General features: G+C 39.6%; 1 long non-coding RNA gene across 3 annotated transcripts; it reads right to left on the reverse strand.

Moving 5' to 3' along the window:
• Nucleotides 1–19,495: 19,495 nt before the first annotated feature.
• LOC110174860 (uncharacterized) lies at nt 19,496–33,861 on the reverse strand. 3 transcript variants are annotated; one of them, XR_008632207.1, is made up of 5 exons: nt 32,998–33,861; nt 32,309–32,870; nt 28,293–28,391; nt 22,279–22,330; nt 19,496–20,097 (listed from the first exon to the last, which is right to left on the reverse strand). It is a non-coding gene; the product is annotated as an uncharacterized LOC110174860 (long non-coding RNA). The 3 variants fall into 3 exon arrangements; XR_008632208.1 differs by lacking the exon at nt 28,293–28,391; XR_002319202.2 differs by lacking the exons at nt 22,279–22,330; nt 28,293–28,391.
• Between the last annotated feature and the right edge of the window lie 28,639 nt (nt 33,862–62,500).

Below are 62,500 nucleotides of genomic sequence, written 5' to 3' on the forward strand. Positions count from 1 at the left end.
TGATAACAGAACTAAAAATAGTGTAATATGGACACAACAAACTTGTTCTGAATTCCATGATCAGAAATGAGTTGTTCATATTAGTTTAGTAATGTTTCATATTTTGGTCTCTTCACAAACGTTCCTGCTTCTGGATGTTTCTAATGAAAGTTAATTGTGTTCTTTGAGATACATGATGATTTTAAAATTAATCACAAACCAAATCTCAATTTGCAATATTTGTCCCAAAAATCAAAGACTTCCTGAACATTTTAAATTTTCATTAAAAAACTTGCAAAATTGCGTAGTTCTAGTTTAGATGAGACTGAAATGAAACGTGGCTCTTAAAGGTGCGCTATGTAACTTTTTGGTTGGGGGTCCGTCCCCTGCTTGTTTCTGTGGAGATTCTATGGTCATTGCTCTGCGTGGAATATGTCACAGTATGACATGAAACAGCTCTGCCTTACATTTATTCAAAATCAAATCAGGTGAAACTCAGGTGCCACAGGAGGGTGCCAGTCGTAAAAATTGTCAGTGTGTGCTCAGGCAAGGCACTTCACCCACATTACCTAGTATGAAAGTGGTGTGTGTGTGTGTGTGTGTGTGTGTGTGATGGTGGTCGGAGGGATCGACCAATGCAGATTGGCAGCCTCATTTCTGTCAGTCTGCCCCAGGGCAGCTGTGGCTACAACAGTAGCTTAGCACCACTGGGTATGGAGTGGGTCAGTCCATATGAAATCAGCCGCCCTCCTCTATGAGCCATCTCAGATTGGGCTGAAAAAAATTCAAAAAATTTCTAAAATTACCAAATGAAAGAATCAAACATTTTTGCACAACCCCTTCAGTCGTTTCTGAGTTATGGCCTGTTGAAATGCTCACTTTTTCAGAAGCCTTAATTTATAAGCATTTTGGAGAGACCATAACTTCATAAAAAAATGAGCTAGGAAGCTGAAAATTTGTATTATTTGTAGATTTTGGGGGCGCTGTGGGCCTCCAAAATCTCTTTTTTTTTTTTTTTGAGGTCCAAGATCTATTTACTCCAAGCAGATATTTACAGACTAAGTGTTGAACCTGAATATTTGAGAGAATGACCATTTCTGACAACAATCTCACACTTTTCTGAGCTTTCATGTGGATGGTGTTGAGTCCCAAATATGGTCACAGACCAGATTTGACCTTTCTGCTCCCTTCTGTGGACCCTCAGTTCCCCATGTGGGCACAGTTAGATGTTGATAAAAATTTTACCAGAGAAACTTTGGCATATTCTGATTAGTTTAAAGTAATAAAAACATCTACTATTAACTTCTTTCATTTCAAACTGAATTTTTGAAAATGAGCTTTCACAGGTCATTTTTGGTGCTTCGAAAGATGTTCTGTCATGTGCACCAACAGCCCTCAGGAGGGCGTCACTCCTTTTTCAGACTTTTGGCTGCTTTTTTGCCAATTTTTTTCAAGTGTTTAAAGCTGACATCACCATCTCCAGTGACTCTGAGGTGCTCTTCAATCTGTCCAATGCAGCCCAACAGCCATTTGGCAACAGTCATAGTCACAGTTTGTCATTTTAAAGATCTTTTTGACATAAGCATGTGTAATTGTGTACGACACTAGATTTCCACAGGGTGGTGCAGGTGGGTTGCTTGTATGGGTTTGGGTTTCAAGAACAGAGATCAGTTCATCTGTTTCTTGATGGGGGCTGTCTTCTGATGGACTGATTTCGCTGCTGACCTCTGGCCCATGTGCAGGTTCACATGGAGCTGGTGTAGGGCTGCTCTGGTGTTCTTCAGTCTGATGCAGACTGCAGACTTCAGGTCCTTCTTGATGAGTGGAGGTTGTGTTTGATTCACACCACTGGACAATGCCATTGTTTTCTTTTATAACCCCAAATGAAGGCCAACTGGGACAGGCAGTACCTGTAGATTCACTGCCGCAGATTGGACCTCCGCTTGGGGCTCAACAGTTGCACCGGTCTCTGATATTGGGTCCTGGCTGGTCTCAGGTGACCGTTCGATCACTGCAGGTGAGTCTTCCAGAACATTTTCCAAGATAATTTCTTGTGGAAATTCAGGCATGACTTCCTGAGAAATAAATGGAATCGTTTCTGATGAGACTTCCCTGAAGCGCGACAGGTGCCATGTCCTGGGGTGCATCAGGTACTATGTCCTGCAGTGTGTCAAGGATTATGTCCGTGACCATGTCAGGTGCCTTGTCCTGGAGTGTATCAGGTGCTAGGTGGGGCTCTGATCTTATCTCTACTCGTCCCTGAGGTGTGGTGGCCTCACTAACCTTAGAACAAGCGTCTTCTGTTGTGTCTTCCAGACGTCCGTTACTCTCTGTAACCTCCTCATTAAACACACGTGGAGAAACTGTAGCTGTGGTTTCCTCTGCACAATCCAGTGGCACTTCTCTGGGACGTGGTCGTGGTTCAGTATAAATGTAGTTATAGCCAAAGGAATTCAGCATTTTGATTGCAGCGATTTTTTTTGGCCTCTACTCTGGACTCACCTGTCCCCACCACAGTGTGGTCTGCCACAGTCAGTTGATAGTGATAGATCCAAGGCTCGGTTTCCCTGTCTATCTCCACCACATTGTACTTTGGGGACTTTCCATGCAACTTGGACACCAGCATCTCCAGACACTGCACAGGGTTTTCTTTTTGGCTGAAAATGGGTAGTTCTCGTCAGAGTGTGTATTTCTTTTGTTTCCTCACCCTGGAATATCTTCGCTCTTCCTCGGGTGGAGGAGGTAGACGGAGCAAGTCTGGCAGAATCCGCTGTGCTGCCAGTTTTTTTGGCAAGAATTTTGGTCGGTGCTTCCGCTTCAGCGGAGAATTCTCCGACCATAACATGAAAGCTGACGATTGCGTTATAGAGGGGACCTTCCATCTTCACCTCTGTAAAATTTACTGGCAGGTAGTGTTTTTGTGCCAGTTCATAAACCTGATTGACTTCATGTTTATAATTGACGTCAATCTTTTTCTGTAAGGGCATCATGTTTCCTTTGTTGCTCTCCATTTTTGTGTCTTTTGAGTTTTGAGTCCCGGTTTGTAAAGTTGTAAAGTTGTCTCTCCGCTTCAGAAATGTGACTTGTCTTTTCAGAAGATCTGGATAAATAATAGTTTTCTGGATGTGCTCTCACCCACACAAAAAATGTGATGTCACAAGGTTTTGAGACGTGACATAAAGGATGGAATGGATGGATGGATGTGCGGGTTTTATCCAAAACCATTGAAACCATTGAAACACCAATACTCTTGAACAAGTCACGCCTGTTTTTATCTCGTCTAGTTTAAATGACTGTAATGCACTTTTTTCTGACATCAGCCATCATACACTTTACCACTTGCAGTTGGTCCAAAGCAAAAGCACCGTTGCGCTGGCTCCCAGTTCATTTTAGAGTTGATTTTAAGATTTTGTTGTTTGTTTTTTAAAGCTTTTGAATGGACTGGCCCCATGTTACATCTCGGATCTCACCCAAATTTACTCCCCTGCACGCGCTCTGAGGTCCGAGGGCCAGCTCCAGTTTGTGGTGTCTAAAATGAGACTTAAAACCAGAAGAGACCAGGCCTTCTCAGTAGCGGCCCCAAGCTCTGGAACACTAATATGGAGCTACAGTACTGAATGATGGGCCGGTCCAGAGGAAAAATGCCAGGGCCGAATGTTGTTCCCAGTCTGACCCTGCACAGTACACACAAACCTGGCATTCATACCCAATCAAATTCCACACACTTTTGCATCACCGTATGCACGCAGATTTCTCGTCTAAATGCGTAATAAAAAGTGAAGACGCAATGCCACTTTTACATCTTCTGTTCAGACCGTCGTCATATAAACGTAGCCTCAGTTTGGTTTGACCTCCATGGCTATAGAAAGGTTTAATGCCATACTGTGAAACATTCCAGACTCTATAAATAAAAGCATTTGACGGACCCTGTAACAGAAAAGTTTCAGAATGCACCTTTAAAAATACTTAGTTCTGACAGCTGTCCTTTCTGACATCTACCTCCAAAGCACGCACAGAAAGATCTCATCGATTCTTTTCCACACAGTCAACAGAAGATTGTAGCGTACAGCGTAAACAGCCCACAGACTCCCATAGTAATTTCTCCCAAATACACTCACGCACATGCACAGGCACCAGCATAATCAGATCCCCACAGAGCCCAACCTGGCAACGCAGCGCAAACAGCTTTTTTCATTCCGGGCTCAACATGAAACAACAAGTTAAATGAAACCCCAGATTGACTGCGCTTCTATTTCCTATAAATATGGGCCTATAAATAAATAAAAGTGGTCGATCTGAAAACATAACTTGGCGTAAATGCGATGGTGAGTTGGAACAGTTGGGAACACGAGCATATGGTCTGCTTTTTGAAATTTATTTGAAATTTAAAAGGTCCTATTTTACACGAAACTGACTATTGTGTATCGAATGTTATTACTACGGTTGTAACAATAACCAAAATATCGTGATATCGTATCGTCAGAAGTTTCTCAGTAACATCGTGGGCCGTCACAATATATCGAATCACAAGTTTCTTTGCTTAAATTCATTGTTGTGGTGCTGCAATTGTTAAAAAAACAGAGGGAACTACATCGACCATGATCCTTTGCTCCGTTTTGGTGCAAACTACATGAAGAAACAGCAGTTCTAAGCACTTTTACATTTTAGTTCTTTGATATAAGTCTTGTCAAGGCATTTTAAGAGGAAAAAGTACATCCCCAATTCCAGTGAAGTTGGGACGCTGTGTAAAACTCAAAAAAAAAAATAAAATAAACAAAACAGAATACAATGATGTGCAAATCCTTTTCAACCTATACTGAACTGAATTAACTACAAAGACATGATATTTAATGTTCAAACTGATAAACTTTATTGTTTTTATGCAAATATTCACTCATTTTCAATTTGATGTCTGCAACACGATCCAACGTTCCTACGTGCAGAGATTTCTCCAGAGTCTCGGAATCTTTTGATGATATTATGGACGGTAAATGATGAAATCCCTAAATTTCTTGCAATTGTACGTTGAGAAATGTTGTTCTTAAACTGTTGGACTATTTGCTCACACAGTTGTTCACAAAGTGGTGAACCTCGCCCCATCCTCGCTGGTGAATGACTGAGCCCTTCGGGGAATCTCCTTTTACACCCAAACATGACACTCACCTGTTTCCAATGAACCTGTTCACCTGTGGAATGTTCCAAACAGGTGGATTTTAAGCATTCCTCAACTTTCCCATTCTTTTGTTGCCCCTGTCCCAGCTTTATTGGAACGTGTTGCAGGCATCAAATTGAAAATGAGTGAATATTTGCATAAAAACAAAACACTGACCTGGACCACTGAGGGATTAAACAGGTATGACCACATGGTAATACAAAAGAACGTCTTTTTCACTCCTTTATTCAATTATTTATCATATGAAATTTCAAAACAGGCGAATCTCCATCTATTTAATGTCAATTTAGACTGTATTGCCAGATTCTTACCATGTGTTCATTTGTCAGCTCCTCCCACATCGTTACAGCGCATTCCCAATCATGTCCATATTAACAGTTTGTGCTAATTACTGAATCTGTGTTCTGTTTCTGTGTGGAACCGCCTCCTTCATGATCCCGGTCCGCTCCTCCCATTCACTGAACTGAACTTCTGAGCTGTTGCCCATAAATGAGATATTAATTGGTTTATATAACGCACCTAATTAATAAGAAACCAGGTAATTCAAGTTTATAAGTCCATAATTATAATTTTATCAGAGGGCCTGACAGTAGAGCTCAGGAGATGGGCTAATGACACATGAGATAATTGACAGCAAAAGTCTGAGCTGCTTTTCATTCACTAAAAAACTACAGTTATATTTAAATTACTATTACTTTTACTTTCAATCTTCAAGGCACTCAGAGCGTTTAAGGTGGGCTAAGAGTTTTGCCCAAGGACACAACAATAATATCTGTGCGGACTGCGTTACTACAGCTTTTTCTTATACGCCAGCAGCAAATGTGTTTTTATTTCTGAACATGAGACTGACTTTTTAAAAATAATCGCAAGTAAGTACAGACACATTGGTACTATGCGGTGACACCACATTGGAGGTGTTCTACATAAATTTCTAGGGCGGAATGTTTCTGCGGTTACCACAGAGACACAAGGCACACATTTTAAAAAAAAAGTTTTAAAAAAGATAGTCTGAATCTGACATCAGCCCAAAAGCAGGTCATTTCTTATTGTCTTATTAATGCTAAGAAATGACTCTCAATGTCATGGAAGAGGCCGTACCAAGCTGTAAAATGTGGCTACGAGACCTTGTTGACATTTTACATCTAGAGAGAATACGATATTTGTTAAGGGATAAACTAGTGTCATTTAGGAAAGTGTGGCAACCTTTTATTGATTTTTTTGGAATCTGTACCTCCGCAGGCTGTTACTATATTTGTTCTCAGTTTGTGAAATTTATTTTTATTTTAACATTTATATACCAAAAAGTATTGAGCACTGTTAATCCTGTACAGTTTGAATTGTGCTCTGTTTTTGGCTCAATAAAAATATTATGACTAAAAAAGATGGTCTGAAAAATTAAAACACATTTTCAAAGTCAGTCAGTTCTTTATGTGTTATAAAAAAGATTTGAGTAACAGAGGCTCAGACAGAGCAGTGCATACAGTTAGCCTCCCCCCCCCCCCAAAGGACAGTTGATGACATCATTTGCAAAGGATCAATTTTCAAACATGCAGGGAAAAGGAGCTTTTGGTTGCCATGGTTGACAAAAGGTGCATTTAATATTGTTATTGTTTTGTCTTGAATGTTTCGCAGTATGGTAATAACATTTTCTATCTTCATAGAGACCAAACCAGATCAATTTACAGGTCAGATCTGTGGAGAGGCGACCGCACTCACAGTCAGAATGCCCTTTTCTGGATATTATTCGATGTCACTTACAGGCAGCTGGTTGTAACTAGCCTGATTCATCATCCGGTTTCACTTCGTGGAAACCGTCTGACCTCGCAGCATTAGGATTCGTTCGCTTGACAGTAGGCAGGTACTTTTTTATTTAACCAATCACTGCTATTTGGTCTTGACGTATGTAATGCGCCAAATCCCGTAGGAAGAAGGGCAATAACATCTTTCCCCTTGATAAAATTCACCAAACATTCTCTTTATTCTGGTTTTAAATCCTCGATCTCAGGAATCGTTGCCAACACAGAATCAATGGGTCTTCGCTGATTGGCTGGTGCCCGAACTCACTCTTTCGGGGTTCTTGCAAACCGTCTAAGTGTATTCTGATTCCTGATCTAGTTGCTGTGGAGAAATGAAATTGAGTGGAGGCACTAGGTGGCGCCAGCCTGGCTACCTTCACTTGAATCATTTGACTGATTTCAGCCCTGGAATTGCTGATCTCTACTGAACTTAAGGTAAAAGGTAGGGATGTAACAATAACCAAAATATCATGATATTGTATCATCAAAAGTCTCACAGTAATATGGACTGTCACATTATATCGAATCACAAGTTCCTTTTCTTAAATGAATGTTTTTATAGTAGCAACAGCTCATAAACATTGGGAACTACATATCCCATGATTCATTTCAGCGCAGACAACATGAAGAAATATGTTTTTTACTTTTAATATGTCTTCGTCTACATCCATCTCGACCACTTTGTTTACTGTTGTGCTGTACCACAAAAGGGACCCAGACAGACTCTTGAGTTTGACATCATGGTTTCACAGCTCTTCATTGATTGGCTGGTGCGTGATCTACAATTTCCAGCTTTCTTGAAAACAATCTAGTGTATTTTGATTCCTGACCTAGTTGTTGGAGAGAAATGAAATTGAGTGGAAGCACTAGATGACGCCAGCCTGGCTACCATTGAGCACAGGCCACTGAAAACAATGCTTTACATTGATTAAAGACAATCCCATATTTCCTTCCACCCGCCCACCCTCTCACACACAACCAAACAACCCATGTGAGGCTGCGTATTGAATAAAGGTGAACCAGTCGAGAAAGCGCCATCAGAGGAGCCGTATACAGCAGGAGCAGAAGCCGTCCACCGCCACCAGGAACCACCACAGGGCCCAGGGGAGAGATGAGGCCCAAAGCACCACCCCTCCACCAGAAGCCCTCTTTACAAACCCTGGAAACTGCAGCCGACCAGCATTCCTGATACAAAGGAAACACTGGAAATCCTAAAAATCATAAAGGAATATGAGTTCAAGCTAATAGTCTAAAGCCTAAAATAAATATTAAATAAAAACAAGTAAAAGTATAATAGTTGTTACCTACAGCAAACCTACTTCTCAATTATATCAAATTATAATTATTTCTTTCAGCAGTTTTGAAAGTCTTCTCCCTGTCGACTGTTCTAACATGTTTTGAATAAAAGTGGGCTAACCAGAGGCAGTCAGTGTGAGCAAATGAGCTCTTAATGGGGTCTTGTCATGCTGTCTTCTGTAGTTTATAATGATCCAGGTTTAGCGCCGTAAGAAACACGTCGTCTTGGGAAGTGGCTGGGATAAACAGTAGAGTGTGAACTAATTAAAACATGTGAAAAACAAAGAGCTGAAAGTTCTGTCTGCCACAGCCCACTGGGAAGGCTTCCTCGTTTATTACCCAATAATGCATTACATAAGTTTGGTACAACTCATCAAAATATACTCGATTTATGATGCATTTTATAAGTAAAGGTGCATTATGTAACTTTTCTGGTGCCGTGTCTGATCAGTTCTTGTCTCTGTGGAGATGTGATTGTTTGAGTGAGAGATACAGGACTACATTCTTATCATACCCCATACAACTGTACAACAACTCTCCCTTATGTCATAGATAAGCCTATAGGATTTCGAATACATATAGGAATGTATTACTGTATTATTATCAGTTATAATTTTTCTCTTTGTTATTACTGTATTTTTTGCTCCAGAGTATAAGTTGCACCAGCCAAAAAATGTGCAATGAAGAAAAAAAAAACATATATAAGTGGCACTTTTTGGGGGAAATTTATTTTCATAAAATCAGAGACCAGGAACCGACATTTCATCTTGAAATGCAAGTTACAGTAATAACAATAGAAGAGAGAACAACAGACGGTTAACGTCACATATGAACAGTTCTTCAGATCACTATAGCGTAAACAACAGAACAAGTTTACCAAACTCTCCATCTCACTCCAAATCACTAAATCCATTGAGTTCTTTGTCCTCAGCGTCACTTCTGAGCAACTGCGCGACCTCCAGAGGTAAACAGAGCGCCGCTTTCTCTTCTGTGTAGCTGTCGTCAGACTCAGCATCAGTTCCAGTTAGAATTATTCCGGCCTTTCTGAACCCTGAAGTTCAGACTTTGTCGATCCATTCAGTGACTTCCAGGAAAGTTCCATGGTGCACCCTCCCGCTTGCAGTGTTGGGAAGGTTACTTTTAAAATGTATTCCCCTACAGATTACAGATTACAGACCCCAAAATGTAGTTTGTAACATAATCCATTAAATTACTTCAAGTGAGTAACGTAATCTGAATACTTTGGATTACTTGATTTGCTGTAGAGACGCAAAGACAAGGAAATCTTCACATAAAAGGTTTTGTCTGCTAAAACACAATGAAAAGCCCAGACTTTACTGAACCAAATTAAAAATATTATTGATAGAAGAGGAGGAGACACACCCACGCAACATGGTTTAGTCCTGTTAAATCCTGTTTAGTCCTGTTTTAGTCCTGGTTTTAGTCCTGGTTTAGTCCTGGTTTTAGTCCTGGTTTTAGTCCTGGTTTAGTCCTGTTTTAGTCCTGGTTTAGTGTCCGGCAATGAGTGGAATTACCGAAGAAAAAAAAAAGGGATATCGCCCAAAATCTGAAAGCAGGAAACAGTAACTGTAACTGAATACAGTTACTCATAATTAGTACTCTGATTACGTAACTCCAGTACATGTAATCTGTTACTGCCCGCTTGTCACAAACTTTCTTTCTGCTTCTCGATGACCATTTTCAGCTGCAGATTTTGCTACTTGCAGCTTGTAATCTGCAGAATATAATTTTTTTTTTAAGGGAGGGCATTTGTGTTCATTCATAAGCGGTGGTGATGACGGCTACTCCTAACGTGCTCCAGTCCTCATGTAGGGTGCCCCCCTTCAGGAATCCACTTCATGACATCACAATGTGGAACAGAGCATTTTGAGCTTTGGAGATGTAGACAGACTAATAATAAAGGATTTCTCAAACATGTGTGAATGAAACAAAACACAACTCCAGGTTTGTTTTCGATGAGGCAGCAACATTACATCCCAGTTTAAAGCTCACAAGAGTCAATTTTGAGGATCATAGGACCTTTAATTAAACTCAATTTATTGCCTTATTTGGATTCACATCATTATTACAGTATTCAACAGAGTCATCCATTTTTTCCCCCAGCCCTAGTGTGAATAACTTGTGAAAATTCCTTCAAAAACAAAGCTGAATTCTTGAGAGCTGGTGGTGGGATGTTCTGGGGAAAGCTGAGTGGTGCAGACAGACCAGGGAGGTTCTATTCCTGGAAAGAACACAATTACTCTGATGGACGACTGAGAGGAGAAGAAAGCACAATTTGTTCAGCTGGAAATGGAAGTCGGAGTGGAGATGAAAAACAGTAGCAGACCAGTTTAAACTGTAGGAAAGGTGGGGTTGGCTACTTAATCAGGCTTTACAAATTCAAGGGCTTCGGTTTCCTGCTTATAGGCGCCATTTTGTTTTGAAATGTTTATTATGGAAACGAAATGGTACATACTTTTTATCAGATAGAAACTTCATATTTGTCTTGTTTAATTACTTGACAAATTAACGTTGCCAGTTTGTTTGCATTATAACATTTTGCAAGTAAAAAATAAAACAAAAAGAAAGAAGAAACCAATGACAATAATATTAATTTGTGCAACATTTTGAGGACTTTTTCACATTTCAGAGATATAATATTGTGTTTTAAATATAGACACGTGCTGCTGTTGACGATAATCCAGGCCCATATTTAGTCATGATCATAATATTAGTTTCGCTCAGGAGTAGTTCACTAATGTCCGTCGTTGTTCGCCTTTACGTTTTCATCTTTCGTACCTTGATAGTTGTGGATAAATTCTTCATGGACAGAATATGTCCTTTGTCGACCTTGCTGGATGAAGATTTGGTGATGGGACAGATTTATGAAGCTGGTGGAAAATACGCGAGACATTTCCACAGATATTTTGACACTATTTTAGACAAGTATAATTTGCTTAATTTTAATAATTTTATTGGTTTTAAATATGGATGTTTTGTCTATAAAGTTTTGCATAGACTTGCCCCTCCTCCATTACAGGATTTTATTAAAGTAAAGACGGTGAGTGGGATGGGAACTAGGGCCACAGCCCGGGGGAACTGTGACGTCCCACACAGACGCACAACATTCGGACAATGTGTGTCTCAGTCAGAGGCACAACATTTTGGAACAGTCTGCCACTATCAATAAGAGAAACTTCAACTCTTGCCACCTTCAAGTCCTCCGTAAAAGTGTGAACCAGATTTGTGGACACTTTTAGTATAGATTTGTTACTTGTTTTTGCTTTGTTTAAATTTGTGGTGTTACCTGCCGAGGGACTACAGATGGAAATTAGCAGTCTTGCTATAATCTGGCATATTTACACTGCAATGTTGTAGATGTTCATTAATATGCACTGTCCCTATTAAATAAATAAATCAAATCAAATAAAATAGAAAAGCATTAACGTGAGTGATGTTTACCTACATCACGGCACTTCAGGCTGTTTTGAAAAAGGTCTATATGGCCCAAGTGAAATCGGTACATTACTCAAACATGCATGGATGATATTTTAAACCACTTCAAGCATGTTTTTAATGAGGGAACGTTATATACCACGGTAGAATGATCCAAAAAAAAATAGTACCCCTGTCTTTAAGCAATATGCAGTCTTATTTTTGTTTAAGTAATGAGCCCTTTAAGACTCTTTTTACACTGAAACAAACCCACTTATCACCGTATCGGAAACGATCTGCGTCCAGACACATGTTTCTGTATCCTCAATTAAAGCCTTCGCTGTCCACACAGTAACTCAAAACTGCCAGAAACACTAGTCACGTGATAGGCTGGTGTCACGTCGTCACGACATCCCGACGTCACGTGAGCGGTAAAAACAAGGAAGTCCAAAATTGCAGCAGCTGATTTTGAGCCGAGGGAGATTGCAAGTGTAAAAGTGTATTTTCGTGGACCGACGACGAGGTTCAGTTGTTACTTAGCTTAATACTGGATTTTAAGACGAAGATGGCAGCTCAGAGTGAGGACTGACTCGTTTCTGTGTCTGCAAGCCTTCTCTATCCACACAGCTTTGAGCATATTTGTTTACGTTTTACAGAAACGAAACTTAAAACTGCATGGCTAATTTGCATAAACTAAGCACTCAAAAAACAGCTCGCTATTGTGCGCTGATGCTATTCAGCTTCTGTCGGACTAAAGGACACGACTCAGTGGAATATAAGTGTTCTTTCTGTGACAGAGGGGTGTTCTGCTGATGGTGAGTCTGTTCTGTGCTTCTATCGCGTTGGAGACGGTTCATGTTAAAATTTTCAGAGATTATACGTCTGCAGGTCGTACATAAACTGTATATATGAATGGACATACATTTTACCCTCTTAGCATTTGGCAGTGAATTACTTCACGGTGCATAGACCTACATCAGCGTATCAGTGTTTTCAGGCGTCCACACAGTGCCAGATCAGATCTGTACTCAGATGAATTCGTGGGAGCTGGCGGCACCAGATCGTTCCGTCTCTGGAGCCGTTTTCAATCGGATTAGTGCAGACGAACACTGCATCCACAACGAAAATGATTTGAATACATACTAGTGTGGATGGGGTCTAAGTAACATACCGCTGTGACTTTTTTACTTTTACATTTACATTTATATAATTATGCCTTATTTGACACCAGTCTCTTGCTATTTTTGCTACTTATTTAGAATTTTTTATTACCATTTCTATTTTTTCTCTTTGTTATTATAATATATTGTGATGTGTGAGCTTCTGTGTCCCAATAATTTCCCTTGTGGATCAATAAAGTTTGTCTAAGTCAAAGTCTAATATATCAAAACATCACAACAAGTAAATGAGGTGTGAGTGTTATAAACAGATTTTCAGAGTTGTATTTCCAAACCTCATATTCCCATTGTCACATTCCTCACACTGAGCTCTGTGCGGGATTCGTTTTGATGGGACTGGCCGTGGAGCTGTACCCCACTGCTCTCTCCTCTGTGCACAGGATAAGATGAGAAATACAGGCAATAAATGTCACACTAAAACTATTTGTAATTCTGTCGTTCTCCACCAGGACGAGTGGGAGGAATAAATATGAATATGAATTATAACTGTTGGTCCCACTGTTCAACGAAATGAGCTGTGAGTTTCAGCCTAGACTCCTCCACCAGACTGCAAGAAGGACCCAAAATATATCGCACGGTTACTTGTGTGGATATATTTATTTAAAGGTGCTATATTACACAAAATTGACTCTTGTGAGCTTTAAGGGTGTACTGCGTAACTGCTCAAAACACACCTTTTCCTCATAGTCTATAGCCCCACACATGACTGCTCCTCATTGTTTTGTCTGTCCTGTCTTTGTTTTAGTGTTGCTTTACTCCAGTCCTTCTCAAATAGTGATTCGTGGTGCGATGCCAGTTGCCAGATGCAGAAAAAACAAAAATTTTTTTCATTATTAATGATTCGTTTTTTCAGTTTTTTTGTGTTTAAATGAATAATGGAAAACTGGATCACGGCCATTTACCGTTTCTGTGACTTAAACTGCGATGCCGGACTTTTGCGCTGCATACAGGACTAAACCAGGTCTAAACTAGGACTAAACCAGGACTAAACCGGTCTTAGTGCTGGTCTGGTCCCAGTCTCAGTCTCAGTCCTAGTCTCAGTTGTAGTCTCAGTCCTGATCTTGTCCCGGTCTGGTCCTGGTCTCAGTCCCGGTCTCAGTCCTGGTCCTGGTCCCGCTCTGGTCACAGTCTCAGTCCTGATCACCCTACATTCTATGCGGGCGCAATTCTGGGCCCATCCCGAGACTCCTGGTTCAGTCCTGGTTTAGTCCTGGTTTAGACCTGGTTTAGACCTGTTTTAGTTCTGTTTTAGTCCTGGTTCAGTCCTGGTTTAGACCTGTTTTAGTCCTGGTTCAGTCCTGGTTTAGACCTGTTTTAGTCCTGGTTCAGTCCTGGTTTAGACCTGTTTTAGTCCTGGTTTAGACCTGGTTTAGACCTGTTTTTCCTGGTTCAGTCCTGGTTTAGACCTGTTTTAGTCCTGTTTTAGTCCTGTTTTAGTCCTGGTTCAGTCCTGGTTCAGTCCTGCTTTAGTCCTGTTTTAGTCCTGGTTCAGTCCTGGTTCAGTCCTGCTTTAGACCTGTTTTAGTCCTGCTTCAGTCCTGGTTTAGTCCGTATGTGGCGCAAACGTCTGGCATCGCAGTTTAAGTCACGGAAACGGGAAACAGCCGCTATCTGTTTTTCCATTATTCATTTAAACACAAAATCGAAAACTGAAAATCAGTTTTTTCATTTTGGTTTTGGAGAAAAATAATGAAGAAAATAGTTGTTTTTTCATTTACTTATTTTTGGTTTTATTTTGAAAAAAGAATGAATGAATGATGCACAGATTAGCGTGGAATAAGGACGGACACATGCTGAGTGTGTCCCAAGAGTCGCTTTGGAGACACGTCTAAAACAGTTGCTCTCGTATGTAGGCGACTGAAGGCAAGGATGTGATTTGTCCACGTTTGGTAGTGGTTCTGTGGAGTGGAGGGGGCGTGAAATGTTTTCTTTTTCCTAGGGGTGGCATGACAGAAAATAATTGAGAAGCACTGGTCTACTGTGATGTGTCTTTGTGTTACCATGAAAAGCATTATATAAAACTGAAATATTATTATTATTATTATTATTATTATTATTATTATTATTATTTTCAGGCTGGGGATCTGCTACCATAGAAATGCTATTGCTTTACCTGTTATGTTCCACAATATGGTATTAAACTTATATAAGACGCATTTGTTCAATTATAGGTGTTTTTGTGGCTCAAAAATATTTATAGAAACCTGCATTCTCCTTGTTTCTATGGTGATTGATCAGTTTAATGCCATACTTTGGAACACCGCAGGTAAAGGAATAACATCTCCATGGAAACAAGAAAGTGGTGGACCCTCCATTTAACCGATGCTCACATTCAGAGATAATACATTCAGAAGGATCTTGTAGTGGATAAACTGTAGGAGTCTTTTTCTTAATCCCGTTTATTCAAAGTGTTTTCACAAAAACATGTTGAGTTAAACTTTTCACTGTAAATGAACACGACCCCAATTAACAGCTGTGTTGGAGATAAGGAGCAGCCGTGCCCTTGTTACCGCGGTGATGTAAGTCTTTATAAAGCTATAATTAATTTTTAACAGCCATTAGCAGCACAGCCACAGGAGCATATGTGGGCTCGAGGAAACCACAGACACAATCCAGTTCATTAAACCAATGAATTTCCCCCCGTGTGCTCCGCTCTGCCTCACTTCACTGTTTAATATTATCTGTGGACGGCACTGAGTCGAACCGCTCTTGTGTCCTTAGGCAAGACACTTTGGCCACATTCCCTTGGCTATGTATGAATGTGGTGTTTGTGAGTGTGCCAGTTATAGGAGCAAATGTGAAGCCGGGTTTTATATTAGGAATAGGAATTTATTTACGTACAAAATAGAGAAATTAAAACGCACAAGGATCATGTAGAGCGGGTTAATATGAACAGTATAAGACCAAAATAACAAGGCTCGCTGCAGCAGTTAAAGAGAGAGGGGCGACAATGTTTCAATGTAAAGCCAAAACGTGCATCCCGAATTTTGGACTTCTGGTCATCGCGCAATGCATACTGGTAAGGGTCCTCCGAAAAAATTAGCATCAAACCGCCATGTTTGATTTCTCAGTGGGATGCATCTATTGTCAAAGCCGATCTTTTCAAGTCTTTTGAACCATATCGCTTTTTTTCTGGTTCTGATATTGTCATATTTTAGAAATGGGGATGGGAACTAGGGCCACAGCCCGGGGGAACTGTGACGTCCCACACAGACGCTCCACATTCGGACAATGTGTGTCTCAGTCAGAGGCACAAAATTTTGGAACAGTCTGCCACTATCAATAAGAGAAACTTCAACTCTTGCCACCTTCCAGTCCTACTTAAAAGAGTGGCTAAAGAAAAACCAGACTTGTGGACACTTTTAGCATAGATTTGTTACTTGTTTTTGCTTTGTTTAAATTTGTGGTGTTACCTGCCGAGGGACTACAGATGGAAATTAGCAGTCTTGCTATAATCTGGCATATTTACACTGCAATGTTGTAGATGTTCATTAAGATGCACTGTCCCTATTAAATAAATAAATAAATAAAATAAATGGGATTTGGACATTGTAATTGTGTGGTTGTTGGATGTCCTAACAGCAGAAAACGGCTCAAGAAATGGGCTTTGGAAGTTTGCAAACTCCATAAATTCAAAAGGGAATCAGATGTGTGTGACTGCAAACCTCCGTTCAAACTGTTTCCCTTCCCAACGGAATTGAAAAATAGTGAAAGGTGAAGGCGATGGGCAGTACTGATCCACAGGAAGGACCAAAACGGAAACCTTTGGCTGCCTAAGAAATCATCCCGTGTTTGCAGGGAACGTCAACGCCAAAGCGAAAGGCACCAGCTGTTCCACTGCAAAGAGACCAAGACGTGATGTTGCTGTAAAACCACAAGAACAAGAAAGTGTGAGCTCGGCCTGTTTGTCTTCTGCACCTCTCGCTTAATAAACAAGATTTTGCTTTGATGGCACTCCACATACAAAATGTTCGCTGCAAACTCGGGATGATTTCTTAGGCAGTCCAAGATTACCTTTTTCGTCTTTCCTGTGGATCAATACTGCCCTTCGCCTTCACCTTTTACTATGTTTCAATCCCGCTGGGAAGGGAAATAGTTTGAATGGAGGTTTGCAGTCACACACATCTGATTCCCTTTTGCATTTATGGAGTTTGCAACCTTTCAAAGCCCATTTTCTGCTGTTAGGACATCCAACAACCAGGCAATGTCCGAATCCCATAAGTAAAATATGACAATATCAGAACTAGAAACAAAAGCGATATGGTTGAAAACACTTGAAAAGATTGTTTTTGACAATAGACGCATCCCACCGGGAAATCAAACATGGCGGTTTGATGCTCACTTTTTCGGAGGATCCTTCCCAGTATGCATCGCACGATAACCGGAAGTCCAAAATTTGGGATCCATGTATCAGATGTCAGAGTCGATGGAGCCTGAAGTGGACCCATGCTCACTTCCTATTTGGAACGCTGTGGCTAAAGGGTTAGTTATGTCCATTTATACAGTCTGTGGTGCCAGGCCAGCTGTTGCTACAATAGTACAGAATGAATACCGTATTTTTCACAGTATAAAGTGCACTGGATTATAAAACATATTAATTAAAACAAACGGACGACACTTGAGACTGATCCCTTAGCCCAGGCATCCGCAATCCATTGGCAGATAGTGACATAATTCCCCCGGTGTTGCTTCCCTGTCTTGGTGAATGTGTATTACTCTGCGAGGCTCCTGACTACGGTAGCTGTACTGCTCCAGCAATCCATCAAGAGGTGCGCCTTCGGAGTAGAGCCTGCACCCACGGGACCCAATGCAAAACAGTGCGGCGGGGGACACATTTTGAAGGCTCATTGCAGCCGCGGGCGAGTGAAATGATAAAGTGCAGTCCCGCAATGAAATATGAGTGTACGTAAAGTATACAAATGATTAATGTTTGCCTATCATACATCATTTGTGCTGGATATTTATTGTATTTTAACATTTTAAGCAGCCTAAACTTGCGAACATGGTCTAATCTTGTGCACATTTTAGACAATTCTTTTCCTCTTGACTGAGTTTGATAGAAGCGAATGTCCCCATCTTGCGGGATTTGCTGGTGGGAGTGGGACAAAATACCACAGATGCGGGTGAGAGTGGGAATGAAAATTACAATTCTTTGCAGGTGTGGGCGGGAGCGGGACTGAAAATTCTGTCTCGCGCAGCCCTCTATTTCGTGGCTTGCCAAAGTTGTACTAAAACATTTTGACATATTTTTGAGCGCCGTGTACCACATAAAATCAGTTCGAGGTCAGTAAGCACAACCAGAATTAATACATAAGGCACACTGTTGATTTTTTTGAAAATGAAAGGATTTTAAGTGCACCTTATAGTCTGAAAAATACGGTAATCCAACGTAAAGCACTTTGGGTGTTTTGAAATACATCCCTTGGTTTGGCATTAAATGTATCTATCTCCATGGAGACAGGCAGATGAGTTACAAGTTGTAGATCTGATCTGCAGAGAGAAATGTACAGTATGTTGTTGTTTTTCAAGATATTCTGAGCAATACAAACACATTTAATGAAGTTAAGGGTAGACATGTTTAATTCTACACTATGGAACATTCAACGAAAAGATTATTTCCCTGTTAACCAGCAGAAGGAACTGTTACACCCAAAGGGCCCATATTACACAATTTTTTATTTATCTACAGTGTTGGGGAGTAACAGATTACATGTACCGGTATTACGTAATCAGAGTACAACTTATGAGTAATTGTATTTGATTACAGTTACCGTTTCAATGAGTGGTAATTGGATTACAGTTACTTTGTTGAAATAAATGGATTACACAGCGGTATGTTCCTGTTTTCACATTTTGGGCTAAACCAGGTCTAAACCAGGACTAAAACAGGTCTAAACCAGGATTAAAACCAGAACTAAAACCAGGACTAAACTAGGACTAAACCAGGACTAAACCAAGTCTAAAACAGGACTAAAACCAAGACTAAATCAAGACTAAACCAGGTCTAAACAATATGACACTTAACAGTAGGTGGACATAATTTAAAGCAGCAGTGATCTCATATAAAAAGCATTTCTCTATCAATAATATTTTTAATCTGGTTAAGGACAGACTGGACTTTTTTTTTTTGTCTTTTAGCAGATAAAACCTCTTCATCTTTGCTTCTCTATAGCAAACAAAAGCCTCTTTATGGAGATTTGGGATCAACAGCCAATTTGAAGAGAACAAACAAGAATTTTCAGGATTCTCGCTACATTCATGTAGTTTTAAAAAGCAAGACAATCAAGTAATCCAAAGTATTCAGATTACGTTACTCACTTTAAGTAATTTAATGGATTACTTTACAAACTACATTTTGGGATATGTAATCTGTAATATGTAGGGCAAAACGTTTTAAAATGAACCTTCCGAACACTGTTTATCAATGTTAAACTCACTGTGTTTTTAAAATCCATACACCTTTACTAGAATAATTTGTAAAATTTCAGTACTAAACTAAAGGTAAGAGGTAGATGTTAACCTCAAAAATACCACTACAAGACATCACAAGGTGGAAAAGAGCATTTTGAGCTTTGGAGATGTGGACAGACTAATAATTTAAAAAAAACTCGAACACGTGTGAATGAAACAAAACACAACTCTAGTTTGTTTTTAATGACACAACACCATTATAACATGACTTAAAACTCACAAGAGTCAATTTTGGTTAATATAGGACCTTTAAAGGCATCATTACACTGTGTAACTTTTCTGCTGGAGTGTCCATCACCTGCTTGTCACCATGGAGATGAGCCTAAAATGTTCCACAATATGGCCATAAACTTAAGAATCTCTATGGAGACTTGCAAACCAAAGGCGACCCCACTCACAGTAAAAATCAATGTTGTTTAAGATAGTTTTGAGCAATAAATAACACCTGTAGTTGAATAAAAGCAAGACAGATTAGTTTAATGCCATACTGTGGACAATTTAAACCAAAGCCTTAACATTTCCATGGTGACAAACACTCCAGAAAAGTTACACAGTGCACTTTTAAGCTCAACCGGACCTATAGACAAGTGTGTTTTTTATTTTTCTTCACTCTTTGAATCAGTGCCACACACAGAGAGCAGCAGGTGAGTGGTGGAGGAGCATCTTAATACGATCGCTGTCACCACATCTCATCGATCTTTCTTCGTCGTAGCTACCTCCTGTCCAAACCTGCTCCCCTGCATCGATCTGGGCTTTATTATGAACCGTTCTGTAAAAGACACACACAAAAGACTAAATAAAAGGGCCAGTGGTGGTTAAAAACAACTTTCTCAAATGTTTCTAAATGATTCGTAAAGGTATCAGAGGAGATTTTAAGTGGATACAATTAGATTACTTTGGAGTTTTCTGAGTGGAAATAGAGACTAAATAAGTTAAATGTAAAAGTTTGTGATTTGAAGAACTTCTAGAATTATTTTTAATGCTATCCTTATTATTATTAGTGTTGTTGTTTTGCTATTAAGAGCGATGCATGGATTTAGGTTAAGTTCAGACTGCAGGGTTTAATGCTCAATTTGGATTTTTTTGTGAAATCTGATTTTTTTGCGAGGTCGTTCACGTTTCCAATTAAATGTGACTCTGAATCTTAGCCTGATTCATCAGCCGGTTTCACTTTGTGGAAACCGTCTGACCTTGCAGAATTCGTTCGCTCGACAGTAGGCAGGTGCTTTTTTATTTAACCAATCGCTGCTATTTGATCGTGACGTATGTAATGCGCCAAATCCCGTAAGAAGAACGGCAATAACGTCTTTCACCTTGATCAAATTCACCAAACATTCTCTTTGTTGCGGCTTTAAATCCTCGATCTTGGGAAACATTGCCAACACAGAACCATTTTGTTTACTGTTGTGTTGTACCACAAAAGGGACTCAGACAGGTGCTTGAGTTTGACATCATGGCTTCACAGCTCTTCGCTGATTGGCCGGTGCTCGGTCTACAACTTCCAGGATTCTTGCAAACCGTCTAGTGTATTCCAATTCCTGTTCTAGTCGCTGGAGAGAAATGAAATCGAGTGGAGGCACTAGGAGACGCCAGCCTGGCTACTTGTATGTGATCTCCAGTGTGAACTTTAAACACCTGACATGCAGCGAGTGTGTTCAGTGTTTACGGAAGTTGGCTAAACGCTGGGCTTGCCTCCCAAAATACAGTCCAATTCTTTGTAAAATGAACAGGTTACACGTCCACGGCCGCTTCGTTTGTTTGAGTTTTTAGCCTCCTTGTATTTGGCTCGCAGACTCTTTATTTTTTGTTGATGTTGGAGCCAGGACCGTCTGTAGCCGCGCTCGGACATTTCTCTGGCAATCATTCCAAAAAACGCCCGGTTCCGATAAGACCCACCCAATTTGGCCTGAATACCGCGATCCCCCCAAATATTAATAAACACACTAACCTCGGTTTCCCTCCACTGACTCGAATCTGAGCCTGACGTGTAGGTGGGATGAATGCGTCCTGGCTGTTCAGACTGAAATCACATGTCAAAAGATCTAATATGTATCGGTTTTAGGAGCACATATCCAAATGGCCTGGGTCACATTTGAAAAAATCGTATCTGTGTCGTTCAGACTGGCATTAAAAGATCAGATACAGATCGCATAGGGGCAAAAAAAATCAGATTTGGGTCACTTCAGGCTGCAGTCTGAACATAGCTTTAGACATTTCCTTCTTAGTCTCTCTGTCCAAACGACCACTACATGACATCACAAGGTGGAACAGAGCATTTTGAGCTTTGAGGAAGTAGACAGACTAATAATAAAGAACTACTCAAACGTGTAAATGAAACAAAACACAACTCTAGGTTTGTTTTTGAGGAGGTAACAACATTCTAACGCTCACAAGAGTCAGTTTTACATAATATAGGATCTTTAATAAATTATACAAAACTACAACCACTGTGAGATGAACTTTGGATTATTACAGGCAGATAACGTCGTTTATGTAGATTTGTTCCTATCAAATAAACCAATAACCAGTGGTACAATCTCTGTTTTTGATGAAGGGAACAAATTGTCAATTACTATGGCAACAGTCCGGATTTTTCATCATTCTGAAACCCATTGTGAGCGTATTCTTTCCTTTTCGTATAGGAAAAAACACCATACCTGTTGTTTACTAAAACTATATATACATTCTAGTACATATAGCAGAAAGTCAGTGGTATGAAGCGGCTACAAAACATATAATATTTAGTTTTAAATTGTCAATTACTATGGCAACAGTCCAAATTTTCACTATCATTCAGAAACCCATTGATAACATTATTTCTTTTGCACCATACATGTTGTTACTAAACCTATATATACAGTACATTCCAGTAGATGTAGCAGAAGGTGAGTGGTACGCACGGAGCGGCTACAAATGTCCCCATAATGACGCTGTTGTCTGTGGCGCTCACCTGGCGGCGCCCTCCGGAGGCCCGTCTTCGTGATTGGCTGTCACTGTGAGGTCTGAGGGGGGCAGAGGTCACGTACGGTCACATCATATATATAACCAGCACATATACTCATAATCATTCACAATCCTACAGCCCAGCACCACCTGAGACCAGAGTATGAGGTCTCAACCCGTAGTACATGGCCCCCTAGTGGTACAGGGGGAGCAGTACACAATGTGATGGGAAATACTGTATTTAAAGGGCCTGTGTTACGCTATTTTCGGATCTATGTTATAATGTTGTTTCCTCATCACAAACAGACGTAGAGTTGTGTTTTTTTTTTTATAACACATAAGCTTTGAGTTCTTCTTTCAAACAAAAAACACATTATTCCACCTTGTGATGTCATACGGTGATACAGAAAGTGCTTCACTGCATTTTTTAACGCTCTACATCTTAACTAGAATAATTTTGTTAATTTCAGCCCTGAAATTGTCGATCTCGATTAAACTAAAGATAAAAGGGGCTGTTGACTTGAAAACTACCGCCATATGACATCACATTTTGAGATGTAAACCGACTAATAATAAAGAATTACTCAAACATGTGTAAAAGAAACTACTTAAACTCAAAACTCAACTCCGGTTATATTTCTGATGATGTAATATAATGTATCCCCCACCCTCACCCTACCGCCTCATGTCTGTTGTTTTGTAAATATCGATTTAAATATTGTTTATGTTGATTTTTGGTCATTATGAATTAAAATATACATTACAAAAAACTAATAATTATCAAGATCTATACCTATTTTGTTCATTTTAAATATGGATGTGACAGGATTTTATTAAAACAAAGACTGTCAGTGGTATGGGAACTATAACCATGGGGGGACTGTGAGGCAGAGGCGGCACTACCATTAGGCAACAGTAGGTGGCTGCCTAGGGCCCCCCAACCTGGAGGGGCCCCCAACTAATTGCCCTCAGTGCCACTAATCGCCGAGGCCTCAGAGGAATTAGATTTTCTCTCAATATGACATTAAATGAGAATAGTTTACTTTTAAACAAAAAAACTGCATCAAAATACTGTCTGATTGTCAAATCTATTTTAACTGTCAAAGCTTCCCCCCTTTCACGTTAGAATGGACTCATCAGCTTGACCCTGATTTGAACATAATCACAGCATAATCATAATCATGTAAACAAAAAAGTAATTGTACTAGCAACAAAAATAAAACTTCTTTCATGTCTGGTGTAGTGGACCAAACAGAAAGGCAAAGACAACAAGGTATAAAAAGAAGTTTAAATTTAATAAAGCCAAAAAAGATATAATTTAACAAAGGCTCAAATTAGGCAAATTATTAACAAAAAAAAAGCTGGGCACAACTGGGGTAACTCAAAATCAAACTGAACAGAACAAAACTAACCCCGAACCAGACAAAAGAACAGGGCGGTTTAAATACTTGAGGACCAACTAAAGCTAAACACAAGAGGGAGGAATCACACCAAAGAATGAAATAAACTACTAATGTAATCAAAGTAACAAAAAGGCAAATAATCACAATACAGAAAATAATAAGTGATAATAAAGTGACCTAAACACAAACTAAACAAACTAACTTAATAAAACTAAATTTCTTGTTGAATCATGATGGTCTCTCCCAAGGGTCCTCCATCCGGTGCTCAAAAAAACAAAAAGAATAAGTAAATCAGACTTATATTAACTAAAATGTGTGGACTCAATTTAGAATATAAGTCTAAATAAAAGGAATTAAATTATGCGTAATGTAATTAATTCATGTAAGTGAAATTAAATAATACTGACACTATGGAGTGGTGGCAGAGGTGTCCACCACATCTGGTTTCTAGTCGGCTGCCTAACGCATAAGACAAGTTTCCAATCCACCCTAATTCAAATACGGATGTGTGTGTCTCATGAACAATGGGGTAAAACAGACAATAAATATTAAAGAAATACAAAATAGAAAAAAACAAAACTAAAAACAGTGCATTATAGTGAGGGCCCCAAACTCAAGTTCACCTTGGGCCCCCAAATTGCTAACTCCACCACTGCTGTGAGGTCCCACACACATTTGGACAAAGTGTGTCTCAGTCAGAGGCACAAAGTTCTGGAACAGTCTCACATTATCAATAAGAAAGACTCCAGACTTGTGGACACTTTTAGCGTAAAACTGTCGCTATTTGTCACTTGTTATTGTTTTTTTTTATTTTTATTTTGCATATTTGAGGTGTCACCTGCCTAGGAAATATATCACTGTTCCAATTAAATTTAAAAAAAATTATAAAATAAAACTATATTTTCACATATATTTTCAACGAAACAACAAAATCTGTGTTTGCAAAAGATAACTCTTCCTCCAACCCTTCATCTCACTTAAATCCATCATTAAATCCATGTATTTTATTTCACATCGTGTCTTGCAGATTGAAAAGTCAGATGCTTTTTGAACACAGAGGAGTGTAAGAAAAAGGCGGAGCTCCTCGGGTCTTTTGAAATCCCACCGAGCTGCAGCAGGCTCAGTGTTCAGGAGGAGCTCGGACCATCTGCTGTTTACAGGCTGTTGCCCTTAACGCCTCCCGACAATGACACGGCTGTTTGAGGCTCCGCGCTGAGACAGGAGCAGGGACAGGTGCAGAGACAGGAGGAGATACCAGAGGAGAGACAGGAGCAGGGACAGGTGCAGAGACAGGAGGAGATACCAGAGGAGAGACAGGAGCAGGGGCAGAGGCAGAGACAGGAGGAGATACCAGAGGAGAGACAGGAGCAGGGGCAGAGGCAGGGACGAGAGGCAAGACAGGAGCTGAGACAGGTGCAGAGGAAGGGGCTGAGACAGGTGCAATGAGAGGAGAAGAGACAGGGGGGAAGGACAGGGGCAAATGTATGGGAAGAAACTGGATCAAAGAAACTTGGAAACAGTTAACTTGAAAACTACCACTATATGACATCACAATGTGGAACAGAGCATTTTGAGATTTGGGGATAGATAAATACACTAAGGCTATGTCCACATGACAACAGTCCTTTATTTCTATTTATTTATTTATTTATTTATTGTGGGTTGCATAAAATTTGTGTCCACACGCATGTCGGGTCAATAAATATTCAGGTCCACATGACAACGGAGCACTGAGTGAAAACGATGTAATACATCTGCCACACCTGTATGTGGCGCTGTAAACAGGATACAGCCAAAGCCACTGGACACACAACACTACAAAGAGCACATGCACATGAAGTCCTTCCTGTGTGGGTTTCTCTTCTGGCCACGTGGCGATGACGAGGTCGCGACATTATCGTTTTCTAAAAGCTGCAGTTTGCTTGTCCACACGAAAATGCAATACCAGCATTATCTGATTTATCAACTCTGGAACCCTTTCTCAAAAAACACAATTTTTTCCCACCTGAAATGTCGGCTCTGTGTGGACAAAAGGCCAAAATGAATAAAAACTTCACAGTTGTCGTATGGACACCACCTAAAAATGTTACTCATACATGTGTGAATGAAACAAAACACAACTCCACAACTGTTTTTGAGGAGGTAACATCATTATATCATGTCTCAAAACTCACATGAATACATTTTGTGTAACATGAGACTTTCAAGGTGCTGTCAGCCTAGGTTCAGTTTTTCCTGTAAAACCAGTGAGATACAGCTCATTTAAGAACTCTGTTCTCGACCAATCAGCAGCTCTGTTTTGGCAGACAAAGTACAGTCATAAATACCAGTGTGGTTAAAGTGTCAGGTAAGTGTGATTGAATTGCAATGACATGCTAAACACTTCACTTGTTTATCTTAGAAACTATTTGCCATGACAAAGTCAATCTAAAAGTCTACAGATATTTAGTACAGAGTTAGAAGTTTGCAGCTCCTGTGACACGCTCTGATTGAAACAGGGCTAAAGCATCTTTCTCTGTGAACCAGATTTGTCTGTTCTCGTCCTTGACATAGTTTACGGCCTCCTCCTTAAAGTGAAGAGCTCCTCCTGACTGGGCCCAGGGTGACACACATACAATACAGGACATCTCTGCAAGAGATGAATCTCTCTCAGTTTAAAGGCCCTCTGTTACACAAAATGGACTCTTGTGAGCTTTAAGACATGTTGGAATGTTGTTACTTTGAGACTAGAGACTGGCAGTTCCCGGGCTGAAATTGGGTATTTCCAGGTTTGACTACCCCAAATTTAAGACTTTTTTAAGATCACTTAAATGAAAATTATGACCAACATTGCATTCCATTATGCAGGTGAAAAACACCAGATCCAATTCTAATAATGACTAACCAACTACCAGTACTACAGTATATCTACAATATACTGTAAGAGCCACTGAGGATTAAACCTACACTTCCCCATGATCCATCCAATGTCTTCCTCCACTCTACTGATTGTTTACTCATTGCCACCGGCACCAGAAACCAAAGTATTGTTTGCCGCATTCTCCAAATTAGACATTAATTCAGGTTAGGTGATTTCACATCGTTATTTTTTTTTTTTCCCCTCCATTTAACATTCACTGCAGCTCGGCTGAGTATACAACAAATAATGAAATGTAAGACCTTTGTGAAAAAAATAAGACTTGGACAGGATTATTTAAGACTTTTTAAGGCCTTAATTTAGGAACATAAAATTTAAGACCTTTTTAAGACTTTTAAGCCCCTCTGGCTACTCTTTTAAATCATCCAAAATATTCTAGTGAAGGTGTGTGGAGTTTAAAAACACAGTGTAGCACTTCCTACCAAATGACATCACCAAGTGCAACAAAGTGTTTTCAGTTTGAGACAAGAACTTAGACTAAACATGCAGTAAAAATTGGTTCTTTAATGTTTTAATGACTTTTTACTTTTTTTTTTTTTTTTTTAACATTGTCAAATTGATTGATGATTGATCTTGATTGGAAACTATGTATTTGTTACTAATATCAGTGATTGACATTTCACCCATCCTAACACAAAATCATTTATTTACAATACCTCGTTCACTCTCAGAGACCATGCAAAGCTTACAACAACCAGCATGCTAACATGCATTCCTGATTTTCAGTCGATAAAATGCTTTATACTTAGATGCAGGCAGCAGCAGACTTATTTTGACGTCAAGACCAGCTTACTGTATGTAAGATAACTAGACTGGGGCGAGACTAATTTTGACATCACAAGGTTGAACAGTGTTTTTTGTTTCTGTTTTTTCACATAAAGATCAGAAAATATGGTCTTTTTAAATGCTGCTGTAAGAGTTAAAAAGGCATGAAAACTGAAATAAACTTGAGATCATTTGAGCGATTCGTGAGACGTCTTCATTTACAGTTCGGTAATGTCTCTGTTATACCCAGTGTTGGGAAAGTTACTTTTAAAATATATTCCCTTACAAATTACAGATTACACACCTCAAAATGTAGTTTGTAACGTAATCCATTAAATTACTTAAAGTGAGTAACGTAATCTGAATACTTTGGATTACTTGATTTGCTGTAGAGAAGCAAAGATGACGAAATCTTCACATAAGATGTTTTATCTGCTAAAAGAAAATAAAAAGCCCAGACTTTCCTTAACCATATTAAAAATATTATTGATAGAAGAGGAGGAGATACAGTCCACGCTGCATGATTTAGTCCTGTTAAATCCTGGTTTAGTCCTGGTTTAAACCAGGTTTAGATCTGGGTTTAGACCTGGTTTTAAACCTGGTTTAGACCAGGGTTAAAACTGGTTTGGACCTGGGTTTAGACCTGGTTTTAGTCCTGGTTTAGTCCTGGTTTAATCCTGGTTTAGACCTGGTTTAGTGTCCGGCAATGAGTGGAATTACCAAACAAAACAAAACAAAAACAAAAAAAGGGATATTGCCCAAAATGTGAAAACAGGAAAATATCTCAATGTAATCCATTTATTTCAACAAAGTAACTGTAATCCAATTATCACTCATTGAAACAGTAACTGTAAGTGAATACAGTTACTCATAATTTGTACTCTGATTACATAACTCCGGTACATGTAATCTGTTACTCCCCAACACTGGTTATACCTGAAAGTGCTCGGTCATAGCTGGTCTGGTGGTGTCCTGCCTGGTCTCGTCGTCGTCGCCGTTGGAGGAGGAGGAGGTCCCTAAAATGGTGCCGTGTGACTGAAATAGCAGTGGAACAAACATGCCTTAGTTCCTGCTCCGGTCTGTTTTGACTAATGAAGCGGCTCCACAGAGGGGTGAGGTCCCAGAGGGGGTGGGTGAGGGGAACAGCACGGCCCCTTCTCCTTGCCCTATTTTAGTCTCACCGCTGGGCTTTTCTTAGATAGAAATTATACAGTAGGTGCTATGTTGGTGGTTCTTTCACAACAGATCCCACATAAGAAAATATTTGTCCTTCTAAGTGCCATTTAAGAGCCCATGTTACGCTATATTCCGCTATAATGTTGTTTCCTCATCACAAACACACCTGGAGATAGTCTTCTTCTTCTTCTCTCTACTAAAAACACTCTGCTCCAACTTGTGATGTCTGTGGTAATAGATTTTCAGCTTTGGAGATAGACGTTTTAATAGATGACTGAGATGATTTAACGACTAAACCTGTTGAATCCGTCTATCGTTCATTCATTCGTTTTTCAAAATAAAACCAAGAATAAGAAAATGTTGTCTCCAAAACCGAAAAAAAAACAAAACAAAAACGGATAACGAATATTTTTTTCAGTTTATGATTTTGTGTTTAAATGAATAATGGAAAAAAATGCGGTTTTCGTGACTGCGATGCCGGATTTTTGCGCTGCATATGGACTGAACTAGGACTGAACCAGGACTAAAAGAGGATTAAACCAGTCTCAGTCCTGGTCTGGTTCCAGTCTGGTCCCGGTCTCAGTCCTGGTCCCAGTCTGGGTCTGGTCCCAGTCTGGTTCTGGTCTGGTCCTAGTCTCAGCCCTGGTTTTAGTCCGGTCCCAGTCTGGTCCTGGTCTCAGTCCTGATCACCCAACAGTCTATGCGGGTCCCAACACTCAGAACTGATTCAGTCCTGTTTTAGCCCTGTTTTAGCCCTGGTTTAGACCTGGTTTAGACTTGTTTTAGTCCTGCTTTAGTCCTGTTTTAGTCCTGGTTTAGACTTGTTTTAGTCCTGGTTTAGTCCTGGTTTAGTCCTGCTTTAGTTCTGTTTTAGTCCTGGTTTAGACCTGCTTTAGTTCTGCTTTAGTTCTGTTTTAGTCCTGGTTCAGTCCTGGTTTAGACTTGTTTTAGTCCTGGTTTAGTCCTGGTTTAGTCCTGCTTTAGTTCTGTTTTAGTCCTGGTTTAGACCTGCTTTAGTTCTGCTTTAGTTCTGTTTTAGTCCTGGTTCAGTCCTGCTTTAGTTCTGTTTTAGTCCTGGTTTAGACCTGCTTTAGTTCTGTTTTAGTCCTGGTTCAGTCCTGCTTTAGTTCTGTTTTAGTCCTGGTTCAGTCCTGCTTTAGTTCTGTTTTAGTCCTGGTTTAGTCCTGGTTTAGACCTGCTTTAGTTCTGTTTTAGTCCTGGTTCAGTCCTGGTTTAGTCCTTGTTTAGACCTTGTTTATTCCTGCTTTAGTCCTGGTTCAGTTTGTATGTGGCGTTAAATTCCGGCATTGCAGTTTAAGTCACAGAAATAGGAAAGGTCGTTATCTGTTTTTTTTCCATTATTCCTTTAAACACAAAATCAAAAACACAAAACAACAAATCATTATCCGTTTTTTCATTTTAGTTTTGGAGACAAATAATTTAGAAAATAGTTTTTTTTTTTTCGTTTTCTTATTTTTGGTTTTATTTTGAAAAACGAATGAATGACACACAAACTCAACAGGTTTAGTCATTAAATAAAGTAAAAATATTTCCTATAGTGTCTGGAGCTAGAATTTATATCACAAATCTATTTTTAACTCTAACAATGAATTCAAAAGTGTGTTAAATCAGCGGTAACACATAAATAAGTGAGTATAAGTGAGCGGTGGGCTCTTAAGCTTTATTATGCAAATACTTTAGTTTAACTGGAGTCATGGTGATACAGTCGACGCCCTCCTCCGAAAAGAAAAAAGGAAATTCAAATGTTCTTCTTGAGCTGTAGAGTTGAGCCCACTGACGCCTCTTACAACCAAATTACACAACAAGGACGTGTGCTCAAAGATAATCACTCAGCATTGTCATTATAAACCTACGTCCGACTCCACCACTCCCAAAAATTCCTCTCAGCGGCCCCTTTGAAGTCCCACAAAAAAAAGAGATATTTAAACGATAAATTGTGTGTGTGAGCTGAAATCGTGCTTCCTTTGTTTTGATTCTACAAGAGTTAATTTGATTTCGTTGCGGGCCAAAAGTTCATTGAAATGTCTTTTATCACCATCAGTTTTCTGTTTAGTTTTTTTTTAATAGAAGCTGTGGGCAAAGATCGTGAGTGCCAGATCTTTTAGTATTTGGAAACACTGCGGGTTAAGGTTTTGATGAGTAAAACGGCTAAAACTGTGAAGAAAAAAAAACGTTCACGAATTTGATCTGCTCCCCGTTACGACCCGTACCTCAGAATTGGATAAAAAGAAACTAGAGAAACTAAAAACCCAAAGAAAATAACTAATCTTAAGAGTCAAATAATACCGAATACTGAATTGAAATCCAAGGATCAAGGCCTTGGTGTAGGAGTCTCCAAACTCCAAACTGTAGCTCGGGAGTTTTCAGGACTTCTCCATTCTCTTCCAAGCACAGGGTTCCCACTTTTTTTTTCTCTCACAAAATTTCAAAACTTTTCCATGACCTAAACTGAATTTTCCATGACTTTACGGCAGCTTACATGTGTAAAATTGATCATACTTTTAGGGCTAAATATTAAATCTTAACGCTTTCCACTCACCTTATGGTTTGGTTTTATAGTTTTTTAAGATTTAAAATACTGTCAGTACATTTATCATCGTCTCTTTTAAACAAAAAGGCGCAGACATTCAGAAATAATAATAGCCTAATGAAAACATAACAGAACAATGTAATTGCGTGAAAGAGATACTAAAATTCCATGACTTTTTGATTTCCAGGACTTTTTCAGGACGTTCATGGAACCCTGCTCACCAAGAGGTTTCATAATTATATGTATTGTGATTAAATTAATTACGATTTTGTTCATTAAATGCCTATTACCGTTGTACATGTATCGTTTTGATGCCTCACTCTGTGCACTAATAAACGGATAATGTTTTGTTTCATTGGTATGTAACTGTGCCCTTCTAAGGCTCTGGCTCTTATACTTAATTTTTTGCAAAATGAACAACTCTCTGGCAATTTCACCAAGGAAAAAAAGGTTGGAGACCCTAATGTGCCCGAGTGACAGCCGTCTCCCTTAAAAATAACATAACATTTGTGGTACAATGGTGCCCCCTTGTGGTTGGACTAGGAATTTGCAGTTTGCAAAATATTTATTCAGAGTGGACACAGGATGGACGCAATCTACCAGACGGATGAAAATGTGTTGACCAATAGGGATATCGTATCGTCAGAAGTCTCAGTAATATCGGAGGCCCTCACAATATATCAAATTACAAGTCTCTTTGCTGAAATTTATAGATATGGTGATTTTAATGTCCTTCTTATTCTGTAAAGCACTTTGAATTCATTTTTGTATGAATTGTGCAATACAAATAAACTTGCCTTGCTTTGCCATGGTAAGCAGAGCAGCTGCCATGGTTTAATTTACAAGACATTGATCCTAATGTATGATCGTCGATAAAGGCTGATCTGTATCTGTAATTTAACTTGAATTTAAGTGATTAAGATACTTTCCACTGCCACTGGCATAATCCTAAACTACTCCAACCTGTAGCTCTCCATCCCCTTCCAAGTAGCTCACAAGGGATTTCTGAATTACATTTATTGACCTGAATAACTCAAATTTGATGAATTAAAAGTGGATTATTATTTGTAAATCCATTTTGCTGACTAAGTGCACTCATAAATAATGGTTCATGTTTTATCTAACTGTACCCATCAAAGTCTTGTCATGGCACTTATGTATACTTTTTCTGAAACCGCTAAAATGAGTAGCTCTCTGTAATTTTCATTTTGTAAATGTATCTTACCAAGTGAAAAAAGGTTGGAGACCCCTTAGATACTCATGATTTAGTTACTGCGGTATGGTGTTGGTCTAAAAAAAATACAACATAAAAATGACAATTATTAAATTTCACAAAAGCGCCTTTATTAAAATCCCTTCCCCACAACTCATTTCAACATAACATTGTATATATTTATATTTAATATGTACATAGTAAATAGTTTTACAATAAACATTACAGCTATGTCATGTGCTCGTATTTCGGTCGTGTTACCATGGTACACAAGAGTCACCTTTGATCAGCCACGAGACAACTCACATCCGGTGTGCGTCCGTGCGTCCCGGGTTGTCATGGCGACGTGAACCTGGAAAATGCTCAAGACAAGAGTGACAGCGGAAAGCACTTTTACTGTATCAACACAGTAATCTTACCACCATCTCGTCTTTTTTTTTTTTTTTTTTAAACGCAATTTACCGGGTTTACCTGCGTTCTCACAGACAGGCCATGTCCGAGGGGCGCACTTTTGTCTCCTCTGGGCAGACGGGGGTGAGGCGAGGCTCAGTGGCGCCCCCTAGAGGATGGGACGCTGTAGACAAAAAGCCCAACCATGAAATAATGCCATAGCAAATCAACTCAACACACAACTCAGGAAAAAAAACATTTAACATTTTAGCGTCTTTTAACATTTTAACATAAATTCGAGCAGTTCACACCTTTCATTTTCAACAGAATGTTCCCACAAGTGGCCGGAGCAGTCACCAGTTTCCAGTTTCAAGCGGATACGCTGGTTACGCACAGGTTTTACGCACAGGTTTTTACCAGAGCGCACCGTACAGCTCGTCAAAGTCTCGCTGCTGGAACGAAAGACACGCGTCGTAGCTCCTTTCCGGCGTCGTGTTTGCGTTCTGCCACAATCCCAGCTCCTCACTTTGCGGCAAAACTGCGGCAAAACTCAAAACGTGCTCATCTTGCGGCAGATCTTCGTAAACTTTGCTCATGAGGTATTGCGTCGTGTTCTCGGGCGCCATTGCTCCGAGTGGGGGTCGCTGCTGCGTCCGAGGCCGTAGCGTTGGTTTCTTCGTGAATTTCGTCAATTTTACCGCTTTCTTCGGTAGTTTTAGCCATTCTAGCCAATTGGACTCGTTTTCTCTCTTTGTGGATGCATTTTCTGATCGTAGATTTCACGATGTTGCTTCTCCAATGGCTCAGGCCCGTGTCTTGGTCCACTGTAACACGGAGGAGTCTCAAACTGAGCCTAGGGTGGATAATTCTGCGCACACAATCGGATTTTAAGTGGTGTTTAGGCTTGAAATCCATCGTTTTCCGACACATCACTGTCCAAAAAGTTCCAAAAAAAATGTCCAGAGTCCAAGGGAGTGACTGTGCAAGTTTTCTTCGTTCAAAAATTGTAGTTTCAAAAAGCAAAACAAAAGAAAACTGATCGAAGAAAGATAAAAAATGTAAATTCTGATAGAAATAAAACTGAAAAACAGTTGAAAATGCTAGAAAAAGTAGCTGAAGTTCTGACACGTCCGACACAAACTGACTTAACGTAAGAACTAAGATGGAACGTTGCTGTCACGTTTCTATTTATGGCTCAGAAAACTCCCAACATGCCTTGCGACTGGTGCGTCTCGGTGCTGCCACCTAGTGCTGTGGAAGAAGAAGTTTTTATGTTTGAAAATTAGCAAACTACTGTATTATTATTAGGCAGAGGTGGGGAGTAACGGATTACATGTACCGGGATTAACATAATCAGAGTACAAATTATGAGTAACTGTATTCAGTTACAGTTACTGTTTCAATGAGTGGTAATTGGATTACAGTTACTTTGTTGAAATAAATGGACTACAGGGCGGTATTTTCCTGTTTTCATATTTTGGGCCAAACCAGGACTAAAACCAGGACTAAACCAGGACTAAACAATATGACACCTAACAGTAGAGTGAACATAATTTAAGGCAGCAGTGATCTCATATAGAAATCATTTCTCTATCAATAATATTTTTATATGCTGGGCCTTTTATTTTCTTTTAGCAGACAAAACAAAACATCTTTTGTTAAGATTTCTTGGTCTTTGCTTCTCTACAGCAAACACTTGTCTGTTCATGGAGACTTGGGCTCAACAGACAATTTGAAGAGAACAAACAAGAATTTTCAGGATGTGGTCGCTACATTCATGTAGTTTTAAAAAACACAACTATATCAAGTAATCCAAAGTATTCAGATTACGTTACTCACTTTAAATAATTTAATGGATTACGTTACAAACTACATTTTGGTGTATGTAATCTGTAGGGGAATACATTTTAAAAGTAACCTCCCCAACACTGACTATTAGGCAAAGGTGGGACCAAGTTGCTGTTTTGTAAGTCTCAAGTAAGTCTTTGAACTCAAGTCGGAGTCAAGTCTCAAGTAAAAGACAGGCAAGTCCAAGTCAAGCCTCGAGTCATTGGCCCATAAGTCCGAGTCAAGTTAAAGTCGTCTGCTTTGAGCTTCAAGTCATTTCAAGTCTTTAAACCAAAGTTTCAGCTATAGCTTATACACTAAACTCTACTTTAAAAGTCATGGTGATCTGAGGCAAAGCTCCAGTACATACTTAAATAATATTCAATACTCAAATTAACTAGTGATAATACAGGTCAGCTGTAATTCATCTGAATAGCCTGTCTATCCCCCCATGCACACACAAACACACACACAAACACACACACACACACACACACGTACACACACGCACACACACACACACACACATAATGTCCACACTGTCAACAGCCCGTCACCTTTGTCCATATTTGTGTGTAATCTTCGATCGTAATGTTTCTCTTGTATCTTGTATGTTGTTTGGTTCGTATTTTTTGTAATGTATGTAGTTTGAAAATTAAATTATATAAAAAAAAAAAAAACGTCATGGTGTATTTTTATATATGAGTATTTATATAAGAGTTGTAGAAATGCTCATTTTTTCCTTTTTAAATGTCTTGTCAAGATCTAAGTGTGAATTATTACAGTCAGAATAGAAAGAATTTAGATTTTAAAGTGCTTAATAATTTATTTTCTCATGAAATGTAAAGATCATGTTTTATGTAGTTCCCTCTGTTTTACTGTATTGTTCTGTACATTACTGTATATTACTATACTGTACTGTATATTACCGTAGTACGTTTGAGTATCACAGTACTTCAGTTCCATCCAAAGTAACAAATAGAAGTGAGAGGGACATGTTCCAGTTTGTTCCTGTAAAATTCTCGACTGTAAAGAGAAAAGTATTTCCTAAAAACATATATTTTTGTAGGAGATGCATCAAGTCACAGGGCTCAAGTCCGTCAAATCCCAAGTCACTGACCTTCAAGTCCAAGTCGAGTCCCAAGTCTTAGTCCATTTTATCAAGTCAAGTCTCAAGTCCTAAAAATAGTGACTCAAGTCTGACTCGAGTCCAAGTCACGACTTATAAATCCCCACCTCTGTTACCAGGCTCCTAAAATTAAACCAATAGTGTTTGTATAGAGACGTATCACATAAAGAGACAGTATGAGATAAAGAAGAAATAGTGAAACAACAGCACTCGATGTAATTTTACATTTGTGACACTGACATAAGCGTGGACTAGATTACAGATGTATGTAAACCAGGGTGACCAGATTTCTCTATTTACCCGGGACAGTCACAGTTTTGAGCCCTGTGTCCCCTGTCCCAGCAGATTTATCCAAAATTAGTGATTTGTCCCAGTTTTATTCAAGAAATGTCCCTATTTTGACCAATTTGTTATGAGTAAATAAGAAACGGAGCAATATATTGTAATTTATTAAGCGAAAATACAGAAAACTGTGTTTGAAAATGAGCACAAAGCAAAAAATAAATAACTAAGTAAAAATGCACCAACAGAAATCCCTCAGATTATATACTAACCCACATATGAGTCAAGAATGGACACTCTTTTCACAATTTTATCCAAACTTGAGTCTGTCCCAGTTGTGAATTTTGAAAATCTGGTCACCCTAATGTAAGCGTTTGTTAAAAGTGGCGCCCTAATTATATACAGTGTCAAATAGTCATGAAATTTGGAACAAAGAAAGGTGACATGATGATGAATACAATATAACCTTAGACTTAGACAGACTTTATTGATCCACAAGGGAAACTATTTGGACACAGTAGCTCACATGTCACGTTATATTACAATAACAAAGAGTAAATAAAAAATATTAAATGATGGAGAGCAGTTTGTCCAGTGTCCTGTTTCTCACTGTGACAAATGTCTCCAGCTCACAGCCGATCGCCTTTCAGGGGTTTATGGTGTTTCTATTTACAGTTATTGGACCATTTATAGAAAAAATATTTAAAAGTTGCATTCTTAAGAACAAATCATTGGGTCATAGTGGCGCCCTAACTTCTGAAAGAGGGCATACATTTGTTAATTTGAGAAACACTTGGAAAAAAAAAAAAGGAAAAAAACAAAAGAAAAAGTAAAGGTGCACTGTGTAACTTTTCTGGTGAAGGGTCCCCCAAATGTTTTTTTTTTTCCCCCCATGGATATGCCATTGCTCTGTCTCAAATGTCGCAACAATGACCCGAGTGACCCGACTCAACAGCGCCGCCTAGAATTGGACCCCTATGGGAGTGGGGACAGGCAAAGTTTGTCGCAGGGAAACGAAATTCGGGACAGTGATAAAGAACAATGAGACAAGACAAAAGATGAATTGGAGCATGACCCTATGACGAACAGGAAGTCGGCCATATTGGATCAAACATTCGGCGCCGTTTTGACTTGGGGGTCTACAAAAAGATTCAAGTCCCCGGGGTTTGGTACAAATGAGCTCAGATTTGACATGTCACATCTACAGACATGAACTCACAGAAGTTGCCAATTTTTTTTTGGGATACTCCTTACGGTTCGCCCGTAGCACGTTGGCCAAAAACGCCTTCATTTCCTGTTTCTTCGGTGACCTGTCATGGCCACAGGCATTGTCCTAGAGAACTCAAATTCAAATCACAACTGTGTGATCCAGACCTGAATGTAATGAAATATGAAATTTAATAAAAGTGAACTCTATAGCGCCCCCTACATGAAACATCTACATTATTGGATTTGTACCAAATTCAGGAATAAAATTCTCCGCATGATTACAAGCAAAAAAGTCTATTACGAACATGCTGCATTTTCCACGTTTGGCCAGTAGGGGCGCAATGACTCCTCTGACACATTTAACATTACACTGTGTAATTTTTCTGGTGGACGAGCTGTCGGCCTTGGGAGCTGTCGGGAAGACAGGGTGGCGTGCCGGGGCGGTCGAGAGTCCCCGGAGGTCGCGTGGGGGGGCGGTGCGCGCCGGGGCGAGGGCCACCATCGCCGCGCGCGGCTTTAATATGAATTGTATTTCGTTATAAAAAAAAGGAGTAACCCACTAAACCCGTTTAGTCTTAGTTTAGACCTGGTTTAGTTCTGGTTTAGACCTGGTTTAGTCCTGGTATAGACCTGGTTTAGACCTGGCTTAGTTCTGGTTTAGACTTGCTTTAGTCCTGGTTTAGACCTGGTTTAGTCCTGGTATAGACCTGGTTTAGACCTGGCTTAGTTCTGGTTTAGACTTGCTTTAGTCCTGGTTTAGACCTGGCTTAGTTCTGGTATAGACCTGGTGGTTTAGACCTAGTTTAGACCTGGCTTAGTTCTGGTTTAGACCTGGCTTAGTTCTGGTTTAGACCTGGTTTAGTTCTTCTGTTATTAGGTTATTTTATTTCATTTTAAGAGTTTGTTTTCATACCTGACAGTTTGACTGCTCAGTAGCGGGCTTCTTCAGAGTGGTCACGTGGTCACGGTCACGCAGCCTCGCGGTCCGTCATGTAATAATAATAAAAAAAAAAAAAACACCTCTAAAATAAAATAATAATAAAAGCAATGCAGCTTTAGTCCGCATGAGGTACAATGATATAATATGGTTATTTTGTAATTTCAAATGAGCTTTAAACCCAGGAGCTGTACAATGGCCTGGTCTGGCGTCGGTCGGTGCGTCGGTGCCATAGCGATAGAACGTCGTGCGCACTATATAAGCGGCTGCGCGCTCAGTTGCACTCCCCTTTCTCACTTGAGAACGCTTCTTGGACGCACTGCGGACACTTTACGAAACTTTGATATTCATCGCTTCTTAGCCCCTCACCGGTTGTAAAACATCATCACAACTTGGTATATCTGCCTGTCAACACTTTCTGGAGGATTGAAAACACACCAAACCGTGACTGGCCTTCGCCATGGACCTGGTGCGCCCCGCTCCGGACCCTGACCGCCAGGATCACGTCCCCGAAGGTAAAATTAATCCAATAACATTCAACCATGATAAATTATAACAAATATTAACAGCATAGTCCAAATATTTAACGACAAGAACAGTTTTGTCCACCTGTGAATGTTTCTGTGGGTGTAAGGTTTGGTTCCTATAACCAGATTTATGAAAATTTAAAAAAAAACAACCATTTGATAGTTTGTGACTTTCACTCGACGATTTCATTTTGGATCATGATTAATAGTTGGTGAAACTGCTCTAAAAATATCAGCACGAGTGCATAGTGAAAAGTTATTGTCACATTTATAGGAAATTATTTGTGTTTTATTTTCTGAGTGTCAATATTCATCAGGGTTTTGTGGCATTTTGAAAAAAAAAAACATGGCGCCCAGCCTGCCATTCTAAATTGGAATGCTTAAAAAATGCACATTTGATCTCCATAGTAACCCAGCCATTCTAAATGTTTAAAAAATGCACATTTGATCATCCATAGAATGCCGGTGTTTGGCTTTAATTTGAGCCTTTCGTTTTGAGGTTTGGTTTAGATGGTTTACCAGACTGTCAGGTGCACAGTGAAGCAGAGCAAAGGAGGAAAGGACAGACAGAAATCAGTGCAAGAAAACCTATAAGACTCAAGATATAGCCTATAAACTATAAAAACATGCTTAATTAAAACTGTCCTACTAATAATCCATAACTACATTTATAAATATGAATTCAAAAAATGCACAGTTGTCTACTCAAGTATAAGTAAAAATTCACAATAAAAATGTTCTTCGCCCTGTAGGTCTTTATGTGTCATCCACCTGTAGGCCTAAACACGCGCAATACTCTAACTTAATGTGAAACTTTGCTGGTACAATTCACAAGTCTCTTGATTTAATTTGTCCATATACAGCACTGTAGATAATACACAGTTATAGCTACTTATTGTACAAAGAATATGGTATAGTCAAGTCACTTTACCTGCTGTTTATTCTAGTCCATCTGCTGCACTGTTCATAACTACAGTCAGAGCCACTTATTGTGCAGTTTTGTAGCCTTATAGCTTTACTCTGCTGACAGTGTTGTGTTAGTTTTTGTCTGTTGTATATCTTTATAGTATCATTCATTTCGATTTGGATTGCATGTTTTTATTTCCTTACCATGCATCGCAGCACTGTAATGACAACGCCATACCCAAACAAATGTATTCAGCTGGTCTTGTATTTGGAACACACCACAAGTTATTACTTAAGCACCAGTAAAATAAGAGATTGTACCAGTAAAATAGGCCAACTGTACTGATCATAGACCTACAGTTAATTAAGACACAAACATCAAAATAACAAATCGGCCTTGCAAACTCTGGCTCCTCCAGATAAACACAGTAGGCCTCTTCAATATGACACTTAAATAACTGGGAGTAGTAGTAGTAGTAGTAGTATTAGTAGTAGTAGTAGTGGTATAAGTCATTACAGCCTTTGGTACTAGTCTGACTTGCTCATGTTACAATTTAAAGGGTGTTTAACATTGTCAAACCTGTTGCAGAGGCTGTGGCTCCTCCAGTCCTTCTGGATCGTCAGGTGGTGGAGCTTCCAGACTACTCTTCGGACGAGGACGACCAAGGTGAGTATGGGGTAGGTAATCTGAGAGCTCAGTTTGGGTCATCTGATGAAGAGAGCGAGAGCAGCGACTCTGGGTCATCTGATGAAGAGAGCTGGGAGTCAAGTTTTACGTCAACTGATTCTGGCTACGAGAGTCTCTCTGAGGAGGAAGAGGACGAAGAGAAAGAAGAAGAAGAAGACAGGGTAGAAGAGACCGAAGATGAAGAAGAGGAAGAGAGGGAAGAAGAGATGGCTCCTCAGCAGCAAGAACAGAGACTTTCCCTGGCCATCAGCGCTCTCCTCTCCACTGCTCGCGCTTCTGCTTCCCGCCCTCTCCCTATGGGTCCTGCGCCGGACTTCATTCCGCTTGATGGATGGCAGCACTACAGGGTTGGAGTACATGTGTTTGAATGGTGGCAGGTGGGTAGGCTTTACTGTTCAACCTGTGGAGCCCGAGGGTCGCGCTCCGACCCCCTCTCCTCAGGAGCGAGCACAGAGACCTTCCCTGGCCACCAGAGAACTCCTCTCCACCGCTCTGGACTTCATTCCCCTCAGCGGAGGCAAGCGCGCCAGGGATGATGATGAAGACAAGGGAGACCCCCAGCTCCAAGCGGCCGTGCCTCTCCTCCTCCAACCCAGACCCCTCTACATCTGACCCAGGTCCCTCCACCTCCTCTGGGACGTCTGGAGGCTTCAGGTGCCATTTCCACCAGCAGCTCCACCGGCACCAAGACTCGGACTCGGACTGAACTCAGCCTCTGAGACTTGGCTTAATGCGGCGACTTTACCACCTTCAACCCCGCCCATCACCCCACTGATTTCTTTATTGATTTCTTTATTGATTTCTTTATTGAGTGATTTAAAAAAGAATAGAAAGAATAGATTGAAGTTAAGGAATACTATGTAGGATTTCATAAAACAACAAAGATGATGGTAAAACATAACGTTTTCTTGTTGAGTTAACTGTAATTTCTATTCTGAATTTGAATCTGAGTACTGCAGTTTTACAGATATTCCTGCATAGTACACCTTAGACTTTCTGGGCATAGGAGGGTCAGAGGTGAGAGTGTGTTTTATAGTATTGTAGTAGTAGTTTGTGTTTGTGTGAAACAAAAAATACAAAAAAAATAAATAAATAAAGGAATACTATGTAGGATTTCAACAAACAAATAAATAATAATAATAATAATAATAATAATAATAATAATAATAATAATAATTTTCACTGACAAAACTCTAATTCATGATACATTTCATTTGAGAATTACAGTTTTGACAGAAATTCCTGCATAGTACACCTTAAACATTTTTTTGGGCATAGGATGGTTAGAAGTGAAGCTGTGAGTGTTATAGTTTTAAGTAAGAAAAAAAGCAAGGATTATTAATATAGGATTTCATAAAAACTTAAGAAAGTTTGATAATAACATGTAAAGATTTGTTTATATTTTAATTGAGTGATTTTTAACTATGTTAATTACAATACATGAAATATGTGATTGGGCCCCAGGTTAGATTGTACTGAAAAAAGTGGGTTCTAATTGACACACTACATTTAATCAGAGTATTACAGTTTGAACAGACATTCCTGTATAGTAGTCCTTGCATTTACTTTAAACTTGTGCTTTTAGAGTGTGTCCCATAGTACTTGGTAGTACAACTACTAAGGACTAACTCTGTGATACAAAAAAAAAAAAAAAAAAAGAAGTCGTAGAAGTAATAGCCATCATATTTCATTATATTGCCAATGCAATAGTGAAAAGCCTGGTGCACTACCACAAAGCTTAGCAGGTAGTAACCCAGACACAATATCAGACTGTACATGGAGCTTGAAGGCAGTATGGCTGCAAATCTTGTGCTAATAACTAATAGGTAATACTCTTTTTTTTTTTTTTTTTAAAATAGTCTTATGCAAGGGTAAAAACAAAAACAAAAACATGAAATAATGGAAAATACAAAAAAATGAAATATGTTCTTAATTAATTTTAAGCCTTTGTAAACTGTCTATGTGAATACTGTTCAGAAATAGTGACTTTGGTTGGTCTCAGGTAAGAAATAAAAATTCCATAGTATCTTATTTTGAACGTGCACACGCCTTAACACTGTTTCTGTTTTCTGTGTCTGTTCCCATGGTGACTGGTTTGGAGGGGCCAGCTGAGCCCCGTGGTCCTACGATCTGATGAAGCTGACGAGAAGAACCCTGTCTCCAGAAGATGAAGAACGAGAGATGGAGCTGATCAGAAGTGATGTGATGAAGCTGACGAGATGAATCTAAATCATCTTAACTTAAATTCATTTGACTCTAATAATTATAAACAAACATGAGGTAAGTAATAACAATTCCATAGTATCTTATTTTGAACGTGCACATGCCTTAACACTGTTCTGCTTCTGTGTCTGTTCCCATGGTGACTGGTTTGGAGGGGCCAGCTGAGCCCTGTGGTCCTGAGAGCTGATGAAGCTGACGAGAAGAACCCTGTCTCCAGAAGGTGAAGAACGAGAGATGGAGCTCATCAGAAGTGATGTGATGAAGCTGACCAGAAGAACCCTGTATCCAGACAGTCATTTGGGTCACTTTTGGCTGAACTATCAGAGCACAACGCACAGCCATGCGCAAAGTTTACGCAGCAGCACAATCTGAGCCCCAACAACACAACACACTGCTCACAACCCGCCCCAACAATGTCAACAAAACTACAATAAGAGGCTACGGTCCCAACACGAACACATCAGCGCTGCTCCTACAGCACATGGCAGAACACCGGAGCAGCTCGGGGTCTAATCACAAGTGATGTGAGGACGCTGACCAAAAGAACTGTCTTTAGCAGATGAAGGAGAAGAGCAGATCAGAAGTGATTTGATGAAGCTGACCAGAAGAACCGTGTTTCCAGAAGATGAACAACAAGATAGAGCTGATCAGAAAGCATCCTCAAGGAGCGTCCAGAAATCGGTCAATAAATGGAAGGTTGATTTGGAATCCTTATGGGTTTTTTTTGTGTTTTTTTTTTTAGAATTATACATAAGTAAATACTGCAGTTTGTGCATTATATAACTTTTCAGTAACAATTTATTTTAGGGTACACTTATTAACATCTAACTACCTGCTAATTAGCATAGTTGTAGCTGGTTAATTTGTCATTAATTAGTATTTATTCAGACCTTATTAGTGTCTAATTCCCCATAAACTTGTTCTGCTATTAGTGAGACATTTACAAACACTTTCCTTTTAATACACTCCTTATTACTGCTTATTAGTATAATACTAAGACATTTTTGACCATGAATTATTATTGTAATAAGCTTTTGGTAATAAATGTGTTTATAAGGACTAGTAGCACAAGAAATGTAATTTTTACTTATTTGCACTAAATTCAGCTTAGTCATATGTAATAAAACACTCTATTAGGTGTTACTAGAGTCCAGCTAGCCATGAATGAAGTCATTAAGCTCTGAATATGTTCCCCATTCTAAAGTGATGTTTTGATTGTCGATAATAAATGATTAGTTTGATACAAAATGAAATTAATATGGTTCCTATTCTAAAGTGGTCTCCTCTTCACACTTAATTAATGTATTGTGACATGCATATTAATAGTTCATACATGAATAGGTAGTTATAAATAAAATAAATATGAACAATTACACTGTTTAAGTATATTCTAGTCTCGGCCACCTTTACCTATGTATTTATTTGCCGTAAATAAAATAAACATTGTACACTTCACAGTACAATCAATGTTACATAACTGCTTTAACGAGCTTCAGTATTTTGATTTTCAGTATGTTTAAGGCAAATTGTCAAATGACATTCTTTACAAAAAAAACAACTTTAGTACAGAAACTCAACTATTTTGTTAACAGGCACTTATAATGAGCTTAAAATTTAATCAGCAAAGAAAGTAGTTTTCCTTTTGACTTAAGGTCTTGAATCATAGCCTTTTTTCTTGTGTGTCATATTGGATGCACACCTTTTGGCAAATGACAGCAAGGTCTCATTTGCATTGTCAAGTTTAAGGCTATTAAAAGTCTCTGGGTCAACATTACTAAGTTCCACAATAGGCGCAATCATTTAAAGCCATTTTCGCAAGTCCCACCTCTGCCACCATGCCAAGTTACAGGTCAGATCTGTGGAGACTCAAACCTTTTCAAAGTAAGAATGGATGATTATCAAAATTTTCTTCTAGCCATAAAATCTCCAGGTAAAAATGCAAGATAGATACATTAAAAGACATACTAGGGAACTTTCCAAACAAAGCAATCACATCTCCATGGACACAAGCATGTGGCATACACTCTACCAGAAAAGTTATACAGCTCCCAGTTCTCATTTCTCTCCCCTGTCGTGAGATTTGTTTGAAGAATTTGATTGTATGCAAATGTGAGTAGGTGCATAAGGCGCTGTGCACTGATACGCAAAATAAAAAGGCTAAAAAAGAGATGATATATTGTCAGCGATGCAATACTTCCACTGTATGTGCTACACCTCCTCTGTTCTGCAACATCTGAGACTTATACAAGATGTCAAAATTATGTAAATGATGCAACTTCTACTACTAAAGATTTACGGCTAAAACCAACTAAATATTCGATGACAAATACCGTATCATATTAAAACTGTGACTGCTATTAATAATTCACCTCATCCATGCTGCTATTGCCACTATAGTACCTCAGCTCCCAGTTCCTACAGATGAACGCTGTCGTTGTGTCCTTGGGCAAGACACTTAACCCATCTCGCCCCCAGTGTCCGTGTACACTAGTGTGAGGGTTCTCCCTGCTCCTCCTACCCCTCCTTTCCCTGCTCCCTCTTCCCTTCTCTCACCTTATTTGGTTTTCCTGGGCGGGCCCCCAAATCATCTCACCTGCTGAGCTCCACTCCTGATCCTCGTCAGTAATCATCTCCGGCAATAAGAGACCTGCTGACCTGCTCTCCAGTGCCAGATCGTTCCGTCAACCAAGTGTTCTTCCTTTTTGGAGCCAGTCTCATCCCGTTACCACCAGTTTCTGTAAGCCTCCAGTCAGCCTCCATCTCCACAGACCTCCCATCTGTAGCCGAACCCGGACCCGTCCTGCCTTCCCTGGAATCTATCCCCCCGCCAAGACTATTTTTGTAATAAAATACTTTTGTTTCCCTCTGCATATTTGGGTCCGACCAGTGATTCCTTAACACACTGGTGTATGAGTGTGTGTGTGAATGGGAGAATGGTTCCTTGATGTAAAGAGCCTTGAGTGCCTTGAAGGTGGAAAAATGCTGTATACAATGTGACCACTAACAACTGTGATTTCTGATACTATCTTTGTTGCTTCTGTTATCACTACTGCTGCTACTGCTATTACTACTACAACTACAACAACTACTACTACTACTGCTACTGCTACTGCTACTACTACTACTACTACTACTATTATTATTATTACTACTGTTGATACTACAACTGGTTCTGATACTACTTCTATTATCACTACTGCTACTAATACTAATACTAATACTAATGTTTCAATACTTTGGCACTGAAGTAGTACTACTATTACTACTACTATTGATTCTACAACAGGTTTTGATTCTATTGTAACCCAGGTTAATATATACAAATCTAGTCAATAGCGAATATTCCAACGGCGATGGGTCACTAAACGCATCACGCGCACGCTCGCGCTTTCGATAAGTCACCTGCTCCCCTCCCTCCATACCAGTGCTTCTCAAATAGTGGGTGATTTTTAGATGCATTTTTCACGTTTGGCCAGTAGGGGTGCAAAGACTCCCTCAAAAAAATTGTTACAAAATAATTACACACACAGGTTAAGTCCGATCGTGCTGAAATTTGAATCACTAATGCGTGATCACAGCCTAAACATAATACACAATAATGCATATGAAATGTGAACACTATAGCGCCCCCTACCATAGACATGACATGTCAACATTATTGGATTTGTACCAAATTCAGGGAATAAGTTCTATGCATGACTATGAGCAAAAATATATATAGCGGACATGGTGCATTTTCCACTGTTGGCCAGCAGGGGCGCAATGACTCCTAAAAATATTTAAAGGTGCATTATGTAACGTGTGGGGCGTGCGCGCCGGGGCGAGGGCCACCATCGCCGCGCGCGGCTTTAATTTATATTTGTTATTTTATTTTATGTCATTTTTTTTTTAATCTCACGTTGGGAGAAGTGGGTGGACGGCGAACCCCCACGTACCACACTCACTACACCCCTGGATCTGTGGAGAGACGACTTCGTTCACAGTCAGAATGTTTGTTTTTCTAGGTATTTCTGAGCTATAAAACCACCTGTAATTGAATAAATGTAAGGTAGAGCTGTTTAATGTCATACTGTGAAACATTCCAGACAAAGCAATAACATCTCCATGGAGAAAAGCAATTGACGGACCCTCCACCAGAAAAGTTACACAACGCACCTTTATTTTATTCATGTATTTATGTTATTTTATTTATTTATTTATTTATTTATTTAAATGAACGTCTACAACATTGCATTCTAAATACACCAGATTATACCAAATGCTCATTTCCATCTAGTCCCTAGGCAGGTAACAAATTTAACAAAGAAAAAACCAACAAAAAGAAGTCACAGTTCTAAACTAAAATTGTCCACAAGTTTGTTCAGTTCAGTTTTTGCCTTCTGATTTTCACCTTCTCATTTTGACTTCATGATTCAGTAATGGTGAATCAGTTTTTTTTTTACTCTCCGCAGAGTTAAACACCAGCTTTTCACCACTAGATGGCACCGCTCACCTTTAACATCTCGCCCTACATTTTCTGCACACATCCTCCTTTTCACCAGCAGAGGGCAGCACGAGGATCTTAAAGCGTATTGAGCTTCTTACTGATGTCTCATTATCTCTTTTACAGTCCCTGGAGCAATGCCGTACGTGAAAGGCCAATAACCTCCAACAGTAACTAAGGTAATGTAACAGTGCACTCTCCAATGTGTCCTGGTATGACCCCAAGCAGCTCACAGGCCACAGCCCATCACAGCAAGCTTTGAGGAAGAGATGTAAAATAATAATTATGAACACCTGAAGCAAATCTGTTATTACGCCAGACAGTCGGTGTAAATGTCTGTGTCGATAGAATCATTTTGAAGTAAAACCAACCTTGCATTTGAAGGATTTACTGTATGTCTGAGCAGCAGCAGCAGCTACTAGGGATGTAACAATAACCAAAATATTGTGATATCGTATCGTCAAAAGCCCCAAAATAATATCGTGGGCTGTCATAATATATCGAATTACAAGTTCCTTTGCTTAAATACATGGTTTTATAGTAGCAACAGCTTATGAACATAGGGAACTACGTATCCCATGATTCACTTCAGAGCAAACAACATGAAGAAATACGTTTTTTACTTGAATTCTTGGAATTATGAAGGAAATAATTCACACCAAAATATTGTCAAGGCATTTTAAAAGCAAAAAAGTGTCCTATCTACAATTATATCAGCCTTTCCAAAATATCGCAATAAATATCGTACCGTGAGATGCATATTGTGATAATATCGTACCGAGAGATATGGATATCGTTACATCCCTACCTAACACCTATCATACCGCTGCTTCATTCATGTGATGCAAGGTTAGTTTTATTTCAAACATTATTCTATCAACACAGACATTTACATCGACAGTCTGGTGTAATAATAGATTTGCTTCGGGTGTTTTGTGGAGTGGGTAAGACTGTTTTTAGTGGCAGGATAACTGTGGCCATTGACATGCACTAGCCTAGCACCAGTGACCTCTGCAAATACAAGGACTGGATGGAATATTTTAAAAAAGTGTCTCCAAACGTCTCCAACACTCTGGACCTCATTTGGGCCAATGTCCAAAATTCTGGACTGTCCCTTTAAAGGTCCTATATTACATGAAATTGACTCTTGTGAGGTTTATGGGATGTTATAATGTCATTACCTTCTCAAAAACTGGACTTGTGTTTTGTTTGATTCACACTTGTTTGAGTAATAATCCAGCATTGTTAGTCTGTCTGCATCTCCAAAGCTCAAAATGCTCTGTTTCACTTTGTGATGTCATGAAGCGGCAGTTTTCAAGTTGACAGCTCCTTTTACTTTTTGTTCAGTAGAGATTGACAATTCCAGGGCTAAGATTTTCCGAATGATTCTAGTGAAGATGTATGGAGTTTAAAAACACACTGGAGCACTTCCTGTATTACGACATGACATCACAAGGTGGAACTGAGTGTTTTCTGTTTGAGAAACGAACTAAACCTAAATATGCAGGTTTGTGTTTTAAACATGTGTGAATGAAACAAAACACAACTCCAGGTCTGTTTGTGATGAGGAAACAACGTTATAAAGTAATCCTGTACTCTCCTGCATTTAAGGCATATAGTGTATTCTGAAAATGTCTGATTCCACTTACCCCCTATCTCCGCCCACTTCTCTGTACATAGCATATTTTTCAGATTATAAGCCGCACCAGCCAAAAAATGTGTAATGGAAGAAGAAAAAACATATATAAGTCGCACTTTTTGGGAAATTTATTTCATAAAATCAAAGACCACGAACCGACATTTCATCTTGAACAGCAAGCTATAGTAAAAACAATAGAATAAAGAACAACAGGCTGAATAGGCGTCTGGTATGTTAACGTAACATATGTTAACAGTTGTTCAGATAACTACAACATAAACAACATTAACATAAGTTTACCAAACTCTCCATCTCACTCCAAATCACTAAATCCATTGAATTCTTCCTCCTCGGTGTCACTTCTGAGCAACTCCACACTACTTCACTGGAGTCCAGATTCTGCGCACCCACATTGTTGCCGTGAAGCTGTGTTCTCTCCATTCTCGCTTTCCACCAGTTTCTCGCTCACTCCATAATTTCTTTCTGTTGCTTGATTACCGTTTTCGGCTGCATATTTCACTACTTGCAGCAGAATAGAGGCTTTTTCTGCACAAGACATGCGTAGAAAAGTGACACACAAGCCTAGAGCACCCCCCCATCGCACCGGAGTATAAATCGCAGGAAACACTCAAACCATGAAAACAGTGAGACTTATAGTCCGAAAAATACAGTACTTGATTATTCTAAAAGTTCAGACTCTGAGACATCTGTGACGCCCATTTTCAACAGCACAAGGCTATTTGCTGTATTGAAATGCCACGATGTTGTGCAGTTTTGTCAATTAATTTCTATTTTGAAGCCATTTTAGATCAATATTGTAGTTAACAAAGAGCCAAATGATTATCTAGGCCTGTGTCTGTATCTTATTGGTCTACTAAAACCTCAAAACTCTGAATATATATATGTACATTTTTTGTTACATCTTATTATTGGTTGAAATGTGTTTTTGTTTTTTTGGTGTATGATTGCAGTATATTTATTGATGGTCTACGGGGAGTGTAATGCTCAGAGGACGGCTCCATGACACCGGCCTGTCGTCATTAAAGTGTGAAGGCCTGAGGCAGAGACACAGACACACTCAGACTCCGCTGAAGAGAGATCCTCTGTTTACACCCGGAGCTTTGGGTCTGAGGATGTGACCTGGACTTTATTGGTGCACTCAGACTGCGTGAGGTTCTGGCGCTCTGGGCAATTGAGTTTATAATATCACAAATTTAAAGCCAGACACTTTGACCCGGGTTATTATGGTCATATTATTGTTTCTATTATCTCTCTGTTTCGATAGTTTGCAGTCTGATAGGCTCTGTTCACACTTATGTCACAAAACCAGAAGACGTTTATTGATGATCGTAAAATCTGAGAAAGTTAGTTTTTCTTCATCTAGATGTCACTGTATTCTTTCCTTTTTCCTTTTATAAACTTAATTTGTATTTTATAATTTAAGTTAATAAAAACAAACAAAACAAAGAGAGTCCCGTCCCCCGTGGAAAGCTTTGGCAGGTTGTGAAGACGCTGCTGCTGAATCTGGTTTTATCACATGCCCATTGTCAGTAACTACACCAGAAGTCACCATTATCATGTTTCCAGTAACTGTGAATATGGCCCATTGTCTCAGAGGGCTGCGCTTATTTGTTAGGTAAAGTATTGCAAAACAGATTTACATGCAGCCATCACATATTTTCGGGAACATTTGGAGAATCTTCCTGTTTTGACTGCCATCCAAAAGTCATTTTTGCATATTTGCGTGAGGGACAAGGACGGCCATTTTAAAGGTACAGTACAATGTTCTCAAGATGGTGCATCACCTGCATAAGAATGGAAATAGAAAGTTAAAACCAAACTTATCTCTGTGGAGAAGTTTAATGCCAGACTGTGGAAGATTAAAGCCACAGGAACAACCCTGTAGCTCCTTAATGACAACACTGCACATGTCCAATGAGGTTCATTTGGTCTTCCAATATTTTATGTTATTAGGTTCTTTTTTCAGACCAAAGGTTTGTTTTCATACCTGACAGTTTGGTCTTTCTCAGTCACGTGATGTTGCTGTGACGTGTCCGGTCAGCTGATTTAAACAGGTTTTGGCACCGTCTTCCTACCGGTGGAGGCAGGACGACAGCTCCATCTGCAGTCCAACTTCCTCAGGACAGTATCCCAGGTGTGTGAGAGTAAAAAAAGCCCCCTTGACCCGGTTTATAGTCCCATGTGCACCTGCCTCCACTGGTAGGAAGACAGTACTAAAACCTGTTTAAATCAACTGACCAGATATGTCACAGCAACATCACGTGACTCTGGTATGAAAACAAACTTTTGGTCTGAAAAAAGAATCTAATAACATAAAACACTGCACATGGTTACAGGAGTATGAGTACTGGCGCATTTATTAGCCTTAACAAATGCCGTGAAATGCTGTAAAAACTACCGGTGGTTTTACAACTACTACAGGTGATTCGCTGTTGTAGCTGCAGAAATCGTGGCTCTCGCTCTCAGAGTCTTTGAGTGTATGAGGGCGTATGTGATCTGTGTATATATATATATAAAATAAAATAAAAACATATTTTTCCCATATGTATTATCATAATTTTTAACAAAAATTTTAACTTGATTTTTTTTTTTTAACCAAAATGAACTTGGTTTCTGCATGAAGCATTTTAATGACACTTACAAACATTTCCATGCAAACAAACAGAAAGAGGCCCTCCTCCAGGTCAAGTTAGAATCAGACAACCAAACACAAAAAATACATATTTTGGTCTATTTTTTGGCTAAAAGTTTGATACTTTGTCTTTAAGGACTATACACTCTATACATTTCTTGTTACATAATCCAACCTTTTTCAATAAAGAAAAAGGTAAAGGTTTATTGTGATGTAGATGAGTAGTTTGGAGTGAGTATGAGCAGCTGTGTGAAACTTTTTACACCCTCCCCACTCCCCTGAACAGAGAATATCCAGGTGAAGTATAAATACAATTTCCTTTACATATTATACTTTTTTAATTCTAAAGTTTGCAGTGTCAAATATGTGTCAGATGTGGAAATGTTTTGAAATATGCTTTATTTACAATTTAAAAAGTAAAAATAAAAAGCACCTATAATGAAATAATAAGCCATACTGTGGTACAGTAATCTCCGTGGCATATTTCCACGTACACTGTCAGCTGGACTCTAACCGGAAAAGTTACCACCAAGGCAAGTGTGTCTTTTAATGTTTATGTGACAAAAGAGCTTTTTGCAAGTCATCCACTCTTGAAGCTGCTGCTGTCCTGTCTGCATGACTGGCCCGGACACGGCACGAACAGAGAGTGAGAGAGAGAAGGACAGGAGAGAGAGAAAGAGAGGGCCGGAGAGGTGGAGAGGGAGCAGTGAAAGAAACGGAGGGAGCGAGAGAGAGAGGAGGATATTTATGGCACCTGGGCTGAGTTCAAGTTTCCTCCGCACTGCAGTGACTGTGGACAGAGAGAGAGAGAGAGAGAAAGTGTAAAGGAGAAGGAGAGCAGATAGAGAGAAAAGGAGGTTTGTGTGAGAAAGAGGGATTAGAGGGAAAGGGAGAGGGGGAGAGGAAAGCACATACAGAGAGTGATGGACATTGGAAAGAAAGAGAGAGAGTAGGAAGAGAAAAGGAGGAGAGAGTGCTGGAGAGAAAGAAAGAGGGGAGAGAGAGGAAGGGGGTGAATGACAGAAAGAGTGAGATGGAGGCGGGTAGAGACAGAGTGGTGAAGACAGTGAAGGAGTGGAGGAACAGAGAGAGAAGAAGCGTTAGAGAGGGAATGGCATTTTAAAGCAGATATATTCTCCAAAATCGACTTTTCAGAGCTTTTAACCGTGTTAGAACTATTTCCTCTTCTCATTTACCCTCAAGTTGTATTTGGAGTGATTCGTGCATGTTTTAATCATCTTTAATCACTTATTTTCAAGACTCCATATTGCCTATCAACACTCACCCACTGCTCTGTATTTACTGTTAAGACCAGCTCAGCTATAGGGTCAGGGAGGCAACAAAAACCAAGATGCAAAATGATATAAATAAACAAATAATTTAATGAACAGGAATCTAAAGATAATTTGACAAAAGTAGTCTAAAATATGTTCACAAAAAAAACTAAACTAAGAAAACAAAATAACAGTATGAACAAATACGTTCTGTGTCTTCCAAAAAAACAGGTCACAGTCGAGAGCTACAGTCTTCACAGCCGAAACGAGACACGGCTACAGATACAAAGGCTACGTTTAGACATAGCTGGGTCTGTTCAGAAACTAATATTTCCCTCCCTCCGTTTTCCAAAATAACATTGTGCACACAGCATTGTTTTCAAAAAAGGTTTCATTCACATCAACCTGCATAAATACACCATCGAGCGCCGTCATAAATACACCAAGCGCCTGGATTGGATTCAAATCTGTAGCATTTATTTCATTACAGTTGTAAGTGTTACTCAAAAATATCTTGAAAAACGTGCATTACTGATCGGGATCGCACAGATCTGTTAAAGAAGTGGTAAAATCACTGACCTCCGAGCTTCATTCGTCTTTGGCCATCGATATGAAACATCAACTGTGTGCAAACGCAAACACATGAAAAGTGTTTGCACCTGAAGAAATGCGACTGCTGCTCTGAATGTTTCTATGATCATCAGAGCAAAAGGTAAACACTGGTCGCACTTTACACGCAAACACCAAACTGTAGTTTTCCAGAATCTCCACTCTAGCCGGAGTTTTTAGAAAGATTCATTTTCAGAGGCAAATTCGCTGTTTGCATGTAAAAGATGGGAACAAACAAAGGGAAATATCTCTGTTTTTAAAAATACTCGTGTACATGTGCACAGGGCCAAAATGGCACACCACCACAGCCACTACAGCTCTGGAGGATCTTCTTAAATCGAAGGAGGCGGCTGCAGGTGTTTCCAGGTGGGAGCTCGATGCACCAATCAGGGGCCAGAAAGAAGCAGCCAATCAGGAGGAGGCGGGAACACAGTCCTCCAATCAACAGCGAGGGATCACACAGCCAGGTTTACATGGGGAAAGGTCACAGGATTCAACCACAGAGAAATATAAACAGATACAGCAAGGAGGTGAGTTGAAGGCCTGGGGATGTAACACTTACTTCATTCTCCAGTTTTATTTTCCTAATCGCTGATACATGAGGGATTTGGCAACATCGTTTTGGTACATGATGTGCAGCGATGTTTTTGTCGTGATGAAGTTTATGGTGACGTCAGCTCCCAATGGACACCACAGTTTCCAAAACCTGAAGTCAGTGTACTTCTTTCTTTTATTAAGTCATTTTAGATGAATATTGTGATTTAAAACGTGCACATTATAGCACAATGATCCACACGTGTCATAGATTATTACTGTGTCTTGTTCTTTAAACTTTCCTTCTGTGTACTCTCAGTCTAAATGTAGCAGAGCCTCTTTATCTGAAACACAATGTACTTCTGGATGTGACTGTGCATAACTGAGAGAGAGAGAGATGGAGAAAGAGAGTGAAAGAGGGAGAGAGACGGAAGGGCAGAGAGAAAGAGAGATGGAGTGGGAGAAAGAGAAGAGAAGGTTACAGCGAGGGAGAAACAGAATGAGAGAGACAGAGGAGAGGGAGTGAAAGAGAAAGATGGATAGAGAGATAAAAAGGGAGCCCGAGAGGAGGATAGAGAGATAAAAAGTGAAAGAGGGAGAGTCAGAGGAGGACAGAGAGATAAAGAGTGAACAAGAGAGAGGAAGGGATAGAGAGATAACATGAAAGAGGGAGAGAGTGAGGAGAATAGACAGAAAGAGACACAGGGAGAGAGAGATAGAGAGAGAAAGAGGGAGAGAAAGGGAGAGGGAGCTGCTGCATTCTGCAACTTAATGCCCAGTGACCTTCAGACACCAACATTCCTTCAGCGTAAACAAGAAATGCACTCTAAATGTAAAATGCGATCATCAAAACAGCTCAGATACTGAATTTATTTTTACAGCCTCCAACTATTTTATTTCTAGTTCATTTAAAAGATGTACTGTGTAACTTTTCTGGTGGAGGCCCCGCGACCTGCTCGTCTCCCTGGTGATTGTTTTGCTTTGCCACGAGGCCAAGTTCAGTTCTGTGGGAGTGAAATGTAACAGAGCAGAGCAAGAAACACAAACGTTCAGATCATTTCATATTGTCAACTAGGGATGGGCATGATTAGTCGATTAATCGGTAATTGAATCATTAAGAATTTCATCGATTACGTTAATTTTAATCGACAAACCGAATGTAGGTTGCTGTGTGTAGCGTGACCAAACAGGTCTGTACATGTGTCTCTCTGCACTCAGAAGGAGCGAGACACAAACATTCGGTCAGTCTGCAACGTACCGAAGCACAAATGCGTATTTAACGATGATTTGTACAAGAAATTCCACGCTTTCCGTTGCGTTCGGGACAAGTGTGAGTCCATGTGCACAGTGAACAAAGCAGGAACATATGTTTCTGTGTCCAGTGGGAAAAAGCTTTGCCAGGTGAGAGTCGCGCAATGTCGATGACGAGTCACCACCTCCCTCCCCCCGTACGGTGTCCTGGTTTTGACAAACGCAAATATGGTCACACTAACCTGTATTCCACTGAGTTGTGTCTTTTAATCCAACAGAAATTGACCGCATCAGCCACACAAGAGCTGAAGTTTTATCTTCGCTTAGTTTATGCAAATTAGCGATGTGGTTTTAAGTTTTGTTTCTGTGAGAGTTGCGCAAAACTGAATTAAACACATTATAATGTCAAACGGGCTGATGTGGCTCTAGAGTCGTTACGGTTTATATGTTGTAAAGTTGAATTTATTTATGCAGATTAGTAGTGCAGATAGTAATAATAATGATGATAATTTTTAATTTAAAAACGTTAATGATTAATTGATAATCGATCGTTAATTCTTCCGACGATCGATTAAGAAAATTTCATCGAAATGCCCATCCATATTGTCAACATAAAACTTTTGTCATTTAGAGACTTAATCACAGACGGAAAAGTACGCAAAACTTCTACTTAAGTAAAAATACTGTAAAAAGAAGTCTCAAAAGTAGTCGAAAAGTGTTGCCATGACAATCAATAAATAAACTGCAAATCGGAGAGTGCCATTGCTGTCCTTCTTTATCTCTAATGGTGTGTTCAGACCGAGGCATCAAAAACCGCACCAGCCTCTAGTTGGACGGCTTTGCTTTTGAGTTTAGATGCCCCCAATGCCACCAGGTCGACCGTTGCCCTGGAAACAAGTGCCGTTTCCCGGTCTTTTTCCAGAACGATGGACCAGGTTGAGAGAGTGACTTTAGTGTATCTATTACATAAAACCATCTGTGATCTTGTGTATATTTATACTCCGCTAATGACACACTAATGACACTGGTTTAGTCCTGGTCCAGTCCTAGTCCAGTCCTGGTGTAGTTTTAGTCCAGTCTTAGTTCAGTCCTGGTTTAATTTTGGTCCAGTCCTAGTCCAGCCCTGGTTTAGTCCTGGTCCAGTCCTAGTCCAGTCCTGGTTTAGTTTTGGTCCAGTCTTAGTTCAGTCCTGGTTTAGTTTTAGTCCAGTCTTAGTCTAGTCCTGGTTTAGTTTTGGTCCAGTCTAAGTCCAGTCCTGGTTTAGTTTTAGTCCAGTCTTAGTCCAGTCCTGGTTTAGTTTTGGCCCAGTCTTAGTCCAGTCCTGGTTAATTTTGGTCCAGTCCTAGTCCAGTCCTGGTTTAGTCCTGGTCCAGTCCTAGTCCAGTCCTGGTTTAGTCCTGGTCCAGTCCTAGTCCAGTTCAGGTTTAGTTTTAGTCCAGTCTTAGTCTAGTCCTTGTTTAGTTTTGGTCCTGTCTTAGTCCAGCCCTGGTTTAGTCCTGGTCCAGTCTTAGTCCAGTCCTGGTTTAGTTTTGGTCCAGTCTTAGTCTAGTCCTTGTTTAGTTTTGGTCCAGTCTTAGTCCAGCCCTGGTTTAGTCCTGGTCCAGTCTTAGTCCAGTCCTGGTTTAGTCCTGGTCCAGTCCTGGTCCAGTCCTGGTTTAGTCCTGGTCCAGTCCTGGTTTAGTCCTGGTCCAGTCCTGGTCCAGTCCTGGTCCTATCCTGGTTTAGTCCTGGTTTAGTCCTGGTCCAGTCCTGGTTTAGTCCTGGTTTAGTCCTGGTTTAGTCCTGGTTTAGTCCTGGTGTAGTCTTGGCGATTGGCTCGGCAGTTGCGGCGTGTATATATTTATAATTCGCTAATGACATGGAGTAGAGTTTCTTGTTCCGATGTTTGTGGCTCCCAGCCCCAGTTCCCGGGTCTTTCTCTTTCTTCTCCTTCTTTCAAATAATAACGCCGCTACGTCACTGGATAATCGTCCCTGATTGGTTGACGCGGCTCATCCAATGGCAAAAGTTCAGCAGAGTGTTTTGTGCACGTCCAGAACGTTGAAGCCTGATTGCTCAACAGCATCAATGCCAGATTTGCACCGCGCTGACGCCTGAAGACGCACCACAAAAACAAAAACGCAGGACGCCCTAGACGTACATGCACATAGACTTTAAATGTGAACTGGACACTCTGACGCTTCAATCTGAACGCAGTATAACACTACTGTTACTTCAATAAAGAATACAAAAGTAGGATTAAAAGTAGATTGAAAACTACACTGAAAACTACAATTTCTATAAAAAGTTATTGAAGTAAATGTAACTCAGTACTATCCATCTTTGTCAAGGTTTTATTGTAACGATCCTATATACTAGGGATGGGCAATCGATAAAATTTTCTTAATCGATTGTCGAGAGGATTAATTAATCGATTATTGATTAATCATTAACATTTTTATATTAAAATGATCATCATTATTATTACTATCTGCACTACAAATCTGCATTAATAAATTCAGCTTTACGACATATAAACCGTCACCACTCTAGAGCCACATCAGCCCGTTTGACATTATCATGTGTTTAATGCAGCTTTGCGTAACTCTCACAGAAATGAAACTTAAACCACATGGCTCATTTGCATAAACTAAGCGAAGAAAAAAAATAATAAACAGCTCTTGTGCGCTGATGCGGCAGGACTCAGTGGAATACAGGTTAGTGTGACCATATTTGCGTTTGTCAAAACCAGGACACCGTACGGGGGGCGGGAGGTGGGGCCTCGTCATCCACATTGCGCTACTCTCACCTGGCAAAACCTTTTTCATGTTTTCGGTGTCCTGGTGAGCTGGACCCACTGGACACTGTGCACATGGACTCACACTTGTCCCGAACGCAACGGAAAGCGTGGAATTTCTTGTACAAATCATCGTTAAATACACATTTGCGCTTCGTTACGTTTCAGACTGACTGACTGTTTGTGTCTCGCTCCTTCTGAGTGCAGAGAGACACATGTACGGACCCTGTTTGGTCACGTTACTTTACGCACAGCAACCTACATTCGGTTTGTTGATTATAAATGAACGTAATCGATGAAATTCAAAATGACCAATTATCGATTAATAGACTAATCATGCCCATTCCTACTATATACACAAATTTACTCTTGTGAGCTTTAAGCCATGTTCTCAAAGAGTTGTGTTTTATTTATTTATTTTTTTTAGTAATCTTTTATTATTAGTCTGTTTACATCTCCAAAGCTCAAAAGCCCCTGTTCCACCTCGTGATGTCATGAAGCGGTAGATATCAACTAAACATCTGTCTTGTACCTTTTGTTCAGTAGAGATTGGCAATTTCAGAGCTAAAATGATCCCAGTGATTCTAGTGAAGGTGTGTGGAGTTTAAAAACCTTCACAAACAAAGACACTTCCTGTATCACCACATGACATCACCAGGTGGAACAGAGTGTTTTCTGTTTGAGAGAAGAACTCAGCCTGAATAAGCAGAATTCGCGTGTTAAACATGTGAATGAAACAAAACACGACTCCGGGTCTGTTTGCGATGAAGAAACAACATTATAACAGATCAGAAAATAGCGTATCACGGGCCCTTTAAAGTTTGAGTCTGTTATCTTAATCACATTTGTCTATAAGCATCTGTCCATCTATCTTTGTCCAAACACCACTTTGTTTATTAGACCCCCTCCAAACTCTGTCTACGAACTGGAAGGGCATCTGGATATCAGGGCTGAATGATGTAACATTGGACCGCGCCGGGCTCTTAGTCTGCGCTTCTCTAGCCAAGGAGGGGACGAGATGAAGAGGGGAAGCGGAGGAAGCGGGGGACGAGGGGGATTGGCTGATTTGTGGTTGGTCTCTGGATCTGCATCTCCAGAGCTTTTACTTGTAATGGGATTAAATTCCGACAAAGCAAAACGCAGTGTGGTTTCAGTCTGTGCGGATAACTCGGTTCCCACAATGTTTAACCGACGCTATAAACAGTAATCACAGACTTATTGGCAAGGAACGACAGGAAAAGGGGAGCTGTGCATGGGCTTCCAGGGTAAATATGGGTACTGTAAGAATTGTTTGTGTACAGCTGATTTTATGCCTCACTGAAGTCGGGGTTTAAGTGGCGTTTTCAAACTCTTTTATAAATAGAGTCGGTGCTGCTGCTTTTAAATTACACGTTTAGTCAGTTTAGTTTTCGTTTTACTTAAATTATGTGGTGCAAAAATAGAAATAGAAAAATATAATGCGTTTAAAAGCAATAAATGAACAGTAGAGGTGTGCAAAAATACAGAAATATCGATATATCGTATCGTTTAATGTGCTGATACAGTATCAGTATCGTGGGCAGCTGTATCGATATATCGCCAAGAGTATTTTTTGGTGTATTTTACTGAATTATTTTGTCACAGCGCTACAGTTTTGTTGCTTGTTTAGAGGAAGGAAACTTTCACTGTTTTGATGATTAAAATGGGCATTTTTTAATAGGCAGATTGTTATTCACACACAGGGCAAATAGCCATTGTTGCCATTTACACCCGGGTGTTCCTAGACAAAAATGCTATATACACTCAGGTTATTTATTAAAAAAAAAAACAAAAAAAAAAACTCACGTACCAGCCCAGTAAAAATCTGTAATATTTGATGTTTTTTTTTACTCAAAATGATGCGGAATCATTGATCAATCATTCACAGTCTGTGCCTAATGGTTTAGTCCCAGTTAAATCTTGTTTTAGTCCTGATTTAGTCCTGATTTAGTCCTGGTTTAGTCCTGGTCTTAGTTCTGGTTTAGTTATTTTTTTAGTTCTGGTTTAGTCCTGGTTTAATCCTGGTCTTAGTTCTGGTTTAGTCCTGGTTTTAGTCCTGGTTTTAGTTCTGGTTTAGTCCTGGTTTAATCCTGGTTTAGTCCTGGTCTTAGTTCTGGTTTAGTCCTGGTTTAGTCCTGGTTTAGTCCTGGTTTAGTCCTGGTTTAGTCCTGGTCTTAGTTCTGGTTTAGTTATTTTTTAGTTCTGGTTTAGTCCTGGTTTAATCCTGGTCTTAGTTCTGGTTTAGTCCTGGTTTAGTCCTGGTTTTAGTCCTGGTTTTAGTTCTGGTTTAGTCCTGGTTTAGTCCTGGTTTAGTCCTGGTCTTAGTCCTGGTTTTAGTCTTGGTTTAGTCCTGGTTTTAGTCCTGGTTTAGAACTGGTTTTAGTCCTGGTTTAGTCCTGGTCTTAGTTCTGGTTTAGTTCTGGTTTAGTCCCAGTTTAGTCCTTGTTTTAGTCCTGGTTTAGTCCTGGTCTTAGTTCTGGTTTAGTCCTGGTTTAGTCCCAGTTTAGTCCTCGTTTTAGTCCTGGTTTAGTCCTGGTCTTAGTTTGGTTAGTCCTGGTTTAGTCCTTTAGTCTTGTTTTAGTTCTGGTTTAGTCCTGGTTTTAGTCCTGGCTTTAGTCCTGGTTTTAGTCCTGGTTTAGAACTGGTTTAGTCCTGGTTTTAGTCCTGGTTTTAGTCTTGGTTTAGTCCTGGTTTAGTCCTGGTTTTAGTTCTGGTTTTAGTCCTGGTTTAGAACTGGTTTAGTCCTGGTCTTAGTTCTGGTTTAGTCCTGGTTTAGTCCCAGTTTAGTCCTTGTTTTAGTCCTGGTTTAGTCCTGGTCTTAGTTCTGGTTTAGTCCTGGTTTAGTCCCAGTTTAGTCCTTGTTTTAGTCCTGGTTTAGTCCTGGTTTAGTTCTGGTTTAGTCCTGGTTTAGTCCCAGTTTAGTCCTTGTTTTAGTTCTGGTTTTAGTCCTGGTTTAGAACTGGTTTAGTCCTGGTTTTAGAACTGGTTTAGTCCTGGTTTTAGTCCTGGTTTAGTCCTGGTTTTAGTTCTGGTTTAGTCCTGGTTTTAGTCCTGGTTTAGTCCTGGTTTTAGTCCTGGTTTAGTCCTGGTTTTAGTTCTGGTTTAGAGGTGCACGGGAGAACACGCGTTTTTTTTGAGATGGGTGTAAATAGATAATTCCAGATAATTAAGACTGTAAAGTGTTTAGAACAGTTATTTCTTCATGTCGTCTCCAGTGAAACAGAGTAAAGGATCATGGTCTATGTAGTTCACTTGGTTTTTTAGCTCTATTGCTGCACTATAACTATTTATTTGAGCAGAGAGACTTAATTTAATATATTGTGATGGTCCACGATATTATTGTGAGAGTTTGGACGATACGATATCACGATATTTCAGCTATTGTGACATCCCTACTAACAGTGTTGGGAAGGTTACTTTTAACATGTATTCCCCTACAGATTACAGATTACATGCCCCAAAATGTAGTTTGTAATGGAATCCATTAAATTACTTAAAGTGAGTAATGTAATCTGAATACTTTGGATTACTTGATTTGCTGTAGAGAAGCAAAGACGAGGAAATCTTCACATAAGATGTTTTGTCTGATAAAAGACAATAAAAAAGCCCAGACTTTACTAAACCAAATTAACATTAATATAATATTAATATTATTGAAAGAAGAGGAGGAAACACGGTCCATGCAGCATGATTTAGTCCTGTTAAATCCTGTTTTAGACCTCGTTTAGACCTGGTTTTAGTCCTGGTTTAGTCTTGGTTTAGACCTGGTTTAGAACTGGTTTTAGATCTGGTTTAGACCTGGTTTAGACCTGATTTGAACCTGGTTTAGTGTCCAGCAATGAGTGAAATTACCGGGGGAAAAAATAAATAAATAAAAAATGTGAATGTGAAATGTGAAAACAGGAAAAACCGCTGTGTAATCCATTTATTTCAACAAAGTAACTGTAATCCAATTACCACTCATTAAAACAGTAACTGTAACCGAATACAGTTACTCATAATTTGTACTCTGATTACGTAACTCCTGTACATGTAATCTGTTACTCCCCAACACTGTCTACTAAAGAACAGACAGAACAGACTTTTCTACATCACTCACTGGAGGAAAAACTAAAACGCCAAATTCTAAATAAGTAGCAAAAATAACAAGAGACTGGTGTCAAAATAAGGCATAATTATAATGTACAAGTAATAAAAATAAAAGATAGAAATATAGTAATACAAATATTTCTCAGATATATACAAAAGGCTGTAAGGAGAAACAGTGCAAAGATGAAATAATGATTGACAGGTTGACAGGGAACCATCAGACAACATAGAGATGCTGGAGTCTGTTTACTTACAGTAGGTTTGTTTTTAACTGTAAAACCGACGCATTCATTTAAATAATCAGATACTCCCACACTGTCAACACAATGTCAAAACACTGGCAGGCGACTACAGTAAAATATTATGTTTTTTGTAAGTTATGAGAGTGAATTTTGTCCCATTTTGAAGCACAGCTCAACTTTGAATTGCACAAAGAAAACTCGCTCAGTTCTGCCCCACGCTGGAGTAACACCTTTTCAAAAAAACATTCACTTTTACGTCTGTATATACTGTACTTTTTGGACTATAAGTCGCTCCGGAGTATAAGTCGCACCAGCCATAAAATGTGTAATGAAGAAGAAAAAAACATATATAAGTTGCACTTTTTGGGGGAAATTTCTTTATAAAATCAGAGACCAGGAACCGACATTTCATCTTGAAAGTCAAGTTATAGTAACAACAACAGAACAGAGAACAAAAGACTGTTAACGTCACATATGAACAGTTCTTCAGAAAACTGTAACATAAACAACAGAACAAG

Source organism: Boleophthalmus pectinirostris, unplaced genomic scaffold, assembly GCF_026225935.1.
Source record: "Boleophthalmus pectinirostris isolate CB_2022bp ecotype Guang Dong unplaced genomic scaffold, ASM2622593v1 HiC_scaffold_18, whole genome shotgun sequence".
Taxonomy (NCBI): Eukaryota; Metazoa; Chordata; class Actinopteri; order Gobiiformes; family Gobiidae; genus Boleophthalmus; species Boleophthalmus pectinirostris.